This window comes from Lygodium microphyllum, chromosome 17 (genome assembly GCF_053477565.2).
Source record: "Lygodium microphyllum isolate KBCC chromosome 17, Lygodium_microphyllum_v1.1.10, whole genome shotgun sequence".
Lineage (NCBI taxonomy): Eukaryota > Viridiplantae > Streptophyta > Polypodiopsida > Schizaeales > Lygodiaceae > Lygodium > Lygodium microphyllum.
Genome location: NC_141151.1, coordinates 66,218,947 through 66,291,035, shown reverse-complemented (window position 1 = coordinate 66,291,035; position 72,089 = coordinate 66,218,947). Strand labels below are relative to the sequence as shown.

Genomic DNA, 72,089 nt, shown 5'->3' with positions numbered 1-72,089 from the left:
CATAATGCTTAGCGCATCTGCATTTGATAAAATGAGTATGGACCAAGAAACCCTTCAAGAGAAGTAGTATTTTGCAAGTGTTGGCCAATCTCTGACACACTATACTTTCTTAGGCTCAATCTAGATACCTTCTTTGTGAATAATATGGCTTGATTACTCAACCTCCATCTACATAAAAGAGCACTTTGTCTCCTTAGCAAACAGTTTGTGGTATCTTAACACATCAAATACCTCCCTCATATGTGACGGATGGTTCTCAAATGTCTTGTTGTAAATGAGTATTTTATCCTCATCACCCTCTCTCATATGGATCTAGTAATAATCTAACCTCAAGTCAATCTCTATAAAGCATTTGTTGGGGGTAAAGGCACATGTGCCTAGACGTCGATGTATTACTACACTAATAATACTTGCACCTACACACTGCATGCAACGGGCATCCATTACTAGCACTTCATTCTTTATTATTTCAATGACATTTGAATAAAGGGAAGGCCAGATACACATTGTGCTTATTGGAGTTCCCACACCTTGAGTCTCTCTCTCTTGCTCTCTTACTCCATCCACCAAAGCTCACACCTCTCTTCCTTCCCCGCTTGCTCTTGCTTTTGCTTTGGCTTCTCCCTTCAACTCATATTAGAGCCTTCTTCTCTGTGAGCTCAAGCTCAATCCAACATTGCTTTAACTCTCATTCAAGTTGCCTACAACAAGATTTCACCATTGCTAGCCATAGCTCCACCTCTTGAGGTTCATATTGAGCTCTCATTGCTCTAGGACTTCTCATGACATATTGGGGCTATCTCATGGCATTCTTGAGCCTACATTGGGCTTATTTCAGGGAGTATTCGGCTCAGTATTCAGGGTTGGAAATACAAATACGTCTTTTCAACTGTGGCCAGTTTCAAGCACTTGTACTTGCTCAACCACTCCCCGGCATTAAACAAAGGCTTTGGCATTGTTTGCCACTCCTCCGAGCATTCACCATTAACATTGAGCATTGGTTTTGAGTCATTGAGCTTCAGCTATTAACTATACAAACAAGGCAGCATACTGCCATAAAACAGGGACAGCCATATCTTCAATGTTTGGATCTTGTATATGCTTTTCAGGATGCCCGATGTTTTGTTGTTGGATACTTAGGGGATCATGTCATTGGTTTGAGATGCTATTGGACTAATTTGAGCACTCTTTTAGCTCAATTTTCTTATAGATATTATCATTGTCATAACATGGTTGAATGCTATTTGTCTAGGAAATAACATGCTCTTAGCTTATGTGATGCTCTTGGGATGCTCATTTTATGCTCGACACTTGGGAAATGTTTGGCCAATATACTGGAATGCTTTTGGACTGATTTGAGCTCATATTTGGCTCAATTATCATTTTTACAGTTGTAATAAGCAGGGCTAAATGTTATTTTATCAATAAAAGCATATGCATATTGCTTGTTGATGCTTCCCGGCTACTTAGGATGATACATTAATGTCTATGGTCGATGCCACATGATTGGCCATTCTTCCAAAATGCTTTTTGGCTTCGATTGAGCTCACTTTTCCTTAGTCTTGACTATCATTTTAGTGCTGTACATACAGGGATAGCAAGCTTTTAACAAGGACATTCTATAGATAATGCTCTTTCATGCTATTCAGGTATTCTACTGGATGTATTGGTGCATGACATTGAAGCTCCATGCTTGGTTATGCTATTGAGTGCCAGAGCTTTGATTTGAGCTTAGGGCATTTGACATTGGTTATCGGTTACTTCATTGGATGCTTCAAAATTCTATGACCTTATGGGCTTAAAGCTTTTATTAGGTCTCATGCTCCTAGCTATGTACTTGATGTATCTTGGGTGCTTGGATAGCACTCACATGAGGATTTGAGCTTTGTTTGCTTGTTGGCATCTACTTTTGTTCCTATGGGAGCCGCTTATGTGACACTCGGATGTTATATTGAGCTTTGGATTTTATTTGCAGTTGAGCTTGAGCTACTTCAACTTTTTCTCCCATGCTGCAGACTGTTGTATTATTTATGAGAGCAATCCCCTCCATTTGATGCTATTGTGGTCATAGTTTGTGGATAGCTCATTACTTGATCCGTACCTCTTGATTTCAGCTTGTTTTGGCATTGGTTTTGAGGTTATTGCAAGTATTACAACCACCTGTTTGGTTTATATTGTGCCTCTTTTTCCTTTAATATGACTAGTCATTTGATAATGCCATCTTCAACATTGAAAAGTTGGATGGCAACAATTATGGCTATTAGAAGACCTAGATTTGGTAGGTTTTGGTGCAAAAAACTCTTATTAGGCTGATCATATACGAGAACATTAACCCTGAAGGTCAAGATCAAGATGTATGGGATGACTTAGATGAGCTTCGCAGGTCCACAAATATCCTCTCTCTCAACAAATATTTTTATTATAATGTTGTTACAAATAGGTAGTCTACATGGGATCTTTGGGAGAAAATCCAAAATATCTATGATAAATGGAACCCTTCTTCTCAAATGTATTAGCTAAAGCTGCTTATGGACCTTTGTATGAATGAAGGTACTAGTATTTCTTAGCACATGAGCGAGTTACATGCTATCATTGGCCAGCTATCATGGCAAGGTATTGACTTTAAGGATAATCTTCCACCTTTGTTCTTGTTGGTCACATTGCCGGAGTCTTGGGATACATTATGTATTGTTGTGTGCAAATATGCCTGAGAATGGGCTGAAATTGTATAATGTAGAGGGTGCACTCCTGACAGAGGAGATCAATAGGAAGAATGTGGATGCTTCTCATACTTCTCAGGCTTTGGTTTTTCAAGGTCGCCATGATGGCGAGAGCGAGAATGACCACCGTTGTAGAAACTCGCAAAAGTTTCATTCTAAGTACCATGGACAATCTCACAATAAGTATTGTGGGCGTAAATCCGATTTGACATGCCATTATTGTGGAAAAGCAAGATATATCAGGCTGCAATGCCATAAAATGTGCGTTGGAAAAGGATAAAGGGAAAGTGCAAGACAAGTCTAATGATCGTAGCATTGTCCCTACTAAGTTAAGTGCTAAGATCGAAGAGTCAAAGTAGTGCAGTAACCTAACTCTCATGATTATTACATACTTGCAACTGCTTCTTTGAATGAGTTACAGCTGAGTGATGCCTCACCTGGTTTTACTTAAAGTTGGTTAATGGATTCAGGTCAGGGGCTTTCTTTCATGTGACCCTTTATAGAGACTGGTTCCACTCACTATCGCAGTATGACTCGATTTGTCTATTTGGAGAATGACTTGGCATTGCAGGTAGTTAGTATTGGTGATATCCGGCTGCATTTTGGTTCACACAATAACCTTACTTTGCATAATGTCCAACATGTACCAACTCTCACGAAGTGTCTTCTCTACTAGCACACTAGATGATGAGGGTTACTTTGTTTCCTTTGGGGATTCTTCTTGGAAGGTCACCCATGAGAACCTTGTTCTGGCACGTGGTGCCAAGTCTAGCACTTTATATCCTTAGGTGTAACTGGATCCATAGATCATGTTTCATCTGTGGTTGCAGTTTCACATGTATCTCTGCCATCGTCTCCTTGGGCATATGTCCTTGAAGGAAATGAAAATGCTTACTCACTTGCAGTATCTTTTGCCCCTTAACTAAAAGTATTTTGAGTCATGTGATCATTGTTTGTATGACATGCAGACATGTAGTACGCATAAGAAGTATGGCACTCTACGCATGGGTGAGCCTTTGGCTCTTGTTCATTCTGATGTATATGGATCTATGCCATGTCAATCATTAGGAGGTGCGAAGTACTTTTTCACATTCATTGATGATTACTTATATAAGGTCTAGACATATCCCATAAAGCTCAAATCTGATGTTGCCATACCTTACAATGTTGGCTTGCATTGGTTGAGAACCAATCTAGGTATAGGCTGAAACGTCTACGATCAGATAATAGGGGTGAGCATGTCTCTAAGGCCTTTGAGCAATTTTGTGATGATAGAGGTATTAAGCGTCAGTTGACCACCCCGTACACCCCACCCCAGAATGGTATGGCTAAGTGTATGAACAGAATGGTACATGAAAGGATCCTTATTATGCTTAGCCAAGCAAGCTTACCACAGCAGTTTTGGGCTGAGGCAGTGACTACTATCATACAATTGATCAATCGATCTCCTTGCAATACTATTAATTTTCAAGTTGCAAAGGAGATGTGGTCTAGAAAACCTCCCTCGTATGCCATTTGTGTGTCTTTGATCGTGAGGCTTTCTGCCATGTACCCAAGGACAAGCGTACAAAGCTGAATCCCAAGTCCATGAAATGCACTTTCTTGGTTATCGGGATGCAAGTGAGATGGGCTATCACATATGGAATCAATAGGCTCGAAAAGTCATCCACAACCATGATGTAGCTTTCCACGAGGAAAAGATACATAAGCAACCTAAACAGATAGTTGAGATCCGTAGGGTTATATTTCAAGAGCCTCCTGCTCCCGTATAGCTGGCTAGATAGCTTGCAACAGTAGAAGTTGATGCTTTAGTGGCCCATGACCATCATGTTAGTCATAATGTGCAGGTTCCTCAGCCTGCCTTGAGACACTCTAACCACAACCAGACATCCGTCTAAGCAATTTAGACCCTCTGTTGATTATGTGATGGTGACAGATACAAGTGAGCCTCTTAATTATAATAAGGCCATGCATCGTGGTGATAAGTCATTCTTGGGAGAGGGCCATGCAATCAAAGTTTGACTCTTTACAGAAAAATCATACATAGGGGTCGGTGTAATGGAAAGCGTGCATTGCTATGCAAGTGGGTATACAAGCCAAAAATTACCCCTAGATGCCCCAATCCTACCTAGGCCAGATTGGTTGCTAAGGGTTTTAAACATCAGCATAGTGTTGACTTCGAGGAAGTCTTTTCTCCTATAATCAAGATGACTATCTTACACTTGGTACTAGCATTGGTTGCTCAGTTAGATCTGGACCTTTATTAGATGGATGTTAAGATGGCTTTATTATATGGGGACTTGCATGAGGAGATTTATATGCAACAGCCTAAGGACTTTGAGGAAAAAGACAAGGAACACCTACCATGCAGATTGAGAAAGAGCCTTTGTGGCCTTAAGCAAGCACCTAGGGAATGATACAAGTTTGATGCTTTTCTACATTCACAGGGCTATACACGTAGTGCATTGATCGCCAGACCTTTATACAAGCTACTGATCGTCTTCGAATGGACCAAGGCATGCCAACGAGCATAGGAAGAGTTGAAAAAGGCTCTAACATCACCAATTCTACGAGCCCCAGATTGGACCATTACTTTCCACGTGCATATGGATGCTTCTAAGTTTGCCATGGGGATAGTGTTGTGCCAACCTGGTGAACACAACTTAGACTATCCAGTGAGCTTTGCTAGCAGACAACTCACTGAGACCGAAATGAACTACTTGATGACAAAAGAGAAGGATTAGCCATGGTGTTTGCTGTGAAGAAATTCCGGCACTATCTATTGGACACACCTTTTATCTTTTATGTTTATACACAAAGAAGGCTCATGATGGCAACCTTTTGATTTTGCACTGTATGTGGATGATATGTTGATTGTTGGAAGAGCTCCTAATGAGCTGGATGCTCTAAAAAGTCAGGTCAAGAAGAGCTTTGAGATGAAAGACATGGGACAGGCCTCATATTCTTCGGATGCACATTACGCACGACTGCTCTCAAGGGCTCCTTTACTTGCCACAGGAGTGTATCCAAAAGGTCCTTGAGTGGATTCATATGCAAGATGTTAAGCTTATTGGCTATCCTTTGCCTTCTCATTTGAAGGTGAGCCAAGACGATTGTCCACAATCTGATGAGCAAAAGGCCGAGATGGCCAAGATCCCTTATGCATCCGCAATGGCCAATTTGATGTATGCCATGATAGCCACTCACCCTGACATAGCTTTTGTAGTATGAGTTGTAGCACACTATATGGCTACACCTGGCAGTCAACAATGGGATACTGTCAAGGGTATCATGAGATACTTGAGGGGCACAACAGATATGTGTATATATTATGATAGTTAGGATACAGAAGTCGTGGGGTACACCGACTGTGATTATGAAGGACATATAGACAATAGGAAATCCACCTCTAGTTATGTGTTTAGCTTTGCTAGGGTGCTATTTCTTGGATGTCGGGTGTAGAAATGCACGGCCCTCTCTACTACAGAGACCGAGTATGTTGCAACCACACTGAGGCTTGTAAGAAGGCTCTTTGGTTAGGCCATCTGGTGGCAAACATTCGTATGATTGATGTGGTCCCTACACCATATTCAAATTCTATGAGTCCAATCCTTTTTTCCAAGAATCCGATATTCCATGCAAAGATGAAGCACATTGAAGTGTAGTATCACTTTATCAACGAGGTCATTGAGAACAATTCTATTGACCTTGTCAAGATCTCAACTAACCAAAATCCTACAAATCTGCTCACGAAAAGTCTCTCAACAAAGCATTTTGCCTTCCTTAGAAAGTTGATGGGTGTTGGATGAGATAACCCCTATTCCTTATATTGCTATACTCTATGTACACATTATACTTTGTCACTTTTTTTCTTTTTCCCTCTTCACTCCAGGCACATTCGTCTTTAAGCGGGAGGTTGTTGGGGATAAAGGCACTTGTGCCTAACCACCCGTGTATTACTACACTGACAATACCCGCACCTACACAGTATAGGCGATGGGCGCCCATCACTGTCACTTGAATAAAGAAAAGGCCGGTCATATATTGTGACTATTGGAGTTCCCACATCTTGAGTCTCTCTCGCTCGATGTCTTGCTCCATCTGCCATAGCTCACACTTCTCTTGCTTCCGATTGCTCGTGCTTCCACTTGGACTTCTCCCTTCAGCAATTAGTTCCCTTAAGCTCATCTAGCAATTGTTCACTATGATCTTAGAACTCTTTTATCTAAATACATTTTGAAATATCCATGTTGCTTCTTTACTAACAAGACAAGTAAAGCATACCACCAAGGACTAAGATCTATAAAAACCCTCCCTAAAAGCTCATTGATTTGCATGGTCACTCTCTCACTCGCATTTAGATTATCTATAAGGTGGCTTATTGACTAGCCTAGAGTGAGACTCTAGGTCAATAGATTGATCAATTGCACTTTTGTGAGGTAGCACCTATGGCACCTAAAACAAATCCCTATACACTTGAAGTAAAACTTTCAATGCTAAATTTTCTACTAATTTCTTGGACTAATCTACTACCTCTTTATTCAAGTGTAATATAAAGATTTGATAGCACTTGTTGGCCTCTTTTTTAAGATGTTTTATGGTGATAAGTTTATCTACTAATTTCTTGGACTAATCTACTACCTCTTTATTCAAGTGTAATATAAAGATTTGATAGCACTTGTTGGCCTCTTTTTTAAGATGTTTTATGGTGATAAGTTCAAGATATACTTACTATAGATTCTCTATAAACGAATAGGATGCCATGGATAGGTTGTCTATCAATAGCAAACTCCATGTACAACTACAAAGAATCCAGAATAACCTGATCCAAACTCATCAACCAATCCTATCCAAGTACTACATCTATGAGCCCCATTTCTAAGGTAATCAAGTTCACTTTTGCTTCATAGTTTTCAACCAAAAACTACACATGAACTTGTGGACATATCTAGGTGCTGATTTTCTCCTTGCCATTGGCTATTTGAACCTTTATGGCTTACAAAAATTGTAGAAAGACAATGCAACCTATCAACAACTGACTTATTTACAAAGGTGTGTGTATAATCATTGTCCATTAAGATAAAAACATATTTTCTATAAATGGTACCCTTCATACAAACTGTACCGGGGCTCCCTAGAATATGTCCAAGAATCCATGGAGATAGACAAGGGTGTAGTGGCAACAACAATAGGTATCTCAATACCACTCAAATCAAAAGGCATATGCCCACCAAAGAATGGAAACCATCAAGAGGATCCTAAAATAGTTCATCAAAATGTTCTTCAAAGTCTATATTTTCAACATACAAAAAAACAATAGTATCCTCAATTTCTTCTTCCTTATCCTCAAGAAGAATCATCTTGAAATTCCTGACCTTTAAATTCTTGAATTTAACTAAATATTTCTCCCCAAACTTAAAACATAATCCTTCTACCTTGTGCTCTTTAAAAAGATCTATGGGGATGACTTTTTGTGCGCCTTAGGATATAAAACTTTTGGGCATATGTTTAGCCTACTTATTATCCACTCTAGGATTGTTTATTGGCATGAAATTGCGTTAGCACCTTGAGGCATGAAATGACACATAGGCTGGCACTCTTAGGCCTACTATTAAACACATTAACTCCATCATAATTTCCCCCAAACTACCCTTTCCTTATATACAGTCCTTTGCTATCCACAAGAGGGCTAAAATGATACTTGAGCACCTTCCAATCAATTCAATAACTTTGAACAAACTTATAGGATAACATCAACAGACAAATTGGGATCTAACCCATACATATACTTGTGTATTTTAGCATCATCACTAATGCTTTCCATGTATATAGCAAGGTTAAGAAACTTATTTGTACACTCATATGGTGACTGCTCGCTACTCTAAGATGTACCAACTTCAAGTATTTCCCTTTTAAGTGAAAAGACAAAAACTAGTGCCAAGAGCGCCTTAAACTCTTCCCAAGTGTCTACAATATGATTTTCCTTCTTCATATAGCACCACCATGTATGCGCAAAACCTTCCAAGTGCAAAAATAGAATCTTTTGGTCATCCGTTCTTGAAAAGATATCAAAGTAAGACTTCAACTTGGTTACCCACTCTTCAACCTTGAATGAAGAAGATTTCATCAATCTTGAATGGAGGAGAAGATTAACCATTATACTTAGGCAACACTAATTTCTAGCATAAGAAGGTTGTCTTTGTGTATGAATTGGTGGTCTTGGAGGAAAAAGATTCACTCCACCAGTACTACTAACAAGGTACTAATATGGTCACCATTCTTATGAAAAGTCTCTCCCATCTCAAAAAGGTGGAACCACTCATCCCTAATTTACCAAGAATAACTTGGACATGGATATTTACACATTGGAATGGTGGTATTTCAACTTATGCCTACAATCTCTTACTATCTTCCTACAATTTTTCCCTTTCATTGTTCTCAATTTGAAGTTCCCTTTTTTTCAATTGAATTTTCCTTTCCTCAGCTTGACATTCCATCCATTTCTCAAGCTAATCAACAAGTCTTTCAATGGAAGATCTAGTATGATTCATGGCATCCAATAATTACTAATGTCTAAAAGAATATTGAGTCTCGTGCTCACACAAAGTGGCATTCAACCAAGTTCTTCATACACTTGAGCATCATCATCATCCAAAAACCTTGGAGTGTCATTTTCCAAGAGGAAATCTCTTATTTGTATGGCATGCTCATCAATAGCCTTATTTTATCATTTATGCCCTATCATGGCAGGGTAGTCCTATAGTATCTACTATCACCAAATCTACTACAACTTTGCTAGAGCGCTTCAATTGAAAACTTTTTTATTCAAATCAAAGCTTACTTTCCCCTCTTCAAAGAACGCACTTAAGCATACATCATAGTTCAACAGAGGAAGTCACAACTACCAAAAGTTGTAACCAAAACTATCCAACACTTGTATCTACCTAAATTACCATAATCCTTCACAACATTGTACTATTGTGGGAAACAAGGAGCTAGAAACCTACATAAGCTTCAACACTTGGGTAAGTGCAAATTTTCTCTTAAGTTGAGGTTCGCACCCTTTAGAATCCTAGTTAAAAGGAAGTGTTACCTCGCTTTTGTTGTATGTTTCACTCAATGTCCACTTGTTTCTCGTGAAACTTTAAACATGATAATGGCATTCTATGCTAACTTTAAACATGATATATGTGAACTTGGTACAAAGACTATCAATTTTCAATTTTCAACAAGATACAATAGAGCTTGAAATTTTCTGTAGTTGGACTCCTATTGCAATTTGTGCATCCTTTGAGATCCTAAACATAAGAGAGGATTACCTCTCTTTTGTCTTGCATCTCTCAATATTCACTTCTCATGGAGATTTGAATATGGCAATGGCATTCTATGCTAACCAATCAAGATAATATGCACGGACTTAAATTTAAGACTTTCAATTTTCGATGAGACTCGATGGAGCTTGAAAATTTTTGTAGTTGAAAACAAGGATTTACAGCAAGTAGACAATGACTCACTCCTATTGCTTATCCACTTCATTTTAACTCTCAATCTTGATTACTGGGTGTTTCTTGAGTGATAAAAATTCATATTGTATCATAACGCTCGAATGTCAATAATGAGAAAGCAAGATCACTTGAAATCTCTTGAAGTAAGTGTCTTCAACTCTCTTCTATGTTTCAAAATGTAAAAATCCCATGCTTTTCAAAGAATCAAGTTGTTCTTCTGTGGAAGCTTGATAAACTCCAAGAACATAGGTGGAGACTCTAGAGATGAAGAAAGACTGAAAATTTTTAATATAAGTTTTGATGGTTATCCATAACTCACATCATTAGGGGTTTAATAGATTAGAATGCTTATGGGAGGGCCTTCCATCAATGAAGGATAATACAAATGAAGGTTACAGTTTCATGGATAAGGACTATTGACCCCTAGATGTCATATGTTGATGCCAATGATGAACTCCACTCCCTTAAAATGTATGAAGGTTACAGTTTCATGGATAAGGACTATTGACCCCTAGATGTCATATGTTGATGCCAATGATGAACTCCACTCCCTTAAAATGGCATATCTTGTGTAGCTCTTAATATTTAGAAGCACCTCATGCAATCTATTCTTGAATGAAAATGAGGTCTATAGAGTAGAATGAAGATTACAAGTTGCAAATTCCATGGTGGTCTCAAAAATAATAAATTTCTTAAAAAATAACTTCAATTCAAGTTTCAACCAAGTCCAATTATCACTCTTTTTACCAAGGCATCTTAAAAATGACATGTAGCTTGATCACAACCTACTATTTTGGCCACAATTTAGCTAAATTCCAGCATGGCCCTTATTGCAACTCCTAGATTAGGAGCCTCTACTACATATAGACAACTTAAAAGTACCTACCATGTATCTTTGTACCTACTATCTTTGATTTTTTTATATAGAAATATTATAAAAAAATTTAAAAAGTAAAAGATCATACGGACCAAGATTCTAAGCTTTCATACCATGTGTAATGGATATTAAAGATAAGAGAGGCGTGAAAGAGAGAGAGAGACACACACACACTATTAAGACTTGAAAGATATGAGAAACCATAAAAGCAAAGAAAAGCAAGGCAAAATAAAGAGAGATTGTGCAACAATGAATTGTGACAAATTACATCTTAACACCTTGTATACCTATTACAATGTGTCACAATATTATTAATCAAACATTAAAAACAATTTCTTCCCTCTCTCAACAAAATTACTTATCTTCCTCCGCACCATGCAAACTCCAAAACAACCCAACAACATACACACGACTCCAATAAAGTGCCTCTTTGCGTATAGGGTTGCACATTCGTTTGTTATATTGAAGATTTAGATATGTAAAAGACGTAATTTTTCTTGGCATGTTGGACACTTGACGAAGACTTGATGAGTTATTTAATCGGTTCGACACTTAACATACAACCAACTAGTCTAGATGTAAAAGACCATATTTTAGAAGGAACATTAAGCACCTTACCCTCTCTATCAAGCTATAATTCCACCATCCAACCATGTAAGTTTATCATCCAATGAGAAAAATCCACTACTACATAAACTTCTTTTCCTTAACCACCCACAGCCCTAGCCTTTTCGACAAGGAATTCCACCCTAGCCTTTAACGGGTTGCCCAAAATCACCTATTGCATTTACTACTCAACAAATGTAGATCCTAACCCTTTCGACAAGGAATTCCACCCTAGCCGTTTAACGAGTTGCCCAAAATCACCTATTGAATTTACTACTCAACAAATGAGGATCCTAGCCCTTTCGACAAGGAATTCCACCCTAGCCTTTAATAGGTTGCCCAAAATCACCTATTGAATTCACTCATGAACCACCCATAAAGCATGCATATACACTTGGGAGTAGCAAGATCCTAGTTCAAGAAGAGGCCCATCAGAAGCTTTGAATATCTTGGAGTTGGTGAAAACCACCATGCACATCACACTCAATTTATCACAACTTGAATGCACCTTTTTCTTATCACCCAACCTAGAGGCCCAAATGCAAGATAATACTAGGGAGGGCAAAAACCAACAAGCACCACAAGCAAACGACGATGTAAGAAGAGCTAGTATCATAGTCGTTGCATCTTAAGCTCCCTTTTGAAACTATTGAAAAGATAACTATAAAATGAAATGAATTATATGCAACCCTAAACCAAAGACGACTACAATTTCTCACATCACTCAATCATAAGCCACTTTTCTTGAAGGAGTGATTATCCCTTTAAGGATGAACTGGGTATTCTTCTCATAGTGGTTACTACCACCAAAGCTTTTACCTTTCCAATATGTGAGATGTCGAAAAATATGTCATTAAACAAACATGTAAAAAACTGAGGTGGTTTCAAAATTGAAGACATCAAGTTTGTCTTAGTAGACGACATTTACCCATCCCAAATGCCATGGGCTCTGTCGATGAAAAAAAAAAACCAACCTCATCATCAAACACCTGACCATCAAAATATTAGTGAGACCTACAAAGGGTTTTGAAATGATCCATCTGTAAAGTCACATAAGTAAATCTACTTCAAATAGACCGCCACATTTGGGAGGAAAATACAAATGGGCAATATCACAATAATTCAAATGATGACCAAACCCTCCAACCCAAGCGAATAGATGGACGGATAGATCAGGCACATGGGAGGTAACCTCATCAAAAATTATAATAGACAGTTTTTGCACATGGGAGGCAACCTCATCAAAGATTATAATGGCACACAAGATGGGATTTGGAGGGACCAATACGTGTGGCCACAAAAATGTATTTACTGCTTCAAATACACTACCTCACTTGGGAGGATACAAGTGTAGAAGATTTCAATAATGCAAGCATTGTCAAATCACAATTGAGCACATTGTCTCCAAATTTGAGCACCTAAGCCTACCTAATTCCAATTCCAAAGCAATTTAAGCATAATGCACTAATTTAAGCATAATGCACTGCACAAAGCATAAAGGCAAGAGCCTAACACATGCCCACTCATCTACGTAGTGAACGACACCTACATTTTTTGAAGCATTTATCATGCCCCACTCAAGTTCCCATATCCATTCTCTAAACTCCACTTGGGAGGATACAAGTGTAGAAGATTTCAATAATGCAAGCATTGTAATGTCACAATTGAGCACATTCTGACTCCAAATTTGAGCACGTAAGCCTACCTACTTCCAATTCCAAAGCAATTTAAGCGTGATGCACTACACCAAGCATATATGTAGTGCATGACACCTACATTTTTTGAAGCATTTATCATGCCACTCAAGTTCCCATATCCATTCTTCTTCTCTAGACTCCCCTTATTATGTCACACGTGTTCCCACATCCATTCTTCTAGAGTCCCCTTCCCAATACCATTTAACCTCTTATTGCATCAAACAAGCAACCAAACAAACAGCTCATATCCACCTTCTCTACTCCCAAAAAAACCCAAAAATAAAGCTATATTGGATAGGTGGCCTTGGGCTACTAAAACTATTTATGTATTTGAAAGTAATTTGTAAGACTAAGTATTTTAATATTACTTCCAAATTTTGAACTCTTATGATGGCATGTATTTGAAGTAATTTGTAATTCAACAAATGGCTTGATCGGAAACAGAATATCATACCTAACTAGCCTCAATTCAGTATGGTGAAATCAAAAGTATCCTTTCCAACTAGATGATGCAGCCCATCATCTTATAGATACATTGATGCTTCATGAGAGCTCTCACCCATAGCACGTAACCTACATCCATCCATAAACAATTATCCTTCTCTTCCCCTTTCTTTTGGACTCTTAAATTCCAATTTTCCATAAAATTACAAACATGGGTAATAAAAAAAGGCGCAAGTGATAGGATAAATACTTACCCAAGTTCATAGAGTTTCATAGAGTCGCGATGGTTAGCAGCGCAAGGCGCTAAAGGGGGAGAGCAATACATCAACCACTCGCAATTTAGCAACAAATCCTTTCTTTTGCCTCTCATTGCACAGCCCATCGTTTGGAGTCCAAGAGAAACAAGTGATGCAGCTCACCGTCTTGGAGATACATTGATGCTTCATAAGATAAGACTTTTCCTTCACCCATGATTATGCTTCATAAGATAAAACTCTTCCTTCACCCATGATGCGGTATGTAACACGTGGCAGGTTGGCAAAAACGACTAGGATCAATATTTACCTGAGTTTTAATGGTTCAATATTTACCGGAGTTTTAATGGCAAATTCAAAATTTAACAATAAATCCCTTCATAACACTCCATTTCAGGTCAAACACAGACCAACTAAACCTCCTGCACATCATCTTAACTTTCGACATTACAACTTGGTCAATTGCCTCTACTGCAACTCTGTATGCCTGAAGGACAGGTCCAAAATCCCTTCACAACACTCCATTTCAGGTCAAACACAGACCAACTAAACCTCCTGCACATCATCTTAACTTTCGACAGTACAACTTGGTCAATTGCCTCTACTGCAACTCTGTATGCCTGAAGGACAGTTCCAAAATGGAGCGAACCAACTCCTATAAACATTGAAATTGCAGGAGACGAGCCTGATTTAACATTGGCAATTCTTAAACACGATTGCTACTAGTTTCCAACATTGAAACAGGATGTAGCAATGTAGCAGTTACATTTTCTTCTGAAGGACCCTGTGATAGGTTGATAAATGCAGTGTAGAATTTGAAAACTACTGATATATTTGTGTATACCGAGGGAAGAAGAATGGAAAATAATGGCACGAGTAAGAGATCTAACATGCAATGTTTTCTTGCAGCATACAGAAACCCACATGAAAAAACTAATAGGACAAAACTTAAATGGCCTCCAGACAGAAATCTCAGTAGATAACACATCAGGATGGCCCGATTTAGAATGCAAGTGGCATAATTTGATATTTCTTTCAAATACAGATCCATATGAAAGACCAAACCCACAAAACTTTAACGCACCCTGTAAACAGAAACCAAAACATACTCTGCAGATGGCAGATACTGCCGAAATGACAAGGCTTAAAACATGCTGACGAGGCTTAAAATGGTTCCAACATGTCCCTAGTCAGGGTAACAAAGAGAACCAGAACTGAATGCTTCTAGCTATCAACCTTGGGAAGAAGCTCTAAGGACCTCTTATCAAAAATCATCAACTAATAGTTACATGAATTTTAGAATGAGCTGAGACAGAGTGTATACAAAGAGCCTCCAACAAACACCATCAAATACCTCTTTTAATTATCAAAACAAAAAACTTGTGTGAAAGAAATTGCAGAATCACAACGCTAAAAAAGTAAATTAGACGACCATATGCAGCATATTAGGGATGATTATGTAATTTTGGTTGCAAACTTGAAAGGCGAACACCTTAAAAGGTGATGGCACAGAATTTCAGTTAAACACACCACAGCCCGCAGCAAAATCAATCAGATATTGTAACTATTTTGAAGGTGAGCACCGTACAAGGTTATGTGAAGATTCTATTCAAGAACAACAGAATAAATCCAGAGAGAGATCCCACGACCCACGACAAGAGATCACAGGCTATCACCATGATCACAAGTTATCACCAAATCAAAACGTTCCCACTTCCCCAGAAATAGCCACAAGCAGGCACATCATATACAAGATATTTTATGTAGTATTAACGCATTAGTAGGCCAAACCTTCTTATTAAGATACCTGGGGCCTGGGTTTAATCTATCAGCCAAGACATGCTGCTTCTCCCGGACCTAGCCTGTCTACAGGATCTGTTGTGTGTGATTAAAGACTAACAATTCGATGGAGTAAATGTCACCATATATGAGGGCTTAAATATACAAGATATTAGATTTATCCAGAGGCCAAACATTTTTATTAAGGTACCCTGGCGTATTTATCAGCCAAAAACGTAGAGCCCACTTCCCCACAGAGACCTAGCCTGCCTAAACCGTTATGTGTAACTCCAAACTAACAATTCAGAAGATCAAGTGTCAGCACATGTCAGGGTTAAAATATCAGCTTTCCATATCCCCATCATGCATGGTACCATCAAATATAATATACCACTTAGGATGCATCACAAAAAATAATCAGCATCAAATGTGCTGGAGGATGAAAAAAAACATCCAACCGCTCACCTGATTGATGAATTTCATTTCATTGCTCAAACTCTCCAGCACCAAGCAAACAGAGCTTTTCACACTGCACCAAACAGGACCTGGAAAATATTTATCCAAAAAAACATGATGTCAGACTATTAAAATAATGAGAGACTTTAAGATAATTAAAAGACACTTATGAAGAACATTATTTAAAGCATTCGAGTGTCTCACTAGGTTAGATGCAAAGGCCACTCCATCTCTCACTGCCTAGAAAATTAGAGGGGCTCTTGTGGAAGATATAGTTAGATCATGTAACTATACCTGCTCTTGAATTTGTCAGCATGAGTCAGAAGTCATGTCAGCGTATCTTCGTCATTCCAGAAAGCACAAACTGCTGCGAGGAGAGCAGTAATGTATACGATCCTCATGGGCTTCAGAATTAACAGCCTTGGCCATTGGCCAACACTCTTAGCAGCGTTATAAGGGACCACTCATTGAAACAGATGGCAAATCCACAAAATCATCTTTCCCTATTCAACACTTTTGATTCTAGAGGCATGTTAGAAGCATGTTAATAAGGTTTCTCACAGCTCATGACTTTTTAAACACTCAAATCTAATTCTTCAGCCGCAACTTTGGTAGCACTTACAACCATTTCCATCTTGAATAATTCCAATAACATTCTGTTGGGAGGAGAACACCCATCAACAAGGCATGACTTCAGGCCCAAAATATTCAAAACCAGCTATCAAAAGAATGATATTACAACTTATCCACAACAAAATCTAAGTGTCCATGAGTTGCTGAAAGATAATTTATGACGAGAAGTGCCATAGTCAGCACTCTCACTTTTTTAACTGATGTCGGTAGTGCATACGCAATGCACTGAAATGCACAACCCTCTACTTTTTATGCACCACTACAAGACATCTTCATTTCCATCTTGGACAGATCTCTTTACAAGAGAATAGAAGACAGGATCGCGTCGAACAGAAAGCGAGTGCACCTGCTTCAAACAGAGTAGCCGAAGGGGCATATCTATGATCCACACAAATGGTATACTCCAGATGATCAAGCTCTGACGGCCCGCTCAGTAATCTCCTAATTATTCACAAATGCTAGACAGCAGCCAAACAATAGCCAGCTGCTGTGATCACCCTCTTGTTTTTGCTCGCTTCATACCAGAGTTGCTGAAAGGGGACACACCTCCACTCCAGTATGGTGAATCTTCCCTCAAGGTACCATTTAACATGGCAAGCTCTCGAAGCTGTTGTTTCTTGAAGTAATCATGTGATTCATCCTGAAAATATTAAGAAAACAAGCACTCAACCTATCAGCCAAAAACAAATTGAAGGCTTGAATATTGCTAGCTCTCTTATATACAAAAACGTACCACAGGTCTTAAGAGATCTTCAATGATCTCTCTTGCACGATTAAGCTGAATGTCAATTACATTTGCTGGAAGCTCTGTTTCTATGAGAACATGGAGTGGCTCATTGAGATGCTCATATCCAGGCTTATCTCTTAACTTATCTTCCTGAAATACACCATACCAAGGCATTTAAAAGCAAGTTTAACACAATCTTGGCTGATACATATATCTTCATAACAATGTTCTTCCTCTCATCCTTGAAGATGTTTAAAGTTGCTTGCGTTAGTTTGAATTTGATCATAAATAATCGAGCCACAGCATAGCTTAATCACAAAATATGTCATTACTTGCTAATAGTTTCTGCTAGACAGAAGTACTGTTTCATTACTTTCTTTCTTTAGAATTACATATATCAACTTCACCAATCGAATAAATTATAATTTATACATATATCAAGATATGTAAATTAAAGATAGAAAGTTCAAACATCATGAATTCCAAAACAATTACAAAACTACAAGTACCAAGAGTCCAATCCCAAGAATCATGTTCTACTTCAAAACATGTCATACAAAAGAACTCTATACAAAAAGGCAAGCTTCCACTACCATGTGAAGGGTAACAACCTCCCCTTGAGCCTTGGCTATGCTTGAAGATACGTTGTCGCTTCAATTATACATGGGAGAATATTCATCAGTATCCCATCAGCTAGTGCTCGAGGCATTTCAAGACATGGAACAGATTGTCCACCCACCTTGGACATGTGAATGAATAAGAAGCCTAGCCACCCTAATTGTGTAGGAGTTCCCACAAAAGTTGCAGGTCCATTGACAGCATTTTGACTTGCCCAAGGACTCCTCAAGGTTTGTGGTTACAGCCCAGAAGCTTCATGAAGAGGCTTAGGCATTGCAATAGAGAGAGTGAGCGAGTAAAGATAGTAGGGGAATAGATAAAAGGCAGCTAAGAGGTAGAAAGGAAGGAAGCAAACAGATGGGAGTTAGAGGATTGAGGTAGATGAGGGGAGGAAAAAGGGGGAGTGGTAGAGGTAGAGAGAGGCAGATGTAGATGAAAGTGAAAGAGGGAGAAGGAGAGGGAGAGGGAGAGGACAACTCTAGTGGAGGAAGAGATGAGTAGTAAATGTAGATTCAAGAGTCGAGATGCGAGGAGACCCCTCAACAAATGCCAGGCGACCCCTTTTTAATTAAGGGGCCAAGAGCTGAGCAAGTCCAGATATTTGAATGGGCTGTTTGGCATCAAGAAGTGGATGAAGAGAGGGAGAAGGAGAGGGAGAGGACAACTCTAGTGGAGGAAGAGATGAGTAGTTAATGTAGATTCAAGAGTCAAGATGCGAGGAGACCCCTCAACAAATGTCAGGCGACCCGGCGACACTAAGCAAGTCCAGATATTTGAAAGGGCTGTTTGGCATCAAGAAGTGGATGAAGAGAGAGGTATTGAAATCCAATGCAAATCCAATGCAAAGTGTTACATCAATACATGTAACTTATTGGGAAACAAAATGCGAGAGATGACCGTCCGGGGGCCTTGGGCACCCGTAAGGGGTTAAGGGGAGCTTAGGAAGTTAGTGAGTCATAAAAATTAGTATAACTCACTAGGTAATGACGGCTGGCAGAAGCGACACGTCGAATCTGGCTCTAGCATCTTCCTGAGCGTGGTTGGGTGGTGAAAGGGGTCTCTCGTGCTTCCTGGGTGTCGTCACAAGAAAATAGTCACCTAACACTCGTATCAGAGCTACGTGATCTGAAGCCGGACCATGCCAACTACCACTTCGGCCATGTCCCACCCCGCTGCACAACAAACGGAAAGCTTTAATCCACGATTCTTGCGATTGGAGACGGGCGTCGATATTGAGAACGAGTGGAGATTCGAATACGGGCGATGTGGCTAGTGTTTAGGGGTCCAAGTAACCCCGTAATTTGTCTAGGCCGGCGCCCAACTCCAAGTGACCCATAATCCGTCTGGACCATTGCCCAACTTCAAGCGACCCTATAACACGTGGCCAATGGGCGTCCTTCCCTTTCGACAGTAAATCTTCTTCCTCATCCAGCGCAACAGGGCAGCCCAACTTTCCTACTCGACAAGAAGGCACGAAAACTCCACCTCATCTTCCACAGCCCGATTACTGTCACACTGCCCGACAGAAATCAGGTGAACGAAATACAAGTGTCCCATCCTTTGTTTCCAAATTTCTTACGATTTCTTTCCAATTCCAATTCCAGTGTATATCCTTTGTTTCTAAATTTCTTACAATTTCTTTCCAATTCCAATTCCAGTGTATAGATGGAGAGGAGAGAGAGAGAGGGGGTAACGGAAGGCTCTAGTTCCGAGGACCACCCTATGGTGGATCCCCATGAATTTGAAATGCAAGAAGAACCTTGGGAAGAATTTTTTGCTACACGAGCAACTTGAAGATCTAACTGCTCGTGTGCTAACTGCTCGTGTGCAAGAATAAGGGGTTCAAATGGAGTTGTTAACTCAAGCATTCACCGAAACAAAATCCCAAATAGCCTCATTATTAGAAAGGGATAAAAGTAAGGCAGAGACCTCAAATATTCCATCTTCATCGAAAGATCTAGATGTGACTATGCGAGATCCTAGGAAACCCCACCAAAAGCTGAGGGATAACCTAGTGTTAAAAGATATGAAACCCCCTCAATTTCATGGGGAGGAAAATGATAGAAACAAAGACACTATCTTTAACTTCCTCTAAAAATGGGAGGATTTGCACAAATTAATGAATACTCAGCCACATCTTCAAGCGTTGGAGGCCAGTTTAACATTGGGGCCAAAGGCATACAAATGGTGGAGAACCTTAAAGGAGGCAAATAAAATACCTGGAACTTGGGCTCAATTTGAATCGGTCTTTTTGAAAGAATTCCTTCTTGAAAATAAAATGGAAAGAAATTGGGAAGATTGGGATTTTCTCAGATAGAAGGGAATACCTTTGCTGAGGGGACTAGATAAGGCCTGTAAAAAGGAAGTGAAAAGAAATCCACCTAAGACGCTTGAAGAGGCAATTAAATTTGCATTAATCAATGAAGATAATACGCGTCCAAGTGCACTCACTAGTCTCACTGACATAGAGCCCAAGACTAAGGAATTTGAGGCCTCAAAATTTGTAAGCAAATACAAAAGGAAAATGCCATTCTTTAAGGGTAAAAAACAACCCTTTGAAAAGAAACAATAAATACGGCCCAAGCTAAGTCAAGATGACTTTGATAAGGCCAAAAAAGAAAGGATGTGTTTCAATTGCCTATATCTCCTAACCATGCTGCTTGGAATTACCCTCAAAGGAAAAAGGGAGAAGATAAAGGAAAGGATAAGGACAAGGGCAAGGAAAAAGAGAAACAAATCCATGTAGTGCAAACCCTGGAATTAAAGGGGCATGAAAAGTATAAATCTTTAGAGGTCTTGCACAAGGATGTACAACACAGGTGTTGTATGTCAACTTCTATGTGGCAACCTACCTTCGGACCACATAATTTAGTTAGAGTGCATGGATCAATAGGTGGAAAAAGGGTTAGAGTCATGATTGATGACTCTGCCACCCATAACTTCATAAGTTATGCACTTGTCAAAAAGTTGAAACTTCCCCAACAAAAGAGTGAGCATCAATATGTTGTTCGCATGATGCAAGGTCAGGATAACAAAATATGGGATACAATGGTATCCAATTTGAAAATGGAGATCCAAGGATATGAAGATAAGCTTGATTTCCAGATTATGAATATGAAAAGAGCCGATATTGCTTTAGGGAGGGAGTGGCTATGGGGATTGGAACCATCCTTAAAGCGTAGTTATCATCATAATACACTGGAATTTGAAAGGGATGGTAAGACTTTTGTGATTCAAGGTGAACATGAAGTATCTGATAACCCTTTGATATGTTCCTTTGAAGTTCAAAAGCTGATAAAGAAGGAAGCTTGTGAGATATATATGTTATGGTCCCTTCCTGTACAGGACACTTTTACTTCTTGTAATAAAAAACAACAATTTTCTTATGCTTGTGACTTATGTAAATAATGAATTAAGTGGTTTGTTAGATGAATTTAAAGATGTGTTTCCATCTGACTTACCTAGCGGCCTTCCACCAGATAGGGGTGATGTAAATCACCTAATTGACATAGATAGGGATATACGCCCTATTTCTAAACCACCTTATAGGCTAAGTGAAACACAACACCAAGAAGTCGAAAGACAAATCAAGGATTACCTTGACAAGGGATTTATACAACCCAGTAATTCACCTTGGGCTTCGCCAATTTTATTGGTGAAGAAAAAAGATGGTTCTATGCGACTTTGTATTGATTATAAAACACTTAATAAGATACCGGTGAAGAATAAATTTTCTATGCCCAGAATGGAAGATCTCTTTGATCAATTACAAGGGGCAAAATTTTTCACAAAGATTGACTTAAGATCAAGCTATCACCGAGTAAGAATTAAGGCCCAGGATGTTCCTAAGACGGCATTTCGTACTAGATACGGGCATTATGATTTTTTAGTGATGCCTTTTGGTCTCACTAATGCACCAGCTACTTTTATGAAGCTGATGAATAGTGTGTTACGGCCCTATCTAGGACACTTTGTATTAGTCTTCTTGGATGATATCTTGATCTTCAATAAATCAAGAGAAGAACATTTGGAACACTTACGATTAATATTCCAATTGTTAAGAACCCATTCCCTTTATGCAAAGAAAACTAAATGTGAATTCTTCGCACAAGAAGTCAAATACTTAGGGGCATATTATCTCGAAAGAGGAAAAGAGGGAATCAAGATGGATCCAGAAAAAGTTAGGGCAATTATTGAATGGCCATCTCCAAGGAACCTGAAAGAGCTGCAGATCTTCCTAGGTTTATCTGGATTATATCGTAGATTCATTCGAGATTATGTCAAGATAGCTGTTAAGAACCCATTCCCTTTATGGGAAGAAAACTAAATGCAAATTCTTCGCACAAGAAGTCAAATACTTGGGGAATATTATCTTGAAAGAGGAAATCAAGATGGATCCAAAAAAAGTAAGTGCAATTATTGAATGGCCATCTCCAAGGAACCTGAAAGAGCTGCAGATCTTCCTAGGTTTATCTGGATTTTATCGTAGATTCATTCAAGATTATGCCAAGATAGTTGTTCCAATGACGGACCAACTTAAAGGAAAAGGGAAGAGCTTTAATTGGGAAACAGACTAAATTGAAAGTTTTCAAAAACTTAAGCCAGTATTATTAATTGTGGATCCCAATAAACCATTCGTGGTTGAAGCTGATGCCAATGATAGGGTAGTAGCACGGTCTTATTACAAGAGGGTCAACCAGTTGCTTTTGAAAGCAAAAAATTAGACCGTGCAAAACGAAATTATTTCGTTTATGAGAGGAAGCTATATACAATAGTACATGCAATGAAGAAATGGAGGCACTATTTGTACGGTGCCAAACTTTTCATCTTGTCGGATCATGAAAGCATTAAGTGGCTTAATGACCAACCGGATCTACAAGGGCATAAAGCCAGATGGGCCAAACTTCTCTAAGAGTTCGACTATTAGACCGTGCAAAACGAAATTATTCCGTTTATGAGAGGAAGCTATATACAATAGTACATGCAATGAAGAAATGGAGCCACTATTTGTACGGTGCCAAACTTTTAATCTTGTCGGATCATGAAAGCATTAAGTGGCTTAATGACCAACCGGATCTACAAGGGCGTAAAGCCAGATGGGCCAAACTCCTAAGAGTTCGACTATGAGATAAGATATAGAAAAAGAAAGTACAATATAGTGGCCGATGCGCTCAGCAGAATGTCCACTTCCGATTTGCTTGAATCCTTAAAAGAAAAATGCCACGTTGATCTGGCATATTCCAACATATGGGAAGCAATAGGAAATGGGGATCCAAAAGGAAGGGCCTCCATTGAGGAAGAAACATCTGAGAATGTTCACCTGAGAATGTTCAACAAGGAAATGGAGCATAAGGGGTTGCTCAAATGGGATTCAAGTGGAAGAATTTTACCATTGATAATGGTTATTTACTCTACAAGGGTAGGGTATGTGTCTCGAAAGATGAAGAAATAAGGCGCCAGATACTCTTTGAATGTCATGATACCCCTAGTGCAGGACATCCAAGAGTTAATAAAACTTGTAATCTTATTAAAAGGCAGTTCTATTGGCTTGGAATGAATAAGAACGTCCTTGACTATGTGGTCAAATATAATAAGTGCCAGGTTAATAAAGCTAAAAGATTGAAAATGGCAAGACTTCTCCACCCATTAGAGATTTCTTCGGAAAAATGGGAGAGTATCTCCATGGACTCTATTATCGAGTTACCTAGGACACAGAGGGGGCACGACTCTGTGTGGGTGATTGTGGATAGGTTAACCGAAATTGCTAGATTTATTCCAACTTCAATTGATGTTAAAACACCAGAATTGGCTAGATTGTTCATAGAGAACATATACCCATTGTATGGTCTTCCAACAAATATAGTTTCTGATCGGGATAGAAAATTTGATAGTCAATTTTGGCACACTGTATTTAGGAAGTTGGCTACTAAACTTAATATGAGCTCGGCAGAGTACTGGCAAACTGATGGGCAAACTGAAAGGGTTAACCAAATCCTTGAAGATATGTTGAGAGCATATGTAAGTAAAAGACAAACTAATTGGGAAGAGTATTTACCAATAGCAAAGTTTGCATATAATAGTGCCAAGCACTCTTCCACTGGATATAGTCCATTTATGCTATTGTATGGGTTTCAGCCCAGAGCTCCTCATGCAGTAGGACTGCACAAGGAAAAGGTTCAAGCAGCAAAGGAGGATTGTTTGGAGGATATAAATTGTATGTTAAAATTTACTCAAGAAAGTATTAAGAAAGCTCAAGACCGAGCTAGACCTTATGCAGATCCTCACCGAAGAGACATCTCCTTTGAGGAAGGAAAATTGGTCTATCTTAAAGTGCCTGAACAAACTAAAACTATGAAAATGGGACGATGTCTAAAGCTTTCACCCAGGTATTGTGGTCCTTTCACAATACTTAAGAGGGTGGGGGAACAGGCTTGCAAGCTCCAACTACCTGCTGATAGTAAAATGCATCCAGTTTTTCATGTAAGCAAGCTAAGAAAGAAGCTGGGTGATATGGATAATCTACTCTTAAATGATAAGATTGAGGAGCTATTTAGTGACCAATCTGTTCCACATGAACCACAAAGAATTTTAAATGTTCATAATAGACGAACAAGGCATACTATTTATCAAGAATATCTGGTAAAATGGAAAGATTGTTCAGAAGAAAGCTCAACATGGGAGCGAGTAAGTACTTTAAGAAAAAGGTTTCCCAATTTACAATTGGACCTTCCAAGTATCATTTTCGAGGACGAAACCAATTCTTAGGGGGAGGAAATGTTACATCAATAAATGTAACTTATTGAAAAACAAACGCAAGAGATGACAGTCCGGGGGCCTTGGGCACCCGTACGGGGTTAAGGGGAGCTTAGGAAGTTAGTTAGTCATAAAAATTAGTATAACTCACTAGGTAATGACGGCTGGCAGAAGCGACACGTCGGATCTGGCTCCAGCATCTTCCTAAGCGTGGTTGGGTGGTGAAGGGGGTCTCTCGTGCTTCCTGGGTGTCGTCACAAGAAAACAGTCACGTAATACAAAGAGACCCCGTTCAGTATGCAAATGAGATGCATCTAGGCTTCATCTGCAGAAGTGCCTAGTAGATGTATGAATACTGAATGAACAGAGACAAAAGTAGACTGCTCAAGAATTACTATTCTGATTGCATGGGTCTCGCCTTTGGAGAAAGCATAAGTGTAGTGAGTATGCACAGACAAGTTGCTGGAGTTCCCAGTGTAGCCATGGCTCACTTTCATTCATGTCATAGACATCAATTTTACCATATTACAGCCTACCAACCTCATAATAAAGGCAAAACTATACAATAATGAAGAAATCAATCGGAATATATACAGGTCATTTAATGTATCCAACATAACCAAAGTTGAACTTGTCATTCACCTTCTCAGGATCTCTGACAGAACCTCTCCCTCTAATGAAAACACGGCATCCAGTGGTGGTTTCGACCCGCTTCAAGGAGTTGCCTCGAGGGCCCAGCAAGCGGCCTACAAAATTAAACTGCAAAAAAAACATTATGAAAATAAATACGGTGTATAACAGTAATAGATCCTAATTGTACTGCTGGAGGCTAGATCTGAAATAAGTAACTATAAAGTAGAATAGTACAAAGGAAAGTTGGCACTATTGTCCATGATTCATTACTGGCAAGAAGACAGGAGGGGAAATGTGATACTTACATTAGGATACTTATCTACTGGAACATCAATCCGCAATATTTTTTTAATCACAGAACCAGAGATGCTGCCAACCCCAGATAAACTTCGCCATGACATGGCAGATGCTTGTTGAGCTAATCGCTGTAAACATTCCAGAAATTTGACTTCTAAGTTTGTAACTGCCATAAACTGTGCAAATACTCTTCTGAAATAAAGCAAGTCTCTTCAACCATTCTACCTCGGCTTGATAAGAAGACCATCCGTTCATATCACCCCCTGCTCCATTCAACATCATCGCTCCAGATGAAAGGGGACTACCATTTGATATCAAACTTCCTGAAGAAAGAAGACTCCCGTGCTCCAGTGTATCATGTTCTCCGTAGGGGTTTCCAATCAAGCTTGTTAACCTCATTATTTCTACAAGATCACAGAATCCAGATCTCAGTCTAATGACCCACAGTAGTCTATGAGGATACAGCATTGCCAACCATGTCTTTCATCTTTGACTAAAAGACTGTATTAAGAAATTTCACCATGGGACATGCCAAACAGGCTAATTACTGATAAGATCATGAATCAGACTGCTTAGCATTCAGACCGCAGAAGTATCATAGGAGCCAAAACTGACCATGAATCAGAATCTTTGCCATTCAAATCTGTGCTACTGAATTTTCTTCACTAACCACTATTTTCAAGCAAATCGTAGAGAGAGAGAGAGAGAGAGAGAGAGAGAGACACACACACACACACACAAAAGTCCACAAACACAGTTACAAACATTCCAGCACACCAAAGTAGATTTGCAGGAAAAGAAACAAGAAGAAGAAATACGACTAGTGCCAACAACAGGGTCAAGTCCTATCATTGGTTTTGAACGGAGGAACTTAACGTAAGAAGGGAAAACAAACATCCATCACTCAAACTAATATTAGCACTAGAGCACCTGATGCAACCATGTAACCAGCCAGCTGTACGTTTTCAGCAATGCAGAAGTAGTCAAAATGTTACAGAAATGGACATAGTAGCATCAACAAACTACTATGCAGCAATGGCAATGGCTTCAAAAATTGAACTGCTAGGAAATGGTTAGGTCACAGCACATTCAACCTGCACACCACTTTATTACAACTTCAATTTCTCTAATATACCTTCATAGTCACCGTCAAGTAGTGATCAATAAAAGAGTTTTCAGTGACAGATGCTGTCTGCCCAAAGAAGTTGAAATAGCACTCACAAAAGAAGTTGAAATAGCCAACATCCTCCGCTCAAAAAGCACACAGCACAATATAGTTTTCAGCGAGTGTCGGAAGATTTTAAGGCATGGGTGGATAAGAAGCAACTTGCAACCATAGAAGAGGCAAAGGCTTCCAACAACTTTGCCTAAAGAAAGTTCAAGTGTTGGGCAAATTTTGGTCACTGGAATTACAACCTAATATAGGGGGTTCTTCAGATGACAGATATGAAGGCGGAAGTCCTCGCAATCTTTTGCACCCAGAACTTAAGATGCCATCATCAACTCATTTTTAGCATACGTGGCTGCTACTAGAGCAACTTTATGATATGCAAGACAAGATCCAGCAGTGCATATGTCAAAATAAGGTTTGGATGAATCAAGAGCCACTTGCAACCATAGAAGAGGACACAATTGTGAGAAGATATGCTGGAAGTGTCCCACGGGAGATGTCAGAGTGTGTCATCCACCAGACCAATCCCAAGTGCAGATACCACTAGTGGGAGCAGAAGATGTAGAAAAGTGCTGAAAACTCAAAAACTACCTAATGTGGATACAAACACACTCAAGCTGATATACTAAAGTGCTGAAAACTCAAAGACAACCAGAGTTGTCCATGTCTGACAGACAAGTCGACCGATCCATTTTGTACCATCCACTACAACCCATCCGATCCCGTCCAGAGGCATCCAATGGCTTTCCTGCACCAATCGACTATGTCCTGTCCGGGGTCAAAGTGACCCTTTCTGCACATTTTCCTCCTATTTTCTTAAACAGGCCTCTCTTCTCTACCACTGGTCTCCTCCAATAGCTCTCCTCCTCTCACACACACACACAGTCCCTCCCTCCCTCGCTCGTGACACACATGACAATGCAGCCGCCTTCTCTCCCTCACCATCCACGACCGATCCATTTTGTACCATCCACTACAACCCATCCGATCCCGTCCAGAGGCATCCAATGGCTTTCCTGCACCAATCGACTATGTCCTGTCCGGGGTCAAAGTGACCCTTTCTGCACATTTTCCTCCTATTTTCTTAAACAGGCCTCTCTTCTCTACCACTGGTCTCCTCCAATAGCTCTCCTCCTCTCACACACACACACAGTCCCTCCCTCCCTCGCTCATGACACACATGACGATGCAGCCGCCTTCTCTCCCTCACCATCCACACACACACACACATCCAAATTCAAACTCCCCCCCCCCAAAATACACATGCCCTCCCAACACACACTCTCTCCCCTCCCCCCCCCCCCCCCAAAAAAAAAAAAACCTATGAACCTTAAAACACACTCCCTCTCCCCCATCTCATTCATTCTTTCTGGTATCTACTCACTTGACTCTTGAGCTTCCCACGCTCTCTACTCTCTCAAGCACTCTTGCCATCTCAAGCTCCATACTCCCTCAAGCTATCTCTACTTCCTTAACCTCTCTACCTTTCCTACTCCCTCAACCTCTCTACCATTTCTACTCCCTCGATCAATTCAATCTGCCCTCCACATTCTTAGGTCTCCACATCCACCCTCTCTAGTCTCTACCCTCTACCTCCAAACACCCAACCATCAATGGCACTCCCTCTTCATGAGGCCTTTCGCTTGCATTGTGCCTACTTCGAGGGAGTGAAGGAGTTTTTGCCCCAAGATCCAAACCTCATCCATCACCCACAACCTCATGCGCCAACTTTCCTGATGATGTCGACCAAGAATGTCATCAGAAATACTTGCCATTGAAGCAACGCAAAGACGTTTCAATATTGAGGCCTTGAACGCAGAAGAAAGTCACTCTTCAACCATCTTTGTTTCCTCCATTGGAGGGGCCTCATCTATCACACAAGGAAAAGCCATTTAAGTGGTGCGCCTATGCCAAAGAGAGAAGGCACTCTTGCCCAAGCAATGAGCCAAGTATCTAGTCGTCTCTCTTTTCTCAAAGAGAGACAAAGGCAAGCCAAAATAGAGATTTCAAAACCATAATTGAGTGTGATCTCTCTTTCCACATTCTCAAAGTGGATCAATGGAAGCATATGGTGAAAGCCATTGCCGTTTTTGGTCTATCCCTTTACTAGTTTAACATGCTAGTTACCACCCTATCCAAGAAGGAAGGCTGGTTTCAATTGCTCGGCACAATGAGATGCATAAAAGAATGCTACAAAATGCAAATGAGACTGCTCATGCAACAAGGTGCTACTTGGACAATGTCCCTTGTGGGAAAATTACTTGCTTACCAAAACACCCTTTTACGCAAATGAAGATCATAAAATGTCAAGGATAGGCACAACAAGGGATGGATGGATACCAATGTAAGGACAAGACAATGCTAAGACCTATAGATACTACATGAACAATAGAAACCCCCTCTCAATCATGGATGTCAATGCCAAAGGAGCACAATATTGGTCTTTGTGTGGTGCCAAGAACCACAAAAAGAAGGATCAAAAAGCACCCCAAACAAAAGAGCTAGGAGAAGGGAGTCATGCTAGCACCATGATATGCTTGAAGATCCACCTCAAGAGATGAAGCATCCATCTCATAAAAAAAAACAAAGCCAAGACATACATTGACAACCTCCCAATGTGCTTTGCCAGGATTTGACATAAACCTGCTGACAACTCCCACTGCATGAGCAATGTCTGGACAAGTAGCAACCATAGCATACATAAGAGAGCCACAAGCTGATGCATAAGGAACTCCCTTCATAGCATTTGCTTCCACGTCATCTTTCAGGCTGTTCTACATGCACGATATCTTCACTAAAATGATTGTATTTACACTGACCTTACATGACACAACTAATTGACAAATGCTCAATGACTTTGTCATCATTGATGATGGTCTCCATCCAGTTCTATATTGTTCAAAAGTGCACATGACCACTTCAACGAAACGTCTACTAACATTTGAGCCCAATTTCATGAAGCACTGGCTTTGACAATCGTCTTGCATAGCTAAGATGTCACAAGAGGAGTGGATGTGAATCCTTCTTACTATAATAACCTCTTATAATGATATTTAAAAATCAAAAACAACAAAGTATACCTTGCTTTTTTAACCTAAATTGTCCAAAAACTATATAAGACTAAAAGCACAAAAGGAGATCAAAGCTTTTTGCACTGTAATAACTTGTTTAAAAGATATTTAGATCAAAAATGATGAAAAACGTTTCTATAAATAGAGTTATAGGACTGAGTTGCTTATTGGACGAAACTTTCAAAAGATCATAAATTCTAACGGGCAAACTTCCAATTTGATCTAAGTCTCACATTGCACCTTATTCATTTTGCCCACATCCTTGTACCACATAGTTATACACTTTGTCCACTTCATGCCCAATATCAAACCCTGCACTACCAATGCAATGGTCACTGTGCCAAAAAGTTCATTTTGATAATTAAATCATTAAGCTCATTTCTCATTCTTGTGACACGACTACCCAAGGGAACGTGTGTAAAGTTGAAAAGGATCAAAGCTAACGTGAGAAGAGTCGAGACCAAAGCTGGTTGGAATCCAAGGGAACCAAGAGGGTGTGCACAAGTAAAGTTTCACATTGCACCTTATTCATTTTGCAAACATCCTTGTACCACATAGTTGTACACTTGTCCACTTCATTACCAATGTCAAACCCTACACTACCAATGCAATTTTCACTATGCTAAGAAGTTCATTTTAATTATTAAATCATTGAGGACATTTCTCATTCTATTGACATGATTGCCCAAGGGCTTGAATCCAAGATTGAAGTGTGTGAAGCTAAAAAGGATTGAAGCTAAAGTAAGAAGGGTCAAGGCTAGAGCTGGTTGGAATCCAAGGGGACAAGGAGATGTGCATAGATGAAAAAGAAAGCTAGAGCAAGATGGCAAAAAGTACCACCCACACCCAAGCAGATACGCATAGAAACAAGTAGACACACATGGACTAGACTCGGAATGCACACACGATAACGTGCAAAATGTGTTGTTCAATTAGAGTAATTTTATGGTATAAATGCATACCAAATCGTACAATACGATATGGATCATATTGTAGTGTCCAGTTCGTACAGCATACGAAGACAACAACAATGCTAACTATGTGAGGGGTGGCATCGAATCCCTCTCTCCAACAGGACCTCTCTCCAACAAGACCTACAAGTAACATAATATACAAACTATGGTTTGATGAGGAGGGAGCCCAAAAATAGATCGGAAACAAGACCAAGCCAATCAACGTTCAAAAGCCACTTGAAAAGAAATACACAACTCACTTAAGCATGCGTAGACACACACATAAACTCCCTAATCCACTAATATGCAATCCCTTTTTAGTTCCCATTTTGAAACTCAAAAGATTTCTTCATGGTGAGGGTCCATTCAAAATGGGCTCTTTTTTCAATAACCTTGTCCACTATGAGGTATAGCTTTGGAGTGCAAGAACATGGGAGTGAATCTAATTGAGGCACCCAAGTAATTGTTATAATCGTCGAATGTGAATAAGAGGGGTCTCAAAATTCTCAATGACCTTTTTTACTACATATTCTTGGAGTCTAATAGTGCGTAGACACGCACATAAACTCCCTAATCCACTAATATCCAATCCTCTTTTAGTTTCCATTTTGGGCCTCAAAAGATTTCTTCGAGGAGTGAATTCGATTGAGACACCCAAGTGATTATTATAATCATCAGATGTGGGTAAGAGGGCTCTCAAAATTCTCATTGATCTTTTTACTACATATTCCTGGAGTCTAATAGTGCCATTGCAAACAATGACTCCTAGAAATTCAGCTTTAAAGGTGGCAACTCCTAGAAATTCAGCTTCAAAGGTGGCAAATTCACACTTACTCGTGGAGAGTTTCTTAGAACTCACGAATTCCATCCTGCCCCTTATGATTTGAACTTATATGGTTGTATCACTTCAGCGGGGTTTAGCAATATCCTATTGTGCGTAAACAACTTACTTCTCACTGGCTCATATTCAGCTGCCATAACAGAAATTAAGGCCCAGCTTAGTTCCACATTTGAGATAACTGACCTAAGTCAAATGTCTTATTTTTTCGATATGGAGGTTGCTTGTTCCAAGGGTCATATTTTTGTATCATAGCAAAAGTATACTCTTCAATTTTTGTGAACAATATTCTATCAATTAAACATGGCCTGTGGCTACACCTCTTTGATCCCACTATCCACTTAAGGATATTCTAGCTCAACCCTTCGATACGTATACCTATAAGTTTGTTGCAAGGAACCTTTTTTTGCTGATTAACATTAGGCCAAATTTAGCTTACTCAATTTGATTAAGCAATATTCCATTGCACCTAGGATGTCACATTGGATTGAATGTTTGCATGTTTTGAGATATCTTAGATGTACACATTCTTATGGTCTGACTTCTAGTCATGGTTTATGCTTGCAAAGCTGTACAAATTTTGGCTCGGCAAGAGATCCCGATACCTGGCATTCCTACGACGGCTACTTCTTTTCCTTTAGCAACGGCTCCCATCTCTTGGTCAAGCTATAAGCAAGAGATGGTGGCAGCCACAACCAAGGCTAAGTATAGAGCTCTCTATGATGGCACCACCGTGGCCATCTACCTTAGGAGCTTACTAGTAGCACTTCAATTCCCATATGCTACTCCGAGTATTGTCTATTTCATTACACCTACGATGTCACATTGGACTGCATGTTTGCATGTTTTCAGATATGTTAGATATACCTATTCTATGGCTTTGACTTTTAGTCATGGTTTATACTTGCAAAGCTATTAAATTCTGACTAGGTAGGAGATCCCAAAACCTGGCATTCCCACAGCGGCTATCGCTTTTCCTTGGGCACCAACTCCTATCTCATGGTCAAGCTGCAAGCAAGAGATGCAACCACAACCAAGGCTAAGTATAGAGCTCTATGTGATGGCACCACCGTGGCCATCTACCTACGGAGTTTACTAGTGGCGCTTCAATTTCCATATGCTAGCATTATCTATTGCAATCACCAAAGTGCGATTGTATCAGCTGGTAATCCCATCACTTGGTCAGGTCAAGCTATAAGCAAGAGATAGTTGCAGCCACAGCCAAGGCTAAGTATAGAGCTCTCTATGATGGCACCATCATGGCCATCTACCTAAGAAGCTTTTACTAGTGGCGCTTCAATTCCCATATGTTGCTTCGAGTATTATCTACTGCAACCACCAAAGTGTGATTGCACCAGCTAGTAATCCCATCGTCACCCTGCGAATGAGGCACATTGGAGAACACTTTCACTTCACAAGAGAACAAGTTTAGCTAGGCACTATTCACTAGGAATTCGTGCCTTCCAAAGGCAATTTTGCTGATATATTGACGAAGGCAGTCACTCAACTGGTTCTCTAGTATCTACTTCCCAAGGTTAGCTTGGGTCCACCCTCCCCCTACTGCTTCTTTTCTCTTACTAGAGAGAGGGTGTTATTTATAATTTCATTCAAACATTATATATTTCATTTGTACTTTGTATCTTCGTCTGCATCATCAAGATGACCATGATTGTAAAGCGGCACTTGGACAAGTGAACAATTTCCTTCAGAGGTCACTATCCAAGTGGCAACATTGCATAGCATTTTGCATTAGTATGACTGTTAGCATTGTCTCTTGCATAGCTCCAATGCATTGATATACTATTCTTGTAAACATGCATCTATGTGTATTTATTTTATTCATTTTTTGTATTTAGGGTTGTTAACTCTAAATCTATCATTTTCATAGCATTGCACATGGCAATCTCCGAGACAATCCCTCTTGCTTCCTTCACTTGCTCTGCTTACCTAGCTCACTCCTATCTCTTTTGCCTCTACCACATACCCCCACACTTACCCCCACACTACCACTATTCTGTGCCATCGACATTCAATAGTGGTAGAGCTAGCCTCATTTGTTTTGTGAAAATCTTAGGACTAACAATCTATTTCTTCCTTTTCAAGCACTATTACTCAAATAGGCCAAAAACTCACTAAAAACCCTCAATGCTAAATCTTTCAAAAAACAAAGCAAAAGCTTTTTTTACTTTTCAAAAGAAGATAGTCCATTGTATTTCCAAGTGCCTTTGTAGGACTCAAGCCACTAGGCAACCAATAAGCACCCTTTGTCCAATGCTCTATCCTATCTAGGATGAACACTTGGGCTCCCTTCGTGAGATTACCATCGCCTCTATAGTCTAGGTAGGTCGCAGGGCAACTAATATGAACCCTTTACCCTATTCTCTAGCTACTTTGGGATAGGACGCCTTGAGAAAAAGGGGGAAAAAAAAGCTTGGACTTGTTTGCAATCCCTTTCTCATTCTACTTTTGGATCTGGTAGAGAATATTGAACTAAAAAATCATTAGCCTTTATTAAACCACCCCAAAACTCAAATTAACTAATAAATTTAAACCTTTTATTTTAAATAAACACAATTCTAGAGTTTTAGTATCACACATGCAAAACCTAATTTGGGAGGCTCCAAACTTTCTAGAAATAGACAGGCTGCCCTTCCACTTAGTTCAATCTCTTTTTTGCAATTTGCAAGTGCTAAAGTTTTGTCACTCACCCCCCATTTGTGGAGACCATCTCAATGAAAGCTGCCCGGAACTATTTACCACCTACTAGGGCTTGTTTTCGGCCATCTTCTTGTTTTCTTTCATCCCACGGCCATCGCCAACCGATCCAATCACTTTACCAATCTATGTGGCAACCACATCCAAGCTACATTTCTAGTCCCAAGGTCTTCTCCAATTGTGGCCAACTAATCCAAGCTCTCTCTCTCCCCCCCTGCACGTTTGCTGCCTAGCGACCACCTAGAGCTGCAAGCAACTTCATCAGGCTGCATTTTCACCTCCTCTAGGTTGCATTTAACTTCTACAACTATCACCCTTGCTAGATAGGCTCTTATTTCTGCATTCTCATTCAATTTCTTATTCACTGAGTTCATTGACTTTGAGTTAGCCTAACTCTTAACTATGTTCTTTTATCAATTTGTGCTATTATCATACGACTGTAAGTTTCTATGTTAGGGTATTTCTCCACATCCACGCCCCTACCCGGACAAATATCTCACTCCAAAGCTGCAAGCAACTTCATCAAGCTGCATTTTCACCTCCTCTAGGTTGCGTTCAACTTCTACAACTATCACCCTGGCTAGATAAGCTCTTATTGCTGCATCCTCATTCAATTTCTTATTCGTTGTGTCGATTGACTTTGAGTTACCCTAACTCTTAACTATGTTCTTTTATCAGTTTGTGCTATTATCATACGATTGTGTGTAAGTTTTTATGTTAGGGTATTTATCCACATCCACGCCCCTATCCGACTAGATATCTTACTCCATAATTCGTAGTGCTGTCCAATTGATCACAACACCATACCAGCAAGTGACTTCATTTTGGAGGTCTTCTTCACATCGACATCAACTTCAAACACACCAAATTGCTATGTTTCGAGCTATGTTTGGAGTCCACATAGCTTGGCAATACAGCTCGTGAGGATTGCGTTTTTGCAGCTGTTCCCTCTGCAATTGTCCATCTTCCCAATGTCTACTCCAACATCGCACTGCCTAGAACTACATTTTGCTCCCTCCATGAAGCAACCCAAAGGACTGTGTTTTTCTCCCTTCATTGAGCAGATTCATTCTAGGTGCTACCACCTAATCAGCTAAAGCAAGGCAGTCATCTCTGAGCTCACCTCAATTGTATCAGCATAACTCAACATTTACCATTTATTTTTCTTCTGTTAACTCGACTTTTCTTTGTCATAGTGTTTACTGTGTATACTATGTTTCTCTCCGCAAAACCCACCATTTCTTGGTATGGTATCATAGAAAAGGTGCTCCAAGAACTAAAGATCCTCATTCTTCATTAAGGCGAAGAAAGGTAGTAGGATTGGTAATACTCTGAAATTCCAAATTATTTATTTCCACTACATCATCTAGGCATACCATCGTCGTCTTCTCCCTCCCACCCTCCCTTGGCAAGTTTGACACATTAGTGCCATGGCTTCTCTATAGAGATAAATGTGGGCCACTAGGTACTCTCACAACAAAACTGGTTACTCCACCAAAGATTGTCATCAACTTACATCACGACCAAACACTTCTTGTGCCACCTCACCATTCTAGGTGATCCCCTCCCACCTTCCCTTTACAAGTTTGACACACCGATGCCATGGCTTCTCCACAAAGGGAAGCACAAACCACCAAGTGCTCCTATTGCAGTAAAATTTGTTCCACAGAAGACTGTCGTCATCAGCCTTCATATGCATCTATCACCAAGAATTCCTTGAGCTCAGCTATAAGATTTTTGTGCTCAAGGAAATATGAAAAATACAAATGTTAATGTATCTAAAGACTTTGGTCGCTCTAACACAAAAATCAATCTAATAAAAAAGGTCACCTCATGCACAAAACAATATGGTTGGATGAATCTCAATTTGGTGATGACTCCTTGCCTTTGCTTCGAATCTACCAAGAGGCTATGCCATCAAGAGCAATCACTTCATTCCAATGGGAGAGAATGCAATGCACCTTGGCACCGCCCAAATACAAGTATGCATATATCGAGCCTATTAGCATGCCTATGTTAGTCATGTTTGTTGGTCATCTCCTAGTTGTGAGCTCCTATCAAAGTCTAACAGAGACATAGGAGATCTGGCAGTTTAGGTGCATTTTCTTCAGTTATCAACTTCCTGGTGCATTCCTAGGTCAGTTTTTGCTTTCCATAATCTACCTACATCTGCCAAACATTGCCATTGTCATCTAGTTTTTTTCTAAGACCTCCCCTATTTTTTCTAGCATTTTTCGAAGAGTGACCAGCATTTAATGCTGGTCAGTCAGCATTTATGGCAACTACTAGGGCAAGTCAGCCAGATTTTGGTGTTGTTGGCTATTTATAGCCTAACTCCCCCACTTGGCACATCAACATATTCTTACTACTTGGTAACTCCAATGTACTAATCATCAGTATTGAGTAGCTTTGTTAGCATTGCCCTTTAGGACATATGCTGCTACAATGGTGTGGTGGCAAGGTGGTGCAATGCCTCCAAAAATTCACACACTACACTCAAATTTATTGACTTACTCTCTTCTTGAGTTAAGTGGTCTACTTTTTGAGTTGAGACTTGTGAATCTCTTACATGTATATGCACAGTACCTTCAAATAGGAAAAAAAGGTCCTTACAAAAGACAATTTGCTCAAAGGTTTTGAAGGATTTTATATTGCTCTCTATTTTATTTTTGGTAATTCTGCTTTTTGTCAAGCCATACTAGTTTATTGGCCTTCCTCTTCTCTCTTCTTCTTCTTCTTCTTCTTCTTCTTCTTCTTCTTCTTCTTCTTCTTCTTCTTCTCTTTTATTGTTTTTCTACAGTATGTTTTGCATGCAAAATTGAAAGGCCTTCTTTTATTAGCTAAGAGAAAGCCCTTCTTTCACCATAGCCAGCATCCTCTTTGCACCATTAAAGCACCTTAAGTCTTCTCCTTACACAAGCAATTAATTACTTTGAATCTTGCTGTAGCTTTTGCACACTCATGCCACCTACTTCTTCCCTCTGTTCCACATGCAAACATCCACTATAGCCAACATCCTCTTCTTCCACCATAGCCAACATCCTCTTTTCACCAATGAGGCACCTCAAGTCCTCTCCTTACACAAGCAATTAAGAACTTTGAATCTTGCCATAGCTTTGCACACTCATGCCGCTTGGTTCTCCCCCCCCCCCCCCCTCTCATTTATCCACTATGCTATAGCCAACTTTTGTGATTGACAATTTGAAAGAGGGTTTCAACCCTTGGCCATGTGGTGGTAGCGTTAAATGGTCTACTTTTTGAGTTGAGTCATGAAGCTCTTACTTATATACGTACCTTCAAATATGCTTTACATTGAGCCATATTAGTTTTTATCGAGCTTGCTCTTCTCTCATCTTCTTCTCGTCCTTTTTTTGTTTTCCACATTACGTTCTACATGCAAATTGAAAGCCCTTCTTCCACTAACTATGAGGAAGCCCTTCTTCTACCATAGCCAACATCCTCTTTTCACCATTGAAGCAACTTAAGTCTTCTCCTTACACAAGCAATTAATTATTTTAAATCTTGCCATAACTTTCACACACTCATGCCACTTGCTTCTCCCCCCCCATCCCTCCTCGGGCTTCTAACCTTTTCTTCCTACTCTTCTTGTTTACCCGCTATGCTATAGCAAACCTAGTGATTGATAGCCCAGATTAGGGTTTCAACCTTTGGCCTTGTTGCACTAGCAAACAGAAGTAAGTATGAGCCTCCAAGACTGTCTATCTTCCTCTAAGCAAAAAGGCCACATGGGTGAAAGCTTGGAGTCTTGCAATCTGGACTCATCGAAATAGGTCAAGCACTACACAAACATTTTTGTTCGCATTTGCAAGGCAAACCATCCATTTTCTTATGTCCTTTTTGGTGCGGGAAAAAAGCACTACATTTGCGTATGATCAAAGCCACTAGCTAAGAGAAAACCCTTCTTCCACCATAGCTAGTATTCTCTTTTCACCATTGAAGCACCTCACATCTTCCTACAGTTTTCTAGCCTTTTCTTCCTAATCTTCTTGTTTGCCCACTATGCTACAACCAACCAAGATTGTCCATCCTCCCCCGCAAGCAAGAAGGCCGCATGGGTGAAAGCTTAGAGTCTCATAATCTGGACTCACTAAAATAGGCCATGCACTACACAAAGGTTTTTGTTCCCCCTCCCAACCCCCCCCCCAACACAGGATTAGGGTTCACAACTTGCTCATCATCATGAAGAAAGTATATTTTTCAAGGGGAAACCATCCATTTTCTTATGCTTTTTTTGGCCTTGGAAAGAAGTAATACATTTGCATATTGTTGGAGCTTTGGGAGCTCCCCTCCCCCCGTTTCTTTATGAAGACCTAGCAAGAGGCATATGCCTTCTCTCAAAATGCCTTAACTTGTGAGCTTCAAGGGTGCATTTGAAGCAAAGCTAGATTATAGTTGATTGTACTTCTTGGTTTTGGGCGGCTCCTCATGTTCGTGTTAGAGATTCAATCTCCATTGGACAAGCACAAGTAGTGTACTATCATACAGATAGTACTCTCCAACACAGTTACGCATTTTCCTATGTAGGTTGGACCATTTTCAGCGATCGTCTAATGGTTATGCAGCAATCCAAGCAAGCTAGAGCACACCAAGCAAGGCTCGCAGTATAGACAAAACCCGGGCAGGTGCCACACATGGCACTCCATTTATGGCACATAGCCAGTTTAGACTCGCTACATTTATTGTGGGCTATTTATGTGCAGCCCCTCACAAGTCACTAGCACTCATTGTTTCCAAGTGCAGGTGGAGAGAGAGAGCCAACATACACGTACTCTTGCACATATCTACCTTCTTCATTTCATTGTTCCTTCATTGCAGATTTCTACATTCTACTCTCCCTCTCTCTTCCCCCTCCCCGGGACCCTTCTCTCCATGTTCTTTTTCTTTCAATCTAGTCATGCTTTCACATTCACTGCACTCTAACATGGTATCAAAGCAACGTTGAAGGGCTGATTAATCGAGGGCAAACCTGAAGGGGAAATTTCCGCGCAACGACAATATGTGTTTCAACATTCAAGGGCGAGCAGGAGGGCTACGCATCAACACAAAGCTAAGACAAACAAGCGAAGGAAAAGAGAGAAGCTAGCTAGTTTTTGCAAGTGTTTGTTGTTCGTGAAGGAGAAAAGGCTTCATGTCAGCCTTTTGGTGCAGATTTTGTGTTTTCATCCCCCCCTAACAATTGAAACAGGTTCAAGACAAGCGAAGGAAGCCTTAGCAAGCTGCATTTTCGGAGCAAGGGGGGGTGGCCCTTGATTTTGTGAAGGCTACTCAAGTGACAATGTCTTTTGAGCTCGATGTGGAGTTTCAGGCTATAATGGACCATAAACTCCCTATGTTACCAACTCTTCCTCAAGATTGGAAGCTCGATGGGGAGAATTACCACATTTGGCAAATAATGAAGCTTTGCCATCTTGGAGTCCTATGATTTGGCAGAGCTCATGACTAACACCATAGGCCGTCCTACAGCCCTTAATGTCTCTAAGTTTCCTGTTGATGAGAAAGCTGAGTTGGCAAAGGTACAAGCTGTGAGTGCGCAATGGAAGAAGAAACACGAACACAAAGGAAGAGAGAGAAAGCAGAAAATGAAGGAAGAAAATCTGCACTAACTGAAATGAATGCTGAATACAAAGGTGTGGACTGATCAGTCCCTGCACGCAGCCCAGAGCGTCAGTGAGGGCACCAGATCAGGCTGGAAGCAATGGCAGCACCAATGCCGAAGTGGGAGAGAAGGGAGAGAGTGCTGAAATCTGCAAGACAATGTAAGGGACTGATGGGGGGCTGCAATATATACCCCCCCAGCCTCCAAACTGGCCGACCTAGCCCAAAACTGGCCAACTACCCCATAATGTCCGACCTGCCCATAAAATGGGCCGACTGCCTACACCCAAGAGCTGACCAACTGGCCAAGACACGCTAACAAAGAAAATGCCACAGTAGGCTGCTTCTTGCTGCTCCAAGAGATAGCACCAGATCCAAGGGTGAAAGCATAACCTGTAGTGGATCGTCTCGAAGCCATATCACCTACCCAATCAGGATCACTCCATCCAAAAAGAGTGGTACCATCTCCATACATGATCCCGTAGGATCGAATCCCCTACAAATACCGAAGGACACGCAAGGCTGCGCGCCAGTGATCCTGAGTAGGAGTCTTCATGAAAGAAGACAACAAAGCCACCACAAAAGTGATATCCGGCCGAGTGTGAAGAAGCCAGATAAGTGAGCCAACAAGGCACCTGTAACGGGTGGGATCAAGAAGGGGAACTCCATCTGCCAAAATCTTGGACTCAGGGTCCATGGGGCATGAAATAGGCCGACACTCGACCATACCAAACTCCGAAAGAAGCTCGGAGATGTACCAGTGCTGCAAGATAAAGATGCCCTGTGCCATCTAATAGATCTCCAAACCAAGAAAGAAGTGAAGGATCCCTAGATCCATCATGTCAAACTCCTGCCGTAGAATAGACCCAGTGTGCTCCACCTGCTGAGTGTCGCTCCCTGTAATAATAAGATCATCCACATACAAGATCAGCAAAACACAAAGGTCACCCACAACCCTAAAGTAGAGGTTGGGGTCACGAACGGAGCGCTGAAAACCACACTGTAGAAAGAAGCGATCAATCCTCCGGTACCAAGCACGAGGAGCCTGCTTCAGGCCATAAAGGGCCTTGCGCAACCTGTAGACATGATCCTCCTTCCCCTGCACAAGAAAACCTAGAGGCTGTGAAACATAGATCTCCTCCTCAAGAATGCCATTCAAAAAGGCTGACTTGACGTCCATCTGGTAAACAAGCCAACAGTGGTGAGCTGCAAGAGCCAAAAAGAACTCAAATGGTGGACATCCGAGCTGTAGGAGCAAAAGTCTCAAAGTAATCCAAACCCGCCTGCTGTGCAAAACCCTTGGCAACAAGCCTAGCTTTGTGCTTGTCCAAGGAGCCATCTGCAAGATACTTGGTCTTAAAGACCCATTTTACACCTATCAACTTCCGTTTCTTGAGACGCGGTACAAGGTCCCAAGTCTGATTTCGCTCAATGGAATCAAGCTCTACTTGCATAGCCCGTCTCCAAACATCCTATGCAAGATCCTCCTCAATAGTGGAAGGCTCAGAATCCTGAAGAATCTGGGACATAAGAGCATGGTTCACACAAAGTGAACTATCCCGCGGGGCCCGTAATCGGGTTGTTCTGCATGGACCTTTAGAAGAAGCAGGAAAGTGAGTAACACAGGAATCCTGCATAAGCCGGCAATACCACAAAGGAAGCCTAAGAGACTCCTCTTGCTGCGAGCCTCCGAAACCTACAAAGCACCTGTCTAAGAAAGGGACTCCCCCTCACCAAGGGAAGGTAGATCCTCCTCATCTAAAGAAGGCTCCCCATCGGATGGCGGTATATCCCTAGAAGACTCCTGAGGGGAGGCTGAAGGGGTGGAAGTACTCAAAGAACGAGTCACATCTGCCAAAGGGGAAGGGGAAGCCGAAGTAGAGGGAACAGGAGGAGGAAAAGGAGGGGGAGAAGCCCAAGAAGAAGGGGAGCTAAGAGGCATCCTGGAAGGAAGAGTAGGGAAAGAAGGTGGGGGAGGGTCTTTCGATGACGAAGAAGCATCTGTAAGAGAATCATCAATCGGATCCTCGAAGGCTGAAGCCTCATCGAAGATCACAACCCTGCTCATCTCAATCTTCCGCGTTGTCGGGTCGTAGAGCTGATATCCCTTCATGGTCGCGCTATAGCCCACGAAGATAAGCTGTCTCGACTTAAGAGTCCAGCTTCGTCTTCCTCTTCTTCTTATCCACATGGACAAAAGCATCACATCCAAAGATGCGAAAGTGAGACATGGAAGGCTTCCTCCCAAAGAAATCCTCCAAAGGAGTCGTGTCTTGCAATGCCGAAGTCGAAGAGCGGTTGCGTATATGCACCGCCGTAGCCACCGCCTCACCCCAAAGGGAACGAGGAAGACTCCTATGCTCCAGCATGGATCGGGCCATCTCCACCATGGTCCGATGCGCACGCTCCACCACACCATTCTCTGATGGTGTGTTCGCATGGGAATACTCCACCCGAATGCCGTGATCCCTACAAAACTGAGAGAAAAAGTGAGAAGTAAACTTGCCATCGTGATCAGCTCGAACACCACAAACTTTGGAAGAAGTTTCTCTCCACAAACACCTTCCACTCACAGAAATGAGAGTACGCCTCGCTCTTGTACTCCAAGAAATAAGGCCACACATAACGACTAAAGTCGTCCACAACCAGCATCAAATACTTGGCCTTCCCAAGGGAGGCCATGCCCATCGGTCCACAAAGGTCAGTGTGAGCCAACTCAAGCAGGGAAGAAGCCCTCCTGGAAGCAACCTGTGGGTGAGGCTACCTATGTTGCTTGCTCCTCAAGTAGCTAGGGCATAAAGTGTGAAGAGGAGGGAAATCTGGAAGTCCCTCCACCATCTTCCTCCTAGAAGCCCGCCGAATGGCATCAAGGCTCAGAACCCCGTAACAAGCATGCCAAAGTAGCCCAGGCTCGTGGGAAGCCCTCGCAACCAAGGCCATGAGCGTGTAGCCCACCCTCCTCTGTACCTGTTCAAAGAGCATTACCTATAGAAGCATCCTCCACTACGACTACATCCTGGGTAAAAATGACTCAGGTACCTAGCTGAGTAAGACCGTGCACAGACAAGAGGTTAAAGCCCAAATCAGATACATAAAGAACTTTGGCAGAAAAAGACCGCCTGTCAGAAAACAGAGGTAAAGTCTCCATGTCGCGAACAGGAACTGTAAAGAGTTGTCACCAATGGAGACAGTGCCCCCTCTCGAACAAAGATCCTAAAGCCAATCTTGCCGAAAGGTCATTTTGAGAAGATACTCCGTTGTCGACTAGCCAAGGCTTCTCCTGGGTGGTAGAAGCTAGGGCTATATCCTCCTCATCAAAGATAGGCACAAAAGCAAACTCTGTCGTGGCTGGGGCCGCCTTCGAGTCCTTCTCCTTGGGCTTCAAATGGGGGTACTTCTGCCAACACTTCTCCTCGGGATGAGTGCCCTTTCCACAGAGTGGGCACTTGGGCTTCTTCTCCTTCGCATCCTTCTTGTCCTCCTTCGTGTCCTTGGCCTTCTCCTGCTGCTGCTTCTTGCCGCCACCAGTACCTGCAGTAAAAGCCTTGGTGGAGCCACTAGCACCCACCTCTCTGAGACATTCGTCATGCTCCAAGACAAGCAGGGAAAGTTCCTTCCATAGGAGTTTCTCGCGGGTCCTCGAGGTGATGAGGCTGGTATAGAAAGCATCATACCGCAGTGAGGACAGCTGAGTCGAGAATCATCACCATATCCTCGGACGAAATCACCCGACCAAGAGAGGCTAGCTCGCCTCGCATATCCTCCATCTTCATGATGTGTCCTTCATGGAAGGAGAATCATCAAGATTAAGCATCTGCAATTTCTTCTCCAACAAAATCTTGTGGGCAAACATCTTATGCTGATACAAAGACGCAAGCTTCTTCCTCACTTCTGCCGCAGTCTTTAACTTGTGAACATGAACAAGAATAGAGTCGTGAAGACTCATAAAGAGAAAGGAACAGGCTCGAGAGTTGAGCCTATCCCACAAGGCTGCACGGTCCATAGAAGCCCCATCTGACGGATCCACCAGGGGACAGTCGATGAGTAAAGAAACAAGCTCCCATAGGTTGAATGTGTCGAGGATGCACTCCACCTTACACGACTAGAGAGAGTAGTTGGAGCCATCCAACTTGTCTTCCTTCGGAAAGGAAGGGAGTATGGACACCTGTATCGAGGGAATCAAGGAAGGCATACGGACATCTGAAGCAGTCTTTGCCGATGGAACCTTCAGGGTAGATGGAACCCTCTCAGATGCATGGACTGAAGAAGGACGGGTACAAGGAGACTCCTCCCGTCGTAGATCACGAAACTCTTGATAATCCCGTCTCTGCTCAGAGGAATGATGAGAAAGAAGCTCATCCTTTGAGTCATCGCAGCCTGAAAACTGGTAAGACATCTTCCAAATCTGCAAACACCAAACAAAGTTTGCCGATACCAAGGGATAACCACCAAAAGGATCACCAACCACTAATTAGACTATGAACAGAAAGAAACTGAGGTCGCCAAGAACCAGAAGCTGTAAACGCAACTGGAGATGATGCAAGCGCTGATGCAGAAGCCGTCAGACACCAAAATGCAGCCTAGGGTGGAGTCGCCTGCAAGAAGAGGGCTGCCAGAGGAGGAGAAAACTACTTGAAGAGCAAAACGCCACCAGGAGTGTCACCTAGCTGATAGAACGCCGCCTTGCAGCAAAACGCAACCAAAAGGAGGTAGATGGTGATGTGGCAGCCACTGGAGAAGGCGCCTGCAACAAACGCAAGGGTTGGGACCTACAGGAAGAGCCGCATGGCTGATGGTGAAGGTATGGCAGCAACAGAAGAAGGGGATGGTGTTTCTCTATGGAACCTCTCCTCCGTGCTCTCAGTTAGGCAATGATACCATGTGAGAGTGCGCAAAGGAAGAAGAAACACGAACACAAAGGAAGAGAGAGAAAGCAGAAAATGAAGGAAGAAAATCTGCACTGACTGAAATGAAAGCTGAATACAAAGGTGTGGACTGATTAGTCCCTGCATGCAGCCCAGAGCGTCAGTGAGGGCACCGGATCAAGCTGGAAGCAATGGCAGCACCAATGCCAGGGTGGGAGAGAAGGGAGTGTGTGCTGAAATCTACAAGACAGTGTAAGGGGCTGATGGGAGGCTGCAATATATAGCCCCCCAGCCTCCAAACTGGCCGACCTGGCCCAAAACTAGCCGACTGCCCCATAATGTCCGACGTGCCCATAAAATAGGTCAATTGCCTACACCCACACTAGGACAAACCAAGTGCCCACATCAATTCGTTCCTATTTCTCTCTTATACTCTCGCCGCGATAGCTCACATGGAGCATGATAAGCCTACAATTGGATCAATTGTACAATCAAATGCCCATGATGAAGCGGGTGTCTCTAGAGGTACAAATGAAGACGTTGACCCTCTCCATGTCTACTTCCATGCAAGAGCATGTCAATAAGATTTGGCAATTGCAAATGCAAGTCCTGAACACCAAGAAGGCGATTTGGCGATTGCAAATGCAAGTCCAGAACACCAAGAAGGCGATTACCTCAAAGAACATGGCAATAACTATTCTCTCATAGTTACCGCCCTAGTTTCGTGCATTTTACTCCGCTTGATTGCTTTAGGGTAGATACATACCCTTAAGTGGGAGACGTTGGTTTCAATGGACTTGGATCAAGAGAAACAACTCAAAGTACAGGAAGGTGATTACCTCAAAGAACATGGCAGTAACTATTCTCTCATGTGAGGTGCAAGCTACTTTCTCACAGTTGAAGACCGAAGGACCTTGTGAAAAAGATGGGTGTCAAAGGCAAAAGTTGTAACAAGTTACACTTGTTAGATTCTAGGTGAATTTTGGTGTCAATTTGCCCCTAGAACCATTAATTGGCCATTAAGTGTCAGTGGTGACACTAGGGACTAGGCATTAATTAAAGGATTAATGCTTGACCACTTTGGGTTGCAAATGGCCTAGCCAATTAATTTTTGGATGAGCAAGGTCAATTTTCTGGGCATGGATTAAGAGCTGAATTAATTTTCAGAATTAATTAATTCTAAAAATTAATTAAATGGCTGGAAATTGCTGAAAATGGATTAAGAAAGCTGCCACTTGGCAAAACTTTCCCATGCAAGTGGGGGAAAGGCTAAATAGGGCTGAGGGGAGAGGGAAATCTCGTTTTTTCATTTTGGAGCTGTTGGAAAGAAGTGATGGACTGTTACTGCCAGCTTTTGGGGCCAATTCCTAGCCATTGGAGACCATTTTGGTGAGATTGCATATTCTTAACCTTGGGAAGCTGACAATTGCTGCTGATGCACTTTCTCCTAAAGATCACAGTCTCTAATGCTCCTATTGTTGATGCATCCGTTTGGGGCCGGTACAACAGGGCAACAGCTGATTTTGATCAGTTCTTTGCGACAAATCTCAAAATTTTCTCTCTACAGCATTCTCTCATCTCCTTCAGCCTATGCTCAGCCATTCTCAACAATTCTCAGACATTCGGAGGAGATCTCACATTTTTGGTGGGCTGGTCTGTAATTTATGCAATAAACCCTAATTCACAACAAAAATTAGGGTTTAGCAACCACCTTGGGATCCATGCCAAAGATTGAAGGCTCAGCAGCTGATAATTGAAGATTATTAAGGGATTTCAAGAGCTAGCCCATCCCGAATTGATTTGGGGCAACATTTGGCCAGCCAAGGGTCAAATTGGAGAAGAAGTCCTAGGTGAAACAAGGGGCAAATGACCCAAAAGGCTTGCTGGACATTTATGACAGAAAGAGCAATTGGTTAGCAGGAGAAGATTGAAGAATCTCAAGTTGTACTCCTTCCAATTGAATGAAAGCTAAAGAAATACCGCAAGAGGCACCAATTTTGGGGCCAACAAGGTGTCTACTGTCCAAGAATGTTATGGTAAAGTGTGTATTTCATTTTATGTGCATTTATTTATTGCTGTAATTAACTCTTAAATCAGGTTATCACCACCCATTCCAAGAAGGAATGGCTGGTTTCATTCAATGGCAACTCAAATAGGTGTTTGCCAAGGTATGTGAAGGCTGTTTGAGCCTTTTCTATTCGATGCAGCCCATGTTGGCATGAGTAGATTCTATAACTATGTGCAGATAATAAGGTGTCTTCTTCCTCACACAGAGATCATAGAAGTGATATAAAAGTTTGATTGAAGAAGGAGGCTCAAAGAGCTAATTTCCCTATTAGAAGATCTCATTCTCGTTTGATATGGACCTCATTGCATTGTAACCATGAGTCCCCCGCCAAGAATTGGTTCAATTGAGAGATGTCCGCTTGAAACCCCAAGTAGTCGAGGTAACACAACTCGATTTAAGTCCACCCTTGAAGGCTTTGCCAAAGGACACGGGCTTGATATAGCAACATTTGTTGGAGCTCATAGGAGAGCCCCTAAATTCTCTTTAGCTCCAAGGAAAGGAAGATCTCTCTCAAAAGCAGCGTTTTGAATGCTTGGAGCTAATGGCAATTGCTCATTAGCTTTTTTCATACCACTTTTAGAAATCTTGGGTGATAGTCCCATGGATTTTGAGCGCCTTAGCTTGGAATTAGAATAAAAAATTCTTGTGAATCTAGTGGCACTATTGGCTGAAAGCTGGAGCATCCCATTCCCTAGACATTTCTTTCCCTTTCATGATCATTTGATGGAAACCCAAGAAGCTTGCCCCTTTCCTTGGACCTTATATCTCTATGACTATCCCATTTCTAGTGTCATTCGATTCTGAGAGTTGTCTCCATCCATCTGTCTCACGCTTTGTTTGTGCACTGATACTTGGAGCTTAGCATTTATTGCAAAGGCTCCTCCCTCCAATGAAAGTGTTCCTAGAAGTAGCTCTACAACAAGCATTCATCCTGGTTTCAGTTTAGACTTGCCTTCAATTGTTTCTACTATGCCTATTACTATAGCTCTTGTGATAGCCTTGAATATGGTTGGCTTTGACCCAAAGCCCTCCTTTTTGTATTCCACTTCTGCAACTGAACCATATGTGTTCGTTAGTTGGCCACTTCTTAATACTAATCTCTAGATTGTTCCAAGGCAACTTATTTAAGGCATCGGACCAAGAAAATGTGACTGTGATGAAAAAAGTGTGCTTTGTTTACTACCCCCTAGGCTATATAAGTAGGTTGGATCTTACAAGCTATATGTGAGTTACAAAAGTTCTATGGGTCTTACCATCTATTAATATTGCACTCACTATACTCAATGGCACACTTTGACTATTAAGTGCTTATTGCAAGTCAAATTTGACTTGTAGTAACGACCTTATTCAAAACAATGATGGAGGTAGTTTCCTTAAACATCAAGCCATAGTTAATGTGCCACATGCCTGTCCTTTTTTTCAAGTAGCCATTTCCCCTATACTTATGTAAAGCTAACAACTTCTAAACCTAAGAAATGTAGGAGTGCCATCTTGCAAGCCCATCATCCACATATAATCACTAAATACATACTTGTAACTCCAAAAGAATCTAATGAGACTATCCTAATGCTACTCATGAGCAATCCTTAGCTCAAGCTTTGTTCTTTCAATTGATGTATTTCAATAATCTCAGTAGTTTCTTTGGAAAACGAGAATTCTTGGTCCTTTTGGATTACAAAACATGTTTTAGAATCCATTTTGATGTATTACAACTTGTGAGTATAGTGTTACATCAAGTCTATTTTATGAAACTAGATCTGATAGTTCATGAGTTAAGTTAGTAACATTTGCACTTCTCAAGTCACTATTGGTCAATTTGCAATGCAATATTCACTAAGATAAACTAAAAATATGTAAAACAAGGATCTACAAACAATCAAAAGCCAACAAGCTAGCTAGCAAAATCAAGCCCTTACACTCCTTTCTTTTGTTGAACAAAAGGGCAATGCTCTTGCACACAATAGTATGTCCTTGTTTTATTCTCATCACTCTTGCACTTCGATGTCTAGTAGATACATCATCCCTTGACGTGATATATACATGACCCCATGACATCAAGAACACTTACTCTCCATTGCTTCCTCTCTTGAGGCCACCACACTTCAAGCACCCACATAGGGAGCCTCCTAAAGCAAACACCATCTAAGAAGACTCCATGACATCAAGAACACTTACTCTCCATTGCTTCCTCTCTTGAGGCCACCACACTTCAAGCACCCACATAGAGAGCCTCCTAAAGCAACTTATTTAAGGCATCGGACCAAGAAAATGTGACTATGGTGAAAAAAGTGTGCTTTGTTTACTACCCCCTAGGCTATATAAGTAGGTTGGATCTTACAAGCTATATGTGAGTTACAAAAGTTCTATGGGTCTTACCATCTATTAATATTGCACTCACTATACTCAATGGCACACTTTGCCTATTAAGTGCTTATTGCAAGTCAAATTTGCTTTGTAGTAACAACCCTATTCAAAACAATGATGGAGGTGGTTTCCTTAAACATCAAGCCATAGTTAATGTGCCACATGCCTGTCCTTTTTTTCAAGTAGCCATTTCCCCCGTACTTATGTAAAGCTAACAACTTCTAAACCTAAGAAATGTAGGAGTGCCATCTTGCAAGCCCATCATCAACATATAATCACTAAAGACATACTTGTAACTACAAAAGAATCTAATGAGACTATCCTAATGCTACTCATGAGCAATCCTTAGCTCAAGCTTTGTTCTTTCAATTGATGTATTTCAATAATCTCAGTAGTTTCTTTGGAAAATGAGAATTCTTGGTCCTTTTGGATTACAAAACATGTTTTAGAATCCATTTTGATGTATTACAACTTGTGAGTATAGTGTTACATCAAGTCTGTTTTATGAAACTAGATCTAATAGTTCATGAGTTAAGTTAGTAACATTTGCACTTCTCAAGTCACTATTGGTCAATTTGCAATGCAATATTCACTAAGATAAACTAAAAATATGTAAAACAAGGATCTACAAACAATCAAAAGCCAACAAGCTAGCTAGCAAAATCAAGCCCTTACACTCCTTTCTTTTGTTGAACAAAAGGGCAATGCTCTTACACACAATAGTATGTCCTTGTTTTATTCTCATTACTCTTGCACTTCGATGTCTAGTAGATACATCATCCCTTGACTTGATATATACATGACCCCATGACATCAAGAACACTTACTCTCCATTGCTTCCTCTCTTGAGGCCACCACACTTCAAGCACCCACATAGGGAGCCTCCTAAAGCAAACACCATCTAAGAAGACTTTGAATAACTAAAAATCGAACACCATCTAAGAAGCCTTTGAAAATAGAGTAGTCATTTGGATATGATCGTAGAAGATGAGAACCCATTAGAAATGATCCTCCCATTTATATTGACAATTAAGCATAACCTACAATTAAGTACAATCTAGTCAAGGAAATAAGGCTGTCAACAACAAATCCACACTATACTCCTAAATCATGACAGTCAGAAAAAATGAATGCTAAATCTGACTGGGTGTATTTTATGATTCATGCTGAGATTTGACGAGTCATTTGGACGAGAATCAACTCCAAGTCAGTCATGAACAGTTTAGACTAGTTTGGTACTCTTAAACACCGATTTGGGTTAGAGGGGCTAAGGAAAAACTGACAAGCTACTGCCTGGAATGTTAAAAGTTGGGTTGCTGTCTTCAAGACAGCATCAAATACTTTGCTGCTGTGGAAATGTTCCAGAGACATACTGAATAAATTATAAACACAGATTTAATCCTGATTTAAGGAAGAGGCCTCAGGAAAAAAGACAGCCCAGCAGGGCAAGCCTGGTTGAAGGAGAAAACGAAGAACACTACCTGGCTGCTGTCCTGGGACAAGATGCAATAGAATGACTTGCAAGGAAGACTTTCAAGCTGCTGTGCTGGGACAGAAATACACCTCATGAGGAAATATGGGACTGACGTAATGAAATGCATATGACTGGATGGTCCATCTGGCTGGGAACCACAAAAATACAACCCTTTTGGAACCAAAAATCTGTAGAAAACCAAACAGCTGCTGTCTGGCCCTGCCTCTGCATTCTCTTGCTCTCATTCTTGCACACGAGGGTGGGGAGGGCGGGGAACCTCAAGAAGTCAGAGGAGGTTTCAAGCTGAAGTCACTCTGATACTCACAAGAGAGCCCAAAAGGTGGAATGTATCCACGTAGTCAAATATTCCAGCTGAATTTATAGTGTACGCAAAGGGTAAAATGTTTCCAACAGCAAGTTCACAGTGCATTATAGCCAATAAGAAACCATCCTCCAATCCATGAAATGCACCTGCTCAGCCACCCTTGACATACCTGACAGCCACAATTAGTCCACGAAATAGTCCTTATGCAGTCAACAAACCTTGATCTTAAGCTATCCAAGATCCATGTGAACCCCTGCCTAGTGAACCTCCAAACAGAGTAATCATGATTTGAGCCTGATCATTCGTGAAGAAGTGGGTCAGCCCTACAGAGGGATCCTGTCTTGGAGGAACAGACAGCAGGATGACTTGCAATGTGGCAAGTACCTGACTACCATATCATTGCCCACATGAGCTCGGCACTCTTGTCATGGGCAGGAACAAACCACAACACACGAGTTACCACTTGCAGGAGTGCTCAATTGAAAATCTGTTGCCCCTTTGTTTTGATCAAGGAGGTTCGTTTCAAAAAGCAAAGCTATCGTGGAACATTTTGGAAGATCCCAATAACTCATGGACCAACTATGGGATTTGTGTTCAATAATTAGACGTGAAAATGTGATTGAGATATTGGACCTGTTCAATGACAGCCTAAATACATCACAATCATTGATTGATTATGAATGCATGTCATCATATATTCACATAGATTCACATATTAGTCCTAAATCATAGGATGAGGCATTGATCAAATCTCAAAGGATCGTGCGCTGATTCATTTATATCCATAGAGACATGCTTCATTTTCTCTCTTTGTTGTATAGTCCAAAACTTTGCTTGCATGTGCAAGAGTAGGGTAGTCCTAATCCATCAGAAGATTAGTATTTAAATGCAAGATTCACAAACAGATCATGCATGCATTTGTGAATCCCTCCAATACATCATATTTGATGTGTTGCCCATTCCAAGATGTGGACATTCCATTAACTTTTCTTCCTTTTGCAAGATGAGAGTTTCCAGCACCAACCAAGTAAACACCTCAATCATAAACCAAAAGACTCAAAAAACAGAGCTAGATCACCTAGAAAACATGAAGTGAGCTCAAAAAGGCCCCCAAAAAAAAGGAAAGTGTCCTTGAGAATAAATAGCTAGATCATTATTTTAAGATATCAAAAATTACATTGTCACAAAAAATGCCACCGCTATCAAACCTTTAAGAGAAGAAAATCATACATTGTTCGCAAAGAATTGCCTGGACTCGAACAACATAAGGGGGAAGGTTTTCTTTTTAGTAACTTTTCCCCTTACACTTTCAAGGGTGATAGATCAAATGTAATTACAAGCATCAAATCTCTATTGGATATCTGTTGTTTCCACTACAATTCTTTATAAGACCTTCATTGTTGGCAAAGTCAAGGGTGTGAATTTGCATCAGATAGAGGGTGACAGCACTTGGACTGGAATAAATAGCTCCTGAATGACTTATCGCCAAGCCTATTGAGGATAGTGCACCAAAAATCAAAGCTATCAATCTAAACCTAAGAGTTAGATACACTCCTCACATAGGAAAGTAGAACAGTGCCCATGAACTTTTCATATACAATACTCAAAAGGCATCAAAAAGGTTTTGCTCTGTATAAAGTAGTGCCATCACAAAGCTAAGAAGATAGGTTGGGACCATCTATGACCAAAAGGTCATATATTCCATATCAAATGTCCCTATAATGGAGCCAAAAAGTGAAGTTGAGACCTGAGTCGAAGATTTGCCTCTAATTGTATGCTTCATTTAGACAACCAGTAATGCCATTGATTCTATATTCATCCATCACTCTAATTTCTCTTCCCGTGGTCCTTTCACATGAAATCTATACTTTTATCCTCCTAGAGCCATCAAAATGTAACAAAAGCCAATTTATAAACTCGTCGCTTGTATTATTTGAACCACTGCACCAACATGCCAACTCTTTCAAATAATTTGTATGGAGCATCCAACTATATCAATAATATTACCAACAATTGAAGGTGTGCATAAGCAGCAAAGACAAGGAGTTTCAATACCTTGATTCAATAACCTAGTACAATTAGGAAGCACTTGCATGAAAGGCCCCAAATTTTGCCTCTCAGTGAGTAGCTCTGATAAGTATCTGTCCACACAACATAGACATGCAATTTAAAAATAGTGCACAGTAAATAAGAGATAAGTAAACGGCTTCAACTGGAACACCCAAAGTATAATAAAATTGCCCATTAGAAAAACACCAAAATCAAGATTCCTATTCATAGAACAGGACTAAACAATATTGTATACTTCTGCAGCTTAACTACGACACACAAACTAGCTTTGAACAGTTACGTATGCACACTACAAAGAAGTCCAAGTAATACTCAAGAATAGATGAAAAGAGAACTGCCTGAACTCATGGATATCCAACACGGCCTCACCTCAAGCAAATACAGTAAAGTGAAACCACAATTGAATATGGCCTCACCTCAAGCAAGTAAACCATAATGAAACCAACCATTAAACCGAAGAACAGACTAGTGAAACCACTCATTACACAAAAGAATAGAATAGTGAAACTGCCAGTTACACCAAAGAATAGATAAAAAGAAAATGGGCCCAACCCCAGCCAGTAAAATCAAAAGATACAAAGAGACACGACTGTCATAGAATTTGCAAAGGCAAGAAAGCTTGAGAAACTTCAAAGCCTTTCACTTAGAAGCCAACAAGCTAAGTAAATCAAAATCCGCAAGACCTCATTACTTTTCATAATATCTCATCCCAGCAAACCAACAAAACTGAGCATTACTGAGACCACCCATCTCCAATGGAAAAAGCACACTTTTACAGATTCACAATGATAAACCCTCACATTCACAGAATCTCAATCCACCCAACCAAACAACGCAATAAAGCAAATGTATATCAGCGGTTGGCAAATTGAGCAACCCCAACCACACTGTAGTAGCAGAAGCATACCGAATATGTGCCACAGTTGTAACCTATGATGCTAATCCCATTGATCAGCTTACCATGTAGCTACTCATAGAGCTCACCAGTAAACCAAACCAGCTAGGGATATCGTGATCACAACTAATCGATTGCTGAAACTAGCCTCCACCTTGATGACTCATGAATCAAGTAATTTGAAACTCTCAAAACACTGAAATCGAGTCAATGGTCACGGGACCCATGAGAGCAAGCCAATGGCAAGATGGTCATTCAACCACAGTTGATACTCCATCAAACCAGGCAATACACCGGTACCAGATCGAAAGACGACCAAATCATGCCAATGGCAATAAAAGTGACTTGCTCTGATTGAGAGTTCACGTTAAAAAGGAACATCAAGAGAGAATCCAATAACAAACAGAGTCACACAACAGAGAAAATCCAATAACAAAAAGAAACACACGGGCATACAAAAAGGCAAAAGAGCTTACTTTTCGAGGTCAGAAGAGGTAGACGACGCCGGGCGATGGTGAGGAGATGGGCTGCTACCACTGGGGGAGAACTGCACGTAGGGGGAGAGGGAGTTCATGGGCTTGGGGGACTGCCTGGTGGGAAGCATTGTGTCTGTCAAGAACCCTAGATTATACAAAATCAGACTCTGTACAAAAACAGGGGAAACGGAAGAAGAGAGAAGGAGAAGACGACGACGATGATGGTGGTGGTGGCACTGATAGACCCAATACAAGCCCCAATCCTGTCCTGTCGTTCTTTGGTCTTTCTTCTTCTTCTTCTCTGCTTCCTCTGTTCTCTGACCCCTTCTCCCTCTGTCTCCTACCCCTCCCCCCTTCCCCTTTCCTTCTTCCCAACGTCTAGTTGTTTCCTTCACCCTATCTCTGTCTTTCAACTCGCCACCTGGCAATACTAGATCCCACTTTCAGCAAGGGTACAACACCTCTTTCTATTCTCAAATAGAGGTGACCTGGATTGTCCCAGCTTTGGTTCACATATAGCCAACCCTAACCCCTCTCCCACTCCCCATATTCATCCTTTGCCCACGAGTTGCATCATTGCTCATGTCATAGCGACAATAGATGATCAATAGGGCATGAGATGGCAAGTTATAACAACTACAGCCTATTTTGAGCACATCTAATGTACCTATTGAATGAACAAGGGGCTCGTGTACGGCAAACAAATTATTGGTATTGAAGAAGGAAAATGCTTGGCATGGCCTTCTCCCTTTGGATATTTAACAGTTGTTCAATTTCAAAGAGAAGGTTGTTCAACAACATGCAATAGGTAGAGAAGCACTCTAGGCCCTCAACTCAATCTACTAGATTTGAGGGGCTTACCTGCTAACTTCACTCACACCCCCCCCCCCCCCCCCAATTAGTGTCCAATTACCATGTGTCATCGCTTCTTGATGCCTTGAGTGCTCATGTTACAGTCCAGATACCCTTCATCGTCCCTTCCTAATGCCATAGGCTCAATCACTCTTTTTATTGTAAATGATTGATAGCATTATTCCCATGCTCATATGTTCTTTAGGGTGAAGAGACTAATAATGTGATCCCTTGATTCAATGGTTGGTTTTAAGGTAAAGGGTTTGAGATTCTCATCCCCATTTTTATCGCTTTTTTAGCTTGAAGGGGTCAATGATGTGATACCTTGGCTCAACGACTCTTTTTAAGGCAAAGGGTGATATCAATAATGTGATACTTAGTTCAGCCCCTCTTTTTAGGGTAAGGAATCGATAACGTGATGCTTTGGCTTTACCAATCTTTTTATGGTAAAGGGGCTAATAATGTGATATCCAGCTCATCAACTCTCTTTGGGGTAAAGAAATCAATGATGTCCAACTATTGATGCCATGCCAATGGAGCCAATATTTCAAAAAACTATCATCTTGTCTCATTAGATGATGTGCAAACTCCCAAGACATTGACAATGTTGCAAAAGTAAAGACCATTGAGTTGTGATCAATCATTTTACGTTCCGCAAGGAATGGAGGCACACATGCACAATGGTAATTTTGCACTAGGGCCATAGCATGTGGTTATGTTTGGACCTTGTTGGCCAATTAGAAGCAACATATCACCTTATTTAGACCCTTAATTCAATCCTGGATAAACACCACTCACCATTGTACACTAGAGAACATCCTTGTTAGTGCTAGGAAGGCAATCCTATCAATGGTTGGAAATCTTTGTAATGCTTTTTAGTTAATGGTTTGGAATCTTTACACCTGTACAATTTGACTGAAAGCTCGTGTGTATTGTAACACGAAACAAAAATGCACACTTATGAAACCAATGTGCATTGAAATCAAACGGACAGTATTTGGTAACTTGTATTTGTTGTGACATTTTTGAACCCTGTACAATGACTCCAACCATGTTCCCTTTACAAGATAACATCTTGGAAAAGTTGTCATGCATGCTTTTCAAAAGAGGATGCTCAAAGATTCTATATAGTAACATGAAGGTATATTCATATATCCATGCTTTTCTAGCAAAAAACGTGTACTTTTAGGCTACCAAACACAATGTCCTGTGTCTTGTGCATTCACTCATGAATTTTGAGGCCAAACAATAGTAACAATATGGTTGGGCCCATATTGTAACCTCGTTTGTGATGATTCACTTGTTGAAGGTGCAATGATTTCGGCTACTTTTGGTAGTAATAGTTCTCTAGTGATTGAATATAATATATTTGTTTTCTACATATGTATCTAAGATGAACGGTGGCTTATTTGCAAATTGCACATCGACCATATAGATTCACATGTGATGTCCTTATCAAGATTATGTAAAGGTTGAATTGGTGTAAAAAGCACAAGTCATACAATAGAAATTAAATTAACATGTAATGTCTTTGTTGAGATTATATGAAGGTTGTACCATTATAAAAAGTGATAGTCGTGCAACAAAAATCAAAGAGTTATACAATAGAAATTAAATTTACATGTAATGTCCTTGTTGAGATTATGTGAAGGTTGTACTAGTGTAAAAAGCATTAGTCATGCAACAAAAATTATGCAATAACTTAAAACTTTGTTATCATCTTACAATTGGACTAGTTTAGTCCAAACCATACGTTAAAAAGAATATTTGTTATCACAACATGAGGAATTCACACTAAAAATGTTGTAGAATTTTTATTTTATCGCTTTAATATGCTTAATTGTCATATATCTTTACCTTGTAATATTGTTTTCCTAGTTCATCTCGCAAGATGCACCTTGTGTGCACAAATAGGGAAGAAGGGAGAGGGTAGAAGAGTATGACAATATTCACAAAGCTAACTAGTGTTGATTTGTGGAGTTGACAACATGCAAATACTTCATTTGTTGGTTTCTAATGTCTTTAGCATGAATAGTTCTATCTCTCAAAGGATAGAGGCTTTGTGAAACAAGGTTAAGAGGAGGATCATAAAGCTTGAAATGTTATTCAACTCACTCAATGTGGCACTTGTTGCTGAGCACTTGGGTAGCTAGATCACTCAATTGTTCATGTAATATGTTCTAAATATAAAACACTACTCTATCTAGTAGTTTAAAATGTTATGACCCTCAAATAGTATAATTATATAGCATTTGTCGTGGATGTCGCAAGTCCCTCACTAAAGTCTTCACCAAAGAGCTTGTTCTTGACCACTCATCCTTGTTTTTTTAGAAATGAATAATGGAGATTGGTAGTGGCAAGGATAATACAAGTATAGCAGGTAAGTTTTGTGATGGTGTAAGGAAAGTGCCTCAATGGAACAAGGCTAAGAGGAGGATTGTACATTGAAATGTTACTCATTTCATTGAACAAAGCACTTGGCTAGCTAGATTATCCATATTCCCTAGTAAAATTTCCTAAAAGTCACAACTATTCCCAACAATCTCCACTTCAAGCACTTGCATAATTCCATTTTCTTGGAATTCAATTAGATTCATCAAAAACATAAAAAATATCATTATGAACCAAAATATAAACAACATGATCATCTAATGCATACAAATCCTCATGAATATGGAACATGATAAAACACTAACCCGATATACAAATCAACGATCTCATTGTCCTTCTACAAAACAACTTTTTCAAGAGCATTAATAACCTCAAAGTAACTTGCAAATCCATTACATCCTTAACTTGAAAAGATTCCCTTTGTAGAATTGCTCTTCTTGAAGCTGATTGATCACCAATCAAGCTTCAAGTACTGTAATTCTTACTCTCTTTCTCTCATTTTCAAGCTCAGAAGTAAGCCATTCAATCACTTTAGTTAGAGATTGACCAACAAGATATACCTCACTCGGGTCCTTAAGAAAATCATTCAACTTGACTGATTCCTATAGTTCATGACTTTGAGCTGATTTTTGCAAATCTAAACATTATTGAGAACCAATCATTTGCTATCCAAAAAGTTGTTGGTCTAAAAAATCCACATATGGATAGCAAACTTGAATGTTTACAACATCTATAATTTGCTCAAGTACTTTTAGTCAAGTAGAAAAAAATTGAAACAACATCCTCCACACTAGAATCATGGGTTTCCTAAACAAACACATCCAAAATGATGCATCTTGAATGATAGTAGTATTTTGATAGGCACATGCTCAAAACCAACAAAAGGACAAAGAAATTCATTCACTATAACCTCCTCATCGAGGAAACCATGATCCTCAAGCTATTCATCCATGAAAACATTGTCTTTTGAATGCGTTAACTTATCTTCCGGATTGCTTAATTAATCGTCTTCCTTGTTAATTTTCTCATGATTTTGTTTTTTATAAATTAATATTGATGTGGAGATTGTTTACCTTTTTTAAGAAGATACCAAACTATAAGAAATACCCTCAAGTTGTAAATTGCAAGTTGTGTGATGCTCCACTCTGCCATTAGCAAGCCTTTATTGGGTCTAGGGCACTTGAGGGTAACCTTGGTTTCATTGGCTTTCATCCTCTCTTACTCCCTTCATCTCTATCCTTGGCAAGACCCTAGGTGGAAGACACCAATCGTCATCATCAAACTTAAATATGAATTCAAATCCAAAATACCTCATATTGTCTTTGAGCTTTGCAACCACTCTTTCCAATCTTTTGATGTGCTTTAAATTTGGGCATAACGTTTTCACCTTCACGATCCTCATGCCAACTTCTTCAATCAAACTTTCAAAGCAATCTAGCTTGTCACGTGCTTTCTTCATCTTTGGACTTGATCCATGCTTCGATGTTGAAATAAGCTCCACAAATTTCAAACAACTACTTACATGAATAAATGATGGAAAATGACTTGTATGATTTGCATTTAACAAAAGTTTGATGAAACAATCCTTTGTATGGCATCCACTCTCACAACATGTATCACACATCATCATCTTCTTCTTGGCCATCAAGAACAATGAAAACATGAAAATCTAACATTCAAACCCGAATGTATAAATTGCTTGAAAACTCCATAAAAAGATAAACTACTTGAAAAGTACTCAATACATGATTTGCTTGCAAATATTTTGATATAAGAAATATCCCAAACTATTGTACTATCAAGGATTGCTTAAACTTCTGCACCACAAAAAACTGCTTGAACTCTATACTACAAGAAATTGCATTAATTTCTATACTATGGGGAACTACTCAAGCTTTTGTTCTGTTGGGAAACTACCTAAATTTCCTAAGTGCCTACAACTACCCAAGTTCCGATCCACCTTGCAAGACACCTGAATGTAATGCATTTTAATGCAAGGACATGATGCCTTCCATTTATAGAAACTCTAAAAATGCATGAAGATGTAAAAATGTCTTGAATTCTAGAAATGACCTAAATTTGCAGCAAATGGGTATTGTTCTGAATGCATGCAATGTCAAGTACCTTCCGTCATATAGAAAACAACCAGAATCTCCTATGATTGCATGAAAAGGTCACCTTTCTATCACCCGATTTTTACAATAACCCTTTTAATCACATAGTCATCCCATGAGAAGCTTGCACGATTAGTAAGAGTAATTGGCTACAGACACACAAAAAATACTATGCAAAGAAATGTCCTTGTTCACAAGCAAATACATCACACTCTCAAGGACCTTGGACTCATATTCATGAACCACATATAACATAGAATAACAAAATAATGACATAAACATGGTATAATTCTACAATGGATTTTTCTAATTGTTTGTAGAATCCCATACAATGAAACCCAAAACATCATGTTCTATTATAACGAAACACATCTTTTAACTTACAAGTCACATGAATATGAGAGAGGATTTCACACCTACGATGCTTATCTTGCACCTACAATGCATAGACTAAGGTTAATAGTGTAGTCCATTCAGAGTACTATCACATGAATATGAAAGACGATCATACACCTATGATGCATAAACTAAGGTTAATAGTGTAGCCCATTTAGGCCTTAACAAGGATGATTATCAATGTAGAAATGGTACACAAGCATACTCAACACAAACTCAATGGAAATTGTTTCAAAGTCATTTGCTTTATTGCATAGTCAAACAACTCTTTAATGTTAGCTTACTCAAAGTGTACCCCTTGCCTTTGTTGCTTAGCACAAATGGAGTCTTATGCTTTCAATAGGATTAAATGTATCAACATGTATATCCTCTTAGCCATACTCTCCATTCTTATTCTAGGTCATTTTCACACTACATTTTCTACATATACTCATGATTTAAGGGTGGTTTTGTAGTTTTGCACCACATGCAAAAGGGGTGTGTGCATGGTCTAGCAAGAATATAAAGTTAATTTGTGATTCCTTTTCATATATGCTCAATAAGATTCTTTTATAAGCTTAGTATCACTCATCTACATTTGGTTCATTATTATAAGATTTCCAATAGTTGAGATTATTTTGGAAGTAATTCAATGGTGCCAAATAAGACTCTAGTACCACATTTTGATGTTTGGCATTTTTCTCAAACTATTACCTACAGACGACCCTCACAAAATTTAGTAGTTCCTATGATTGTATGTTCTCGTGTTCTTTTAGCCTCTTTTTAGCCAGTTAGTTGAGTTGAAATCACATAAATGTTTGCTTTCAACTAGTTCTATATATAATGGCTAAATAATTCTTATATCAGTAAGGTTATTGTTGTATTCCACAAGGTGCACTTTTCCTTGCAATCAATGATTTTTTTTTGTGGTGATTTTTGCAGTTTAGGCAACTTTTTTAGTGTTTTGAAAAATTTAGACAATTTTTTTGCAATTTAGCAAATGTTTTAGTGCTCTAAAAATTTCCAAATATTTATCACCAAAAGTTGAAAGAAATGAGGGAGATAATGTAGATGATTCACCAAGAAGGAAATGTTTTGTGGGGAGAAAGTATGATACATTGCCAAATAGCCTAATGGGATGGGGGCATAGGCCTAATTTGATAAAGTGGCACGAAGTTGACCAAGGGGGTGTGTGGGGGTGATGGGGGCTCATAACAAAATACTGTTATGGGGCTTCTAATAGAATGCTACTGGCTCATCGTGCCTCTCTCTCTCTCTCTCTCTCTCTCTCTCTCTCTCTCTCTCTCTCTCTCTCTCTCTCTCTCTCTCTCTCTCTCTCTCTCTCTCTCTCTCTCTCTCTCTCATGCACCTCTAATAAATTGACTTCTATTTGATCATCATAGTTTCATGAAGTCTCGCTTAGTGTCAATCATATGATACCCTATCCTAATAGTATTGAAAACTAGCTCCCTCATCTCGTAGATTGAATTCCTCTTCCAAAATCAATGTATTGGCTACCATGGAGTGTTCTTTCTTTTGTTTTTTACACAGGCTTAAGTCCCCAAGTTCTTAAACTCTTTGAAAAAGTGGGATCATTATCACAACAACCAAGTTGGGAACTAAAAATACTTTTCACAATTTTTACTAGGTACTTGTGTATGGAAGCATCCAACCAAGGGAGCTTTGTGTCTCTACTTTCCTTTGGTGTCTATAATGTAATTCATGGTATAAAGCATTGTTATGATAAATATAATCCATATTTAGTAAGATGTGTTTATCTTGAGTGATGGGCAATAAATCTAAATACAATAACATTTTATGTCTAAAACAAAAAAAAACAATTTCTATCTCTAGCGCATTGGGCAAAGCAAGCTAACTAGTCTTTTCTCTCTCGTTGATTATCAATGTTGAATCAAAAGCCACCAAGCTTTCTAATTGGCTCCTTAGTTACACCCCCTCTTGTTAGGACTAGTCCCATATCCCATAACTATCATTATGGGACTAGCAGGGGTACTTGACACATTGATGGTTGCCAATCCATTTGCAAAATCCAAGCTAGCATAATTTCCCCATAATTTAGATCTCCAAGTTTACATATAGATCCCACTATTTAGGATAATTCAATTGTTTGCTCTTTCCCCCTTTACAATGGTAGAATGAATGTAAGCTACATGGTTTATCGATTGAATTATGTACATATAAACTTATTATGGGATTTAAATCATGGGAACTACCTTGTGGTGTTTTACCCTCAAGATAATAGCCTACAAATTTTCCCACTCTCTCTTCCTCGAAGTAAGAGTGGCTATCTAATTGATCTCTTCCATTACACCCTTTGTGTTGTTCAATTCTTAACCAAAGCAGATACAATACAAAGTTGAACCATTGCTATGCCTTGCATTGGGAAAAGAAAGCTCAATAGTCTTTTCTCTCATTTTGATGATCAATGTTGAATCAAGAGTCCCCCAAGCTTACTAATTGGCTCCTCATGGTCCCATAAAATTCATTATGGTTGGGGTATTGTACACATTGATGGTTGCTAATCCATGCTAGCATAATTCATAACTAGAAGTTTGCATACATATTCACATATTTAGGATAGTTCAATAGTTTATTGTTCCCCCTTTATAGTGGTAGAATGAGTGTAAGCTATGGGGTTTATTGAGATTGATTTCTATACATAATAACTTCATAATCTAACACTGCATATATATACCTATTGCCTATCCTTAATAGTGTAATGTTGGTCTCCCTAAAGCTAAGTGAGCATAGATTTGTTGCTTTTATACATGAAAGTAAAGGATGAACAACATCTTTCACAAAGACAACATCAAGGTTAAAGAAAATACACTTACTTTATGGATAATATAACATATGACCTTTGCTTTCATTACTATACCCAATAAAAATACATTTTACAACCTTGCCCTACAACTTCTAGTGTTGTTGCATTGGTATCAAAGCATTAGCTAAGCAACCAAAACACGCAATTGAGCCACATATGGCTTTTTACCATGCCAAGCCTTATATGGGGTGATAGATTTCAAAGCTTTAGCGAGATATTTGTTAAGTGGATAGGCTACACATAAAAGAACCTCAAGCTTGAAATTATGTGGCAAAGCTTATGCATCATATCATCTCCACGAGTGATTTGTTTTCCTCTTAGCTACACCATTTTTCTATGGTAAATATGATACTGTACATTGCTATTTTATCCCACATTCATCCAAGTATGCATTGAATTCCTCAAACGTATACTCCCCCCCCCCCCCCCCTACCAAATTGAAAAGAGAGAGTCCACTTTACATCCTATCAAAATTTTAGCCATGCTAACAAACTGCTTGAAGCACAAAAAGACATTGGACTTAGGTTTTAAACCATCTACCCATGCATGCTTGGAATAGTCATTAAAGAAAGTCACAAAGTATGAGGAGTTGCCAAAAGGGTGTGTTTGCATAGGACTACAAACATCATAGTGTACAAGCTATAGTTTGCAAATAGCTCTTATTGAACCATCTTTTGGAAATGAAGCAATCTGCATTTTACCAAATATATAACCTTTACAAAAGTATATTGGCTCACAATGAAGGCACTGTATCATATTCTGTAGATGTAGAAAACTAACAAAATTCAAATGATTAAAATCTACATGCAAACGTTTCAAAATTGCATGTAAATCTACAATTAGCATTAGGGAACTTGATGCAATAATTGTATCACCACAAGAGAGATCATGAACTATGCATCTGTTGTCCATCAACAAACTTTACAATCAAGCTAATCTTATAGGATTTATAATTATGGAGGAAGGAATCAAAGTACACCAAAGAAAGTTGAAGTAGTGAAGAAGTGGCCAGTCTCAAAAATAGTCCGAGAAGTTAGAGATTTTCTAAGCTTGAGAATGTTTTGTAGAAGGTTTGTGAAAGTATACAGTATGATCATGGCTCCACTACTATCCCAACTAACCAAAGGAGAAGGAAATTTCACATGGGGGAGTGATTAATAAGTAGCCTTTGACTTGATGAAGGAATGTATGAGCAAGAACCCCATACTCAAAGTGCCAAACTTCACCAAGTCCTTTAAGATCCTAATATACGTATATGATTATGGAAATCGGGGAGTGTTGATGCAAGATTGTCACCCTATCACCTATGAGTCCAAGAAATTAACATGGATAGAAACTAGGTGGAGTACCCATGAGAAGGAGATGCTAGCAATAATACATTACCTTAGAAAGTGGAAGTACTATGTGCAAGAAAATGGTGCGCAGATCGGTCGCAGATAGCTCACGTGGTGGATCCCGGAAGGTCCCCAAGAACAAAGAACTCTACCTTTTTGCACAAATAACAATGTAAAAGCATGCATGACAAGAGGCAAGAGACAAATTGGGTTCAATTTCCCCCATGCCTTGTGTGAGCGCTTTACAAAGCATGTATTTAATGTATATTTCCAATCTTCATGCTCAATAATAGCCCAATTTACAAAAATATGACAAGCTTTTAGCTTTTGAGTTTGCTTTCTACAAAAATAGGAAAATAAAGCTAATGGACGGTGCCCATAAAGTCTGGCACGCCCAATCTTAATGTCCAAATAGAAATAACATATCCGGGCGCATAAGCGCATACAAAATAATAATCAATAATCAATGTCTCTATAGACATAACAAAATATAGGCGTGGCGCCTATCAAAATATAGTCCAAATGTCGAATACCCGCTAAACTCCAATGCTTTCCTCCGCCACTGCTGCTATCTCTACACATCAACTGAAGCATTCACAATCGTTAGTAAAATAATACAATTAAACCGACAAAAGTGAATACCTAGCAGTCTTCAGCTACATAAATAAATCAAATGGTTAGAAATAAATCCTAACCTTAATTTATTACGAGTGCGCACTCTAAACTCATAAACGTTTATTAATTTAATATGCATTTTGCGGAATCACCCGCTATGGAATCACCCATGTACACACTAAATTAATGAAACGCCCGAAAAGGATAGGCGTCCCCATCAACTTCTCGCACAAAGAATCCTCTTTGTGTATGAGCCCCGGTCATCTAAGTTTACGGAATCCACCGTAAAACCTCACGGAATCCACCGTAAAACCTCACGGAATCCATCGTGGCACGGAATCCACCGTGGAATATGCCTCCTGGCATCAGAAAAACACACCATCATCTTCATGGACCACATCTCTCTCAAATACTTCCACTCATAATCCAAGTTGTTTGCCAAACAAGCTAGAGGGTTGATTAGCAATCAATACAAATCTTCCAACTTATTTGATAGGATAAGAGGAGTTATTGGCTCATGTCATAGTATCGCCCTTACAGGCGATGGGCTCAAGTCAAGTGAATAGAATACTTAGAGAAGTAATTGGCTTCATGGCACCATTGTCAAAGTGTCATATATTTGAATCCATAATGGACATGCAAGAATCATGTAAAGAAGGATAATAATTACAATGCACACTAAATGCCCACTCTGTATTCTATGCAACATTTTCAAATTCTAACTTAAAAAGGAGAGACACTTGCAACAACCATACTAGTCTCTTTCTTCTTGGCCTCTTTCGCACAACAAGTCTAAGACATCCTTGATGACATGATCTTTTGTCTTACAGTACTTGCACAACATTTGACTCTCTTTTTTCTTCTTATCCTTACTAGTCTTCTTTGTATGAGCAACATTTGCATATTTCTGCTTATTAGCAAAAAAGGAAGCTTCCCTTTTATCTTTTTGACCAGTCATCTATATTGGACCTATTTTGCTTAGATTATTCTTATTGTGGCAAAATAGAAACCATCTCATCAAATGACAAGGCATTCATATTTCTTTTCATTTATCAAACAAGGGCACACTATGGTACACGAGAGCATTGCCCATTTGGGTTTTTTTTGTTTGTAAATCACTAACTTTGTCCTTAATAATCGATTGAATTTTGCTCCAATGCCAAGCTTAGCACTACAGAAAGGTATAGAGCATCCAAAATCTCTCTCTCTCTCTCTCTCTCTCTCTCTCTCTTTGTGCTCAAGTTAGTGAAGAGTCTTATTTTCACAGCCTCGCCTATATGAAGACTTACTAGGGGGATTATGAAGTGATGTTTCAGGTGATCCTAGGTTTGATGTTGCTAGCCCATGCATGCAACAATGTCATCTTTTGGGTTATCTTATAACCAACTCCATCCCCTCCACTTGGCCTACTTCTTGCATTTGATCCACCTGTGTCTATAGTAGATACTTGTTTGTAGTCTACAAGATTTCCTACTCTTGAAGCTTAGCCTCATAGAACTTGATGATTCAAGGTGTACCATAGAGCCCCATGCAAGGAAGAGTTGGATAAGGATATCTAAGAATCAAATGTGTAAGAAAGTGAGCTTAAATTCACTAAATTATACACAATGAGGTTGTTAGCAAGGAATGCCAATAGCTTCCACCCATTGGATATTGAAGCTTGAGACATAAATGACCATAACAATGAGAATAATAAGTACACAATGTCCTTTTATTTTCGACAATATATCCTAGCACTATGGCACTAAAAAGGAAGGGCTCTCTAAAGGGAAAAAAAAAGAAATAAGGCATGTTCCTCTAGATCTTGTCCATTGTGCAGTATATGGACCTATGCCTTCCTAGTCACTTGGTGGAGCGTCGTACTTTGTGACCTTTGTTGATCATGCTACCCACCATGTTTGGGCTTTTCCCTTGGTGCAGATTGAGGATGCTGCAGTTATGCTTGATAGGTTTATGGATTCTTTTGGTAATAGACCTAGGTGCTTGTAGATGGATTATGAGAGTCATGCTCTCTCTCCTAGCTTTCAGACCTCTTGTCAGTAGTATGGCATTGATTTCTTGTGCCCACGGTATTATGGGATTGCTCATGGCATGTGCGTGACCTTACAAGCAAAGGTTGCTTCTATGCTTACCACAGCTAGGTTGTCTTATGGCTTTTGGGCTGAGGCCCTTATGACAGCAGTCTATTTGGTTAACAAGACGCCGTCCTTGACCTTGGATCGTATTACACCCCATGAGGCATGGACTGGCATGTAGCCCTCGTATGATTACTTGAGGATGCTTGGCTACCAAGCATTTGTACGTATGCCATATGAGCCTATGTCATGTAGATGTATTCTCCTTGGTTATGGAGATGGTGACTTTAAGGCCTACAGATTATGGGATTTGGATGCCCAGCAGGTCATACGCAGCCGTCATGCTGTCTTGTATGAGACGCAGACACTCTGAGGCCTCTTGATGAGCGTTCAGTATGCTTTATGGCTGATTTTACAACAGCTATAGTGCCATTACAGCAAGCTATTTATGCTGAAAATGAGGCACTTATTGGCCCAGATGATGTAGCTATGCATAGTAGTTAGGGTCATGATGTTGGTGGTTAGTTGCTAGACCCCTTGCAGGCTCATGAGAGCCATTTTCTTATAGTTTTACAGGCTCAACAGCCAGCCATATGTTAGTCTTCCGCTTCGCTGAGGCCACATGTAGTCTTGAGACCCCGTTGGATGAGTGTTCGAGAGGTTGGCTCTCTTTCAGTGATTGACTCTGGAGAGTTTGACTGCTCTCCGCTATCTTGTATGTGCTACGGTGATGCTATGCACGACTCTGATGCTTTATAGCCGTGCAGTGATGAGTTATGCTTGCTTCATGAGAAGCATTCTTGGATTGCTCCATTGTATGGAGCTGCGGGATTGCTTATCTCCTGAATGTCATGGACTCGGGGATGCTTGACTCTTCTTCTACAGAGGTTCTCAACACTTCTTACACATCTCACTTTTCGATTGGGCGTTGGGTGAGATGTCATGATTCCTCACCTTGTCTTTTCTTTTCTTTTCTTTGTTTTCACTCCCTAGCCACATTGGCCTTTTAGTGGGAGGTTGCTGGGGTAAAATGCCTTTGGGCCTGCCCATGTACACTGTGCCCGCCCATTCTTTATTCATATATAATATGATAGTACAATAAGGATGTCAGATCAGTTGGACATCACCTACATGGTGTGTGCTCTTCTCTCTCGCATCTTTCTCTTCTCCTTCTCCACTGCCATTGCATCCCCTTCACTTTCCTAAAGTTTTATTTATGGATTCGGTCAACTCATTAGGTTGGAGGTAGTATAATGAGGACTTCTTAGGGATAATCAAGAAGTATACCATCAGGTGCTTAATGAATTTATTGAGGAATTGACCACCTTAATCACTAATCAATTCCACCAGATATCCATACCAGGTAATTTTGTTGATCGAGATAGGCTATGGTATGAGGTGCAAGATGCAACGTAGTTTATTGAGGCGTTAGCAGTAGATCTAGTTTTCTACAATATGTCTAAGCCGCCTTTATGAAGCAAGATTGATCTATGTATGTAGTGTGACCATCTTAATTATCATCCATTTCCACTGCTTTGAATGTTACCCTCTTGGTCTGCTTGTAGTCCAAAATTGGCCTCTTGCTATTGCACCTCCCCATCAAGATCAACTAGTGGGTTGTTTGTTTCCTACCCCATTGCATCCTTAAGTACCTATTCCTAATCCTACAATTGCGTTGGATGAATCTACTCTAGATGATTGTGATGATCTTAAACATTGACTACAATGAGATGTCTTTTAGGATCTATCGAGTGGTAATACAACTTTAATCGCAATGTATTTGTTGTATTCACATTCATTCATTTACAAATTATCATAATAAAAATAGCAACACTATTAGTACAAGTACTATACCAAATAAGAAAGTGAACATAACCAAAAGAAAACTTACGAAACCCTACAAATTGAATGGAGAATAGAGAGATCATTCTTATGTTTGCAAACTTGAGGGATCTTTATTTATCCTCCTTCTCTTCTTGCTTCCATTGTAGGTAAACCTTGAGAACGTAAGAAAATTGAGAACAGTAAGATAGAGTGAGCAAGTGTGTGGAGGACCTTAGAAGAAGCATCTCTTCTGTATTCTTTTGCCTTCTATCTTCTCGTTGTCCCTCTTATGCCCATCCCTATGTGGAGATCTTATGGTGGTTATAGCCTTTGTTTGAGTGATAAAAAGAGAGTGTGTGTAAGAGATACTATGTGCGTGAGGGAAACCATGGAAGATTCCCTTATCCATTCTTACTTCCATTATTATTATTTTTCTTCTCTACCCAATGTGACATTCTTCAAATAGATAGAGGGTTTATTGGATTGAAGCTCGGGGGGATTACTATATGTAAACCCTCTATATCACGTGCATTCAGAGGGTATTACAAAATACCCTTTCCTTATATGTTGTAAGGTAATAAAATGACCCCTTTTCCTCCAAGTTGTAATTAAAAAAACCCTTCTATAAATGTAACCTTGTAAGTTTTACTAAATAAAATAACCCTTTTGTTGATTGAACATGGTACAATTACATTTTTTGAGATGACCCCCCTAAGGATTGAAGAAGCAAATTGAAGAATATTGAGAAAGCATTACTCGAATCAAAGCCCATGAGAACTCCACTTGATAAATTGGACTAGAACAAGAGTAGTACTATACAATTGGCCTACTACACTCATTCTTGAATCTTCTATTCCTTTCTTGTATTCATGGGTTTGAGTGGAGAGACCATGCCTGCCTAGACCTTAAGTATGATTTGGCTATACTAGAGGCAGATTGAGCTAAAGAGAGTGGAAGCTCTTGAAAGGACAAGATCTCCATTTGATTAAATTCTATTGTGGAGCTTCCACGAGGCTCAACATTTGGTTCCATTGACAAGACCAGTATGAAATCTACTCTCTTAGGTTTTTCATATTCATATTGTTGTGGTGGAATAGGGGCCCTACCAGGCCACATACCACTATCTCAGAATGGGGAGTTTATTAAGCCCCACATATAGCTAGTTTAGGAAGGCCAAATGGAGAGGCTACTAATTTGATGAAGTAGAAAGAGCACAGTAAGACAAATATAGATTAGAGAAAGAAAAGAAGTATACTAGATTCACCAGGATTTGCATTTCTTGAGAAAAGTTCAAAATTTAATTTCTAAAAACAAACCACAGTATAGTATAATGTATGCAATCCATTGGCTTGAATAGAATTATTATGTGCATGCTACTCATCTTTCCATCTCAACTTATCAGAATCTACGTGTCTCTCTATCTTGGGTTACCAAAATTGCTTTCTAACTTAAATATGCTCCTCCATCTTTCTAACTCCTCCATCTTAATGACTATATGCCTATTGAGCTAGCAACTTGAAATATGTACTTAGCCTCATGATTATCATTCTCATCACTATTGCCAAGAAGTTTCTCTCTTGAAAGGGAGTGACTGATCAAAGGTTGGACTTGAGAGCTATGGTGGGAGAGCAAGAGCAAGAAAGGGAGAGACTAGAAATGGGAACTCCAACGGTCACAATGTGTGACCGGGCCTTTCTTTATTCAAATTGTCACTAAAAGAATAAAGAATAAAGTGACGGTGACGGGCGCCCGCCACCTGCAGTGTGCAGTGGCGGTGACTGTCAGTGTAGTAATACACGGGCGGCTAAGCAGAGGCACCTTTACCCCCAACAGCCTCCCACTTAAAGGCGAATCTGCCCTAGTGAGGAGTGAAAAGAAAAAGAAAAAAGACAATACAACATGTACACATGTACAACAGGATGAGGAAAGATGTCATCTCATCCCACGCCCATCAACCTCCTGAGGAAGGCAAAGTGCTCTGTAGAGAGGCTTTTCCTGAGCAGATCTACAGGATTCTGGTCAGTCGAGATCTTGACAAGATCAATAGACTTGTCCTCAACAACCCCACGTATGAAGTGATACCTCACCTCAATGTGTTTCATCTTCGCATGGAAGACCGGATTCTTGGCTAATTGAATAGCACTCATAGAATCCGAATGCAGTGTAGGGATAGCATCAATACTAAGGTCAGTAACTAAACGACCCAACCAAATGGCCTCCTTGCAAGCCTCAATGGTGGCTGCAACATACTCGACCTCTGTAGTAGAAAGGGCCGTGCATTTCTGCACCTTGGACATCCAAGAAATAGCACCTCCAGCATAGGTGAATACATAGCCGGAAGTGGACTTCTTACTATCTGCATGTCCTGCATAATCAGAGTCAGTGTACCCCATGACTCCTGTATCCTGGCTGCCATAACATATGCACATATCTGCAGTGCCCTTCAGGTACCTCATGATACCCTTCACGGCATCCCAATGCTTCTTGCCAGGTGTAGCCATATAGCGTGCCACAACACCAACTGCAAAGGCAATATCTGGACGAGTGGCTATCATGGCATACATAAGACTGCCCACTGTGGATGCATAGGGAATCTTGACCATCTTAGCCCTCTGCTCATCTGTCTCTGCTGCGGACAATAAGCCTGTGATACCTTCACATAAGAAGGCAATGGACAGCCAATAGGCTTTACATCCTGCATGCAGAAGCGCTCGAGGACTTTATGAATGTACTCCCTTTGTGACAAGTAGAGGAGTCCCTGATG

The 72,089-nt window shown here is 40.2% G+C and overlaps 1 protein-coding gene across 4 annotated transcripts; it reads right to left on the bottom strand.

Annotated features, from left to right (window-relative positions):
• Positions 1-12,986: 12,986 nt before the first annotated feature.
• On the bottom strand, positions 12,987-55,291 carry LOC148021993 (KH domain-containing protein At3g08620-like). Of its 4 annotated transcripts, none has more exons than XR_015694436.1 (10): positions 54,901-55,291; positions 53,515-53,600; positions 26,225-26,403; positions 26,008-26,127; positions 25,712-25,828; positions 17,705-17,848; positions 17,318-17,611; positions 16,348-16,427; positions 14,104-16,177; positions 12,991-13,978 (listed from the first exon to the last, which is right to left on the bottom strand). XR_015694436.1 is itself a non-coding variant. In XM_087697553.1 (7 exons), exons 1-7 carry the CDS (start codon positions 55,026-55,028, stop codon positions 17,465-17,467), a joined length of 921 nt encoding a protein of 306 aa, XP_087553679.1. In that variant the 5' UTR covers positions 55,029-55,281; the 3' UTR covers positions 16,633-17,464. The 4 variants fall into 4 exon arrangements, 1 of the variants encoding a protein (XP_087553679.1); XR_015694437.1 differs by having other exon boundaries at positions 13,784-13,978; positions 14,104-14,413; XR_015694435.1 differs by having other exon boundaries at positions 12,987-13,978; positions 14,104-16,427.
• Between the last annotated feature and the right edge of the window lie 16,798 nt (positions 55,292-72,089).

What these genes read in the sequence shown, in the direction of transcription:
- LOC148021993 (XM_087697553.1), bottom strand. Translation starts at nt 55,028, where the DNA reads ATGCTTCCCACCAGGCAGTCCCCCAAGCCCATGAACTCCCTCTCCCCC. An exon ending in TACTAGGTTATTGAATCAAG is followed by an intron (nt 26,404 to 53,514) that starts GTATTGAAACTC and finishes GTGATCTTGTAG; the next exon opens with AAATAATGAGGTTAACAAGC. An exon ending in CAGTAGATAAGTATCCTAAT is followed by an intron (nt 25,829 to 26,007) that starts GTAAGTATCACA and finishes TTTTTTTTGCAG; the next exon opens with TTTAATTTTGTAGGCCGCTT.